Source organism: Esox lucius, chromosome 10 (assembly GCF_011004845.1).
Source record: "Esox lucius isolate fEsoLuc1 chromosome 10, fEsoLuc1.pri, whole genome shotgun sequence".
Taxonomy (NCBI): Eukaryota; Metazoa; Chordata; class Actinopteri; order Esociformes; family Esocidae; genus Esox; species Esox lucius.
Window position 1 is genome coordinate 14,689,758 of NC_047578.1, and position 72,089 is coordinate 14,761,846.

The 72,089-nt window shown below is 40.8% G+C and overlaps 3 protein-coding genes across 7 annotated transcripts in view; all 3 read left to right on the forward strand.

Annotated features, from left to right (window-relative positions):
* The window catches only part of serinc2 (serine incorporator 2), a 6,333-nt gene extending 5,364 nt beyond the window's left edge, over nucleotides 1-969 (forward strand). Inside the window, exon 10 of the mRNA XM_034294875.1 lies at nucleotides 1-969. This exon is cut by the window's left edge and continues 365 nt beyond it. The gene's annotated coding sequence lies outside the window, so the exon portion shown is untranslated.
* A 3,332-nt stretch (nucleotides 970-4,301) lies between these two features.
* Nucleotides 4,302-45,132, forward strand: hivep3a (HIVEP zinc finger 3a). 5 transcript variants are annotated; one of them, XM_010873616.4, is made up of 8 exons: nucleotides 4,302-4,478; nucleotides 4,620-4,691; nucleotides 32,941-37,644; nucleotides 37,894-38,081; nucleotides 41,297-41,472; nucleotides 41,728-41,820; nucleotides 41,924-42,837; nucleotides 43,496-45,132. In XM_010873616.4, the coding sequence occupies exons 3-8, from the start codon at nucleotides 33,391-33,393 to the stop codon at nucleotides 44,171-44,173; spliced, it is 6,303 nt and encodes a 2,100-aa protein (XP_010871918.2). In that variant the 5' UTR covers nucleotides 4,302-4,478; nucleotides 4,620-4,691; nucleotides 32,941-33,390; the 3' UTR covers nucleotides 44,174-45,132. The 5 variants fall into 5 exon arrangements, with proteins under 5 accessions (XP_010871918.2, XP_019906065.2, XP_012991076.2 ...); XM_020050506.3 differs by lacking the exon at nucleotides 4,620-4,691; XM_013135622.4 differs by lacking the exon at nucleotides 4,302-4,478 and having other exon boundaries at nucleotides 4,500-4,691.
* A 10,827-nt stretch (nucleotides 45,133-55,959) lies between these two features.
* On the forward strand, nucleotides 55,960-59,218 carry edn2 (endothelin 2). Its single transcript, XM_010873614.4, has 4 exons — nucleotides 55,960-56,200; nucleotides 56,922-57,198; nucleotides 57,637-57,741; nucleotides 57,935-59,218. The coding sequence occupies exons 1-4, from the start codon at nucleotides 56,062-56,064 to the stop codon at nucleotides 58,026-58,028; spliced, it is 615 nt and encodes a 204-aa protein (XP_010871916.1). The 5' UTR covers nucleotides 55,960-56,061; the 3' UTR covers nucleotides 58,029-59,218.
* The last annotated feature ends 12,871 nt before the right edge of the window (nucleotides 59,219-72,089 follow it).

The window sequence follows — 72,089 nt, forward strand, 5'->3', positions numbered from 1 at the left end:
AACTTTTTCTGAACGATCAGTTTCCTGTTCACAAAATTTAGGTCTCTCTAGGCCAGGTGTCTCAAACCTTTTGGGGCATCAGAGTTACTTTGAAAACATATTTTTTTTTTTGGCTTTGAATTGGGTACTTCTCTCCCCTGTGACGCAAGAACTTTATGGTAAAAGTACTGAACTTTGAAGATTTGGGGAAGGTTTGAGTGATTGCGTTTTAGTAGCAATTGAGGGATCAAACTCAGACCAACTAGTGCAACATGCTCAAATTGAATTACCAGATATTGTGTTAAGTTAGGCTTTTTAATATCAATGATATAGGAGACATCAGTGTCTGACAGGTGGGAGATATAAATTATGTATCCACATCCGTAATTGCTACTAGTAGATGACAACTGACATCTTGGGGCTGTTACTGTACATCGCTTTATTTTCAGTGGGCTTCTTTTTTATCCTCACAAAGGAAGTTAGTTTAAGGAAAATGTAATTTTGTTTTACATTATTTCCCCAGTGCGCTTTATTTTTTAAAATTATTTCAACACCTAGGGTCTTTGATTTCAGAATGGCATTTAGCAAACACTATGTTCTTGAGTTTTTATTGGTAAGGGGTGCCGTGACCGATTCGGATTAGAACCAGTAATGTTTCTGTTATGGGCCACCTGATGTCTTGGATATACTCTACATTCCTTTTTTATACTGAAGTGATTTGAAGAGCCTTTTTCCTACACCACATGTATTTAGCTGGACCAGAGTCAGCATTTTAGCAAATGCAGTTGCTGTATTATAATTCATTTACATGACACTTCATATTATGTCTCCCACTTTTAATATATACAAAGAATATACAAAAACAAATTTGGACTTGATAGGGCCAGATTGCTGATTGTAACTTTGTATGATTGTTATGTTTTCGTATCTGTCTAGTTACCTTAAGGGCTTCTTTTGAGCAAATGCATTAAATTCTTTATTTCGTCTTCAGGTTTTTAGATTTGGTTGTCATTTCAAGAGTGTATGGTATTTTCTGCTGTAGGTGTGACTATTGCCCTTACTGTTACTGTATACTATGTTCAACTTATTTTCAACTAACTTTTCACATAGGCTGAATATATTGATGCATACTGCATAAAAAAAAAAATGCCCCCATTTGCTTCTCTCCTTGAAGTGTTAGCCTTGTTCATTTGAATAGAACTTCTATATTATTTTTCCATGTAAATTCTGCAACACTAGAATTAAGCCCTTTTACTCTAACAATAATCATAGATTCCAGGAAAACTGAGCGTTGCCCAAATTCTTAGTGTCATCATGTGATGTCATCAGTTTAAGCCAACAGGGATTCCAGATCCATTGCCTCTGGCTTCATTCCATTACCCTGATCACATGACCATGATCACGCTCCATGGGTATTATTCTTATTTCAGTGTGGTGCAGGATTCCCCATGCAGTTTCTTGCTCTCCATCACAAGATCAGCATGAGGGGGTGGGAGAAGGTTAATGGAACACAAGACCATCTGTATATTTGAGGTCGAAAGGGGCTCAGCTCGAGAGTATAGAGTTTGTCTGTAGCTGGACCATAAAGGCAGCCTCAGATGAAATTGTTGCCTTCAAACCAATTAACTTTCAGTGGGAATTCATAAAATCGCACACTGTCATGCTGTAGTGTTTACAGTGGAAGATAGTGAATGTCATGCTTAGTAATTTCAGCTGTTATTGATTTATGGTGCTCCACATTTGTTTGGATTTATGTAAATATCCTTTCATTTACTTGGGGGGGGGGGGGGGGGGGTTGGGTCCGATTTTGCTTGCATATTTACCGCTTCTTAATTTTTTGTTTCTGGGCGGAGGTCCACTTTAGGGGTGTCTGAAATTGTATTGCAAGATTCCTCCAGGCATGAATATTGTAAATACATTGTAATATATACCATTACAGATAAGAACGAGTTATCAATGTTTTGACCCCCCCCCCCACGACGGGGGAGGGCTGATTACAGTTGACTCTGGAACGTTACCTGGAACTAACTGAATATGCTGCGTGCCCATTGAAAGTAGTAACACAGATCCCAATGATGAATGGACAAGTAACTTGCCCATTGGCAGCACTGATAGGGTGACAGTAGTGACGTGGGTCTTCCCAAGGAACAAATTACATGCACACATCAGTAGCAGTCAAAGTGTATTTTGGAATCTAGTCAGAGAGAATATGGCGGGGGGCAGCTGCATGAAACTACTTCCCGGGCCATGGTGGCAGCATCATGTTGTGGGGAGGTTTCTCATTGTCATAAACATACTCCGTATAGGAGGGAACACGCCTGACAGTGTACAGAACAATCTGTATTGAAAACCTGCCGTTTGCAAGAAATTTGAAACTGGGACAGAAGTTCACTTTTCAGCATGACAATGTGAGGCACACAGCCAAAGCTACAGTGGAGTGGCGAATAAATTAAAAAGTAAATGTTCTACTGTAGCCCATTTAGAGACCTGACCTATGTATAATTCAAAATGTGTGGCATGACTGGAAGATGGTGTCCATGGATGCTCCTCAAGGACATTGACAAAGCTGTCAAATGTGCTTCCTACAAATATAACAACAAAAAAACAGGTGGTTTGATATGTATTTTATGATATGTATTTCAGTTTTTCACTTTGAATGCCGATCTTATTTCACAATGAATCCCCTAAAAGTGTTGAGTATAGTGTGTTGATATGTGCTTGAAAAAGTCTGATTTAAATACATGAAACTCCTTATATTGGCACTGTAAGTATTCCTGAATGGTCCTGTTTCCATCCTGATATAACTCTGCCTAAAAATTAAAGACAAGTTTGAATATTGTTGTCCATCAGTGACTCCCGAGGCCACTTACTGAGCTTTCTACATTTATACAAAATCAGTGAAACAGTATGTTGCCCTAAGAATTGTGTTTGGTAAGAATATTGTTAGAAATTTATCAAAACCATAATGTCTGTCAAAGGTGCTAAAACAGTTTAACTATAGGGCAATGTTTCTCAAACTTAGAGCTCTATCCAAATGCAGGGTCTCTTGATTTGAAAAGGGGATTAAGTGCACAGAATCATGGTTATGTTATATTATATGGTAGCTGCTAGAGGTGGTTAATAAACAAATAGGTTTCTGTTTTTGTCCTAGTCCTTTGGCTTTCGGACATCAATTACATATTTTTGTACACAGAAGATCATACTCAACTATAGGCTGCATAATGATTTGATACATTTCTGATAAATTCCATTTACTTCAAAACAATACTTCCTTTAACTTTAAATACTGTCCAAAATACCTTTCTTTTACACTGCAATAAAAAGAACATTTTGACATCCAAGAGGATTTGCAGGCAAACATCTTCATTGCTCTTTGGAGTAGGTTGTAGCCTTTATAGGACATTTATATAAAGCAGACATTGTAAGACACTGAAAACTATGTAAGGGGTGTGTAGCACTGGGTTCTCAATGTTTGCCCCCTGTAAATTTAAATAAATATGGTGAGTGGGTGACCTTGTTGGTGAGGTGAACCTGAGTCTATCCAAGAGATAGTTGTGTAGCGATAGGGTTTTATAATGGCTGATTATCTGACCAAATTCAGATAATTAATGTCAGAAATCTAATGGGGAGTAGGGCTGACAGAATTTGTGGACAGTAAATAGCTAGCTACCAGCTCCCTAGGAGGGTTGCTTGGCCACCTCTGGTATAAAACATCCTGGCGACTCTCTTGTACAGAGTATAACCTGGCAACCGGTGTGGCAAAACAAGATAAAGTTAGCACAGGTAGAGTAACTAAAGGCTTTAATGGCAGGTCCCACAGGTCTTTGTTATGCTGCTATATAGAAGACAGTTACACTCCTTTGACATTATCATATGATGGGATATTATCACTATGCAGAAAAGCGGTGAGAACCCACTATTGTATTTTTTTCCCGGTTTATTATCATTGTTTTATTAGCCTGCATAGTAACTTATATAAAAAAATCTATGTACTCAGTGTTGTGAGTCACTTTGGATGAGAGTGCTTGCTAAAAACTAACATGTCAAATGTAAATCATATCACCACAACAGTTATTTTTGTGTTCTTTGGTCAATTTTCCCTTATCCATTGACCCACAGCAGGATGTTATTATTACACATATGTTAAATGATAGGCATACTTAAAACTACATGTAAGGCCATACTTAACCAAAATCTTCACTGAGAAACAAAAAGGGATAGGCCTTTTCTCCACAGTAGTGACTACAGCTACTGACAGTTGTTGAAGGGGGCGGGTTATTTTCTAGTGCGGCGCGTTGAAACTGCGTGAATCGAAGCAGCATGTTCGCGCGAGGACCAGAGTGTTTGGTTTGGGACATTGGTGCGCGCGCTGCCGTGTGAAATCGTAGCATCAGTTTGAAAAGGGACAAGGAGGAGAGAAGAGAGGACCCTCCCATCCCTATCCCGCCACCGCCAGAGGAAAATGAACACTTCTCGACCACGGGCAGCCCGTTTACATGGTAGGCTAAATTCTGAGAAAGTCTTCTACTGCTGACCAATAGGGCTGTAAGGCTCTCCAACATTGCTGTTGACAGGTAGCAATTTACAATTTTAGCATCTGGTGTTATTACCATAATTAAACATATGCCCCTGGCTGATAGCGGGGAGGTGGTCTGAGGAGACACGGCAACCGCACCGCAACGAAGTGAAGTTCACTGGCAGCTGCTCTGCAGGTACAGTAGGCTACATTGCATCATTGTTTAGAAGGTTCAAAAGCTCGATGTAACTGTTATATCTACAATACATATTTAAAACAGCTTTTCTACCGCTTTGCTGGTCATATGTTTTAAACCGAATGAGCACCAAAACACCGACCTTTGTTGTAGCCTTCGCTATGTAACATAATAGCTGTTACGTTTTTTTGTTTGTGAAAATACAAATGAATACTATTCACAGGAGAATGCCTGGGATGTTCAATGATTGCGTGGTGTGTGCATGTGTAGCCTATAGCCTACGCAGGATGCCTCGTTTTTCAACCTACAGTAGCCTATTGGGTCCATTCCAAGGCTGGGTTAGTCATTGTTCACTTGGTAGACACGAGAGAAGAGCGAAAGCTGACTGTATAGTCTCCAGGCTGCACTATGCAGATAGACAAACAAACAGCTCGCATTTTTACATGTTTTTTTCTCCATTGTCAGCCATTTTTCATAGTTTCTCATGCAGTAGGCTAGTAAAATATGTAATTGTTTTTTCGAATTATTTCTCATTCGATGAGGTCATGATGCTGCCAACGTGCATCTCACTGATGAGAGTCGCTCTCAGGAATGCAAGAGCCCAAATCCACATCAGTGTCCGCGGGATGGAGATTTATCTTTTCCCCCCAGTATCTCCTAAAGACAAAATATAGAAATTCCTAACATGAAATGGATGTCAAATATATACATATAAACCTTTTAGAATAGGCCACGTGAAAATATAGTCGCCAATCTTCACATAATATCCTAGCTATATTCACAGCGAAGATAAATAGCATGGTACGGAGTCCGCTATATCTGCCGCGAGATTCAGTAAGTGCGGTCTGCTAGGCTCGGATTGCGGTTTGTTTGAGTTTAATGTTACTGCGTTAGTAGACCAGCTGTGCTGTTGGGTGTATTGAATCGGGTTTGATTGAATCAATTTATCAATCCACTGTATACAAATGAATCAAGGGGCAGCACATCATGTTCCGTGCACAGTTGTACACTATAGCCAAGGTACTAATCTGATCGGTTTAGTTCGCTAAAAACAAAACAAAATATACCCTGGTAAAAATACAAATCGCCTAGAGTAGTAGACCCCGGGCGCGTTCTGTAGGCCCGCTGCCACACCGCAGTCAGTGGCAAGCCGCGTCCATCCATGCACCACGGTGATGCTTTTTCTCCATTATTTAGCACAGTTGCTACTATGTCTTTCTTGGTAAAACACGGACACATCGTATTGTGCTGCATCACCATGAATATTTTCCATGCGACTTTGGAGTTCATCAACAACTTGAGAGTGCTTCGATTTTCGATACAACGCGCCCCTCGATTGTCATCTTGCGTGTAATAAAGACGGCTGAACAGTGTTAAAGGCAAAGGGCATTTCAGGACAAACTGTTGAAATTTTAAGACACATCAGAAATTGCCTTTTCTGTTTTCTAAAGAACAAAAATATGTTTTTGTTAACATGAAAAAAATATCTCTGAATTACTAATAGTCCTCGGACAATTAATGCTTTCCAATCACAGGTATCCAAACCCAAATATGCATTACTATTGGCTCTGAAAGGTCATGGAATTATTTTTATAGATAAATTATAAATATCGCATTTTTTCTAATACATAAACTGTTTTAAAAGCACCAGCTACACACTTCTTAGTATAAGGACTCAAAAGTCCTCATTATTCATTATTTACTTGATTTTCAAATTGCTTGTATGTATTATAATCAGTTACAGTACAGGTGAAATATAATTGAAATCAAATTGGATTTCATGTAGTGATTGTATCAGGAAATATACAGTACCAGTCAAATGTTTGGATACCTGCTCATTAAAGAGTATTTCTTCATTTTCACAATTGTAGTCTAAAATGATTGTACCGCATATAAAAATTAAATTTCATACTGGTATTGTCATAACAGTATTTTGCCATAAGACTTCATTGAGTTGTTTGGTGCCTTAATTGGAAAAATGCCTCTTTCAGGTTCATCTGTGAACTCTGTCATCGGCTGGGATCTAGAAATCTTTCTAAATCCCTGTAGACTTACACTACCATTCAAAAGTAACTTAGTAATATCCATGTTTTCCATGAAAACATACATGAAATTTGTTTCAATCGGAAATATAGTCATTAACAAGGTTAGAAATAATAATTTTCTAATTGAAATAATAATTGTGTCCTTCAAACTTTTCTTGTGTCAAATTACAGCCTTGCCCAAACTTTGGCATTCTAGTTGTCTATTTGAGGTAATCTGAAGAGATTTCACCCCATGCTTCCTTGAGACTAGTGTTCTGCAGGTACTATTTAATGAAACTGCCAGTTGAGGAACTGTGAAGCATCTCAAACTAGACACGCTAATGATTTTGTCCTCTTGCTAAGTTGTGCACCAGGCCCTCCCACTCCTCTTTCTATTCTGGTTTGAGTCAGTTTGCACTGTTTTGTAAATGGAGCAGTACACAGTTAGTAAGAGATCTTCAGTTTCTTGGCATTTTCTCTCATGGAATAGCATTTCTCAGAACAAGAATAGACTGACGGGTTTCAGAAGGAAGTTCTTTGTTTCTGGCCATTTTGAGCCTGTAATTGAACCCACAATTGTTGATGCTCCCAATACTCAACTAGTCTAAAGTAGGCCAGTTTTATTTTCTCTTTAATCAGAACAACAGTTTTACGCTGTGCTACCATAATTGTAATAGGGTTTTCTAATGATCAATTAGCATATTAAAATTATTAACTTGGATTAACAAACACAATGTCCAATTGGAACACAGGACTGGTGCTTGCTGATAATGGGCCTCTGTATGCCTTATTTAGATTTAAAATCAGCCGTTTCTGGTAACAATAGTCATTTACAGCATTGACAATGTCTACACTGATTAATTTGATGTTATTTTAATGGACAAACATTTGGTTTTCTCTAAAAAATAAAGACATTTCAAAGTGACCCTAAACCTCTGAACAGTAGTGTGTGTGTGATTGATGGTGCCTCTATCACCAAAGGTACAATCCAAAAACATGGAATCCTGTGTTTACGTTTTAATGTCGATTGCATAATCTGGTTGATTTATGTATAATACTTATAACTGGGGTTTTCAGTGTTGACATAAAAGGCAATTTAATTACCTTTCAGAGACACTTCTCTATCAATGTTTGAAATGTATACGTTTTCTTTTAAAAGCGGTTCATGTAGACAAGTATGAAATTAACCCCAGAATGGACATTTCGATATCCGGGTGACCTTAACATTGTGAATATATTTATGAATCCGTGCTTTCCAATGATATATGAATAAAGTATGGAAGTCACTCAGATCGTGTGAGGTACTGACATTGTTTCTTATAGCATCAGATACCTATGGAACAATGAATGAGACTACCAACGCCAAATACTTGGTTTAGTTGCTTAATTAACCAGAACCTGATATTTCAATTTGACTCTGGGGCCAGGGATCTGTTGCCCACAAACTGCATAGGTCTGACGTATTTAATCCTCTCACACCTAAGGCAGTGCTCGGTTATTGTGTGTCACAGTAAGGCATGTAGGGAGAGGAGAGAGGGAACGCTGTCCCACTCCCTAGTTGTGGCGAGGTGGGATGTTTGGCATTCCTCTGGTAGATTGTGTGTGTGTGTGTGTGAGGGTGTGTGTGTTTCCGTGAGTGTGCGAGAGAGTGACATCATATAGATGGAATCTCCCCTGTGACTTCATGAAGGGCCCGGTGGCAACATTGGGATTCATTCTCCTCAAGGCGTTTTTCCTCCCTACTCTTAGACCTACGCAGTAAAATGTGTGTATGTGCGCGATCATAGTTGTGTGTTCTGATTGTCAAGGTTGATGTTATCCTTTTGCATCAGAATCTGCTCTGACCAAGTTATTGGTTACGATGATGAAGTGGATCACAAGGCTTCTTCTGTTTTTGTTTTTTTACAGGATGTGTTTGAATATTTTGTGACCTCATATTCAACTGGCCTCTAACAACAGACTAGTAGACATTTGTCCCAGATTCTATGTGTGATAGAATAAATGTGCACTTCTTTCAGCTCTGGGCATGACTGGGGGGAAGGGAGACACTGGACAGCCACGCCAGATGCTATTGGAGAAAACACATCCCTCACCAAATGACCTAGAACCTAAGGAATGAATGTAAAACAATAACAGCATGACCATTAACATAGGTCAAATATATAATCTAATGCCTTTATAACCTCTGACATACCTTTGAGTTTTACTTTCCGCTGTCAACCATAGTGTTTTGCCATTGCATAAGCATAATGTCGTGATTGTGACACCGATAGGCTCAGAGCCCAAATGGCACTCAGTGTGTTTACCGTGAGAGCCAGAATGGTGTGCGGTTTCTTCTGGACACTGAAAATCAGCACACTTTGAGAAGCAACACAGTCTCACAAGTCATTCCTGCTCGAGTCAAAACATACTGTGTGGTGGTATGGTAAACATTTAAGAAGGAACACAGTCTCCTAAGTGGGTCCTGAAAGTGTGTGAATGTGAGAGAGAGAGAGTGAGTGTGAGCATGTTCGCTGGTGTGTGTGTTTCTGTGTGTGTGTGTGTGTCAAAGGTGTCTCTGTTCAACCAAGGTTACTCTGGCCTGGTCAGCCTGTTGAAGACAACATTGATATTAATCTTCCACTTGATTCTAGATGTCCTGTCAGTTCCTTCATCCTTCAGGTGTCAGTCATTAACAGGTTTGTGTGTCTGTGTGGGTTTATATCAGACCGTCCTTGGGAACAGGTCAATGAGAGGTCACATTTTTGAATACCTCTATCTTAGTTGACCCCATACACATGCATAAACACAGACACACACACATACATTACTCACCTGGATGTATGGCAGGCCAGCAGCCAACACTATCAGAGCTCGGTCATAAGAAAAACTCTGGTCCTTGCTCCGGTCACATTACCCGGATAACAGCTGGTCCCTGGTCTTAGACATTTGGTGTGGACAGGATTCAGTAGCAGCACATGTTTAGAAACAGACAGCATTCATCCAAAGAGCCCAGTGAACCAGGCGACTGATTATAGCAGGGCTTTGGGCCTGCTAATGATGATCTACAGGAAATGGCCACTAGTTCAGTCTACCATTGGTCAATATAGTTCAGTACATTATGTCTAGGCCTCACCAGCCTGGACATTAGCATGGAATGATGGTTTGTTTCCAGTATACAGTATTTGGACTGTTCTGCCCACGGACAGTCCAATCCCATTCACTTGTGTTTGTGTGTGTGTTTGTGTGTGTGTATGTGTGTGTGTGTGAGAGAGAGAAAGAGAGAGAGAGAGAGAAAGACGGTAAGATTGAGAGAGAGGGTATTGTAATCATCATTATTCTTACACTACATTGACTGCTTGTGAATCCCCTGCTATGCCTATTTCTATTTACATTTTTGTAGTTTTGCTGACACTCTTATCCTGAGCAGCTTACATTATTGATTGGATACATTTAGAATTTGTGGTATGTAACAATTTTTTGGACAATGGATTAATGGAATCTGAGGAGTAGCCTAACAGCATGATAGCATAGTGGTCAAGAGCTTAGGGCCAGCAAATGCTTCTTACCATTGAGATGAAAAGGTGAAAAAACCTGTAGTTCTGTCTCGTAGCATACCTGTCTGGTAAAATAATGGCATAAAATGTGACATGTGATCTTTAGTGACAACAGATCAATAGTGGCACAATGTCACATGTGGAAGATGGTAACCTGTGCAGGGAAATGTGCCCTTCACTGCACTGGAGCATTGATTTTCAGACCAGAGGGATGAAGGATTCTGGTGGACCACCAACATCATTTTCAGCTGTATCTGGTCAAATATCCAGGGACTGACAAGGACCAAACCTTCTGCGCTCTAAAGACAAGCCAGTATGCATTTTTATTTTAAAACCCCACTGCTGTGAGTTTCAGTTTCGGTCCTAGATGGCTGAAACATTCTGGATTTCGACTTATTTTCCTTCAGAGACATTAAAATGTTTCCCTTCTTTGGTTCCAACTTGCACCGTTCTTGTTCCCAGTGCATTTTTTGTGTGTGCTGAAGTATGCAGAGTAATAGACTAACCCAGACAAAGATCCTCCCCTGCTAGGTCTGAGGAGGAAAAGGTTGCAGCGTAGTCAAAAACATACTGTGTAATGTGCAGAAGCTTTAAGGTGTACAGTCTGTAGAAGGCAATACCTAAGAGAAGAGGCATCTGCAGCCACTCTGTATTTAATAAGCCAGTTACCGAAGCAGACCGTAGCCCGGGTGTGGCTACGGAGGACCGGTTTTGAGAGGGGACTTGGCCCTTAATCAGGAGGACATCCCCGGGTCACCACGGCGATAGCGGAAACCTTCAAAACAGCTCTAAGTGAACAGACGTCCTGCCTGCTGGCACTGGCTTAAAGGACAGCAGGAACGGAAATTGCACCCCCCTCTATTTCTTTACAGCTCATCCTCGTTAATGAAAGGGAACACTTGCTCATGTGTGTGTTTGTGTACATGTATGCTCACCCACACGTGTGTGTACAGAAATATGTGCAGACCCAAGTTTGTGTGCGCGGCCACCTTATGTTTGCCTGCGTTTATGTGGACACAACACACCTTCTGTTAATGTGTTTGACTGTAAGGGAATGAGCTCACATGTTGAGTTGGTGCTGTGTTTGGCCCGGGGCCCGAACCCGTATGTAGCCCAGTCCTGTCAGGGGTTGGATGGTACTGTGACCCTGTTGAGGAGCATATGGACCCAGCCTGATTTCACAATGAGGCTCTGGGGGCATCTCTATACCTTGCCTGCCGTCTCACCAAGGTGCAGAAGTTGGATGGTACTGTGAACCTGTTGGGGAGTGTATGGAACCAGGATGGACCCAACCTGACTTCTCATTTACTTGGAGAAGATATTTTTCTCTTTCCTTTTGCTAGTTTCGTGTGATCATGGAGGGTAGTTGTTGTTTTCAGACTTACAAGCAAGCAAGTTTATTTATATAGCACAATTCATACATCGAAGCAATTCAATGTGCTTTACTAAGAAAAGTATATGAAAGTACAAAAACATAAAAACAAAAACAAATCAAAGCAAATTAATACATCATAACAATAAAAAAATACAATAAGAAAACATAAAGATTTAAAGTTGGAAGCTATAAGGCTAACGAATACAAGTGGGAAGCTATAAGGCTAAACTGTGTGGTTAAGTTTAAGGGCTCAGTCATAGGCACGTGAGAAGAGAAGTGTTTTTAACCTGGATTTAAAAAATGTATACGTTTGGGCATGTCTAAACTCTTCTGGTAGTTTTTTCCAGTTTTGTTCAGCATAAGTGCTAAACGCAGCTTCTCCATGTTTAGTATGGACTCTGGGCTCCACTAGCTGACCTGTGTTCATGGAACTAAGAGCCCTGTTCGGTTTATATTCTGCAAACATATCAGAAATGTATTCGGGTCCTAAACCATTCAGAGATTTATAAACTAAAAGCACCACTTTGAAATCTATTCTGTAACTGACTGGAAGCCAATGCAAAGATTTAAGAACTGGAGTGATGTGCTCTGTTCTTTTGGTCCTGGTTAACATTCTAGCAGCAGCATTCTGAATGAGATGCAGATGTTTTACAGTCTTTTTCGAGAGTCCAATTAAGAGGCCATTACAGTAGTCAACCCTACTAGTGATACATTTTTATATTATAGAAGGCTGTTTTGGTGACCACTTTGATATGACTGTTAAATGTGAGGTCTATCAGAACACCAAGATTACGCACTTGATCCCTGGTTTTAAGGGCCTGAGAATCCAGCTCTTTACTAATACTTGTTCTTTTATTTTTGTTTTTGTGTTGTGCCAAACACAATAATCTCAAGTTTTATCTTGGTTTAATTTTAGACAATTTTGGTTCATCCAGGTATTTATGTGCTCTATACAGTGACACAGAGAGTCTATTGAGCTGTTGTCATATGGTTTGAGAGCCATATATATTTGAGTATCATCAGCATAGCTGTGGTAGTTAATGTTGTTGTTCTGTAGAATTTGGCCCAGAGGTAGGATATAGAGATTGAACAGAAGCGGTCCGAGAACTGATCCCAGGGGAACTCTGCATGTCATAGCCACCCTATCAGATTCATGATTACCAATGGTGACAAAGTAAGTCAAGATAAGATCTGAACTAATCAAGGACTGTCCTGGAGAGTCCTACCCAATTTTCCAGCCTATCTATAAGTGTTCTATGATCTACAGTATCAAATGCTGCACTGAGATCTAATAGAACCAGAGCTGTTATTTTATCAGAATCAGTATTCAGGCGTATATCAAGTACTGTGGTGAGGTCGGAAACCTGACTGAAATTTGTCTAAGAGACCGCTTGAGGTCACAAAATTGCTGAGTTGATTGAACAAACTTCTCAATGATCTTGGCTATAAAAGGGAGATTTGATACAGTTCTATAGTTGTTCATTATAGATCCATCCAGTGTTCTCTTTTTTAATAGGGGCTTAATGGAAGCTGTTTTTAGAGACGTTGGGAAAATGCCTGATTGCAGAGAGCTATTAACTATTTGCTGTAGGTCCATTGTTATAGAGTTAAAAATTGTTTAAAAAAAGTCTGATGGCAGTGTGTCGAGACAGCAAGAAGAAGCTTTAAGATGTCAAACTGTTTCGTTTATGGATTTTTGATCAATTGTATTAAAATGCGACATAATAACCAAGTTATGTCTTGGTGGTCATAGTGACGGTACAGAGTCCTTGTTAGACTGTGTAGTTCTGATGTTCCGTCTAATACTTATAATTCTTTCACTAAAGAAACACGCAAATTCATTACATTTCACAGTGGACATAAGTTCTGATGCTATCTGCTTTATTGGGTTTGTATTTAATATTTTTGTTGATCATTCCCGATAAATGTTGCTGTCTGGCCCTGAGTAACTCATTGTTGAAGCTACCAAGGCTTTGTTCATAGATGTCATAGTGAATTTGAAGTTTAGTTTTCTTCCACGTACGTTCCGCTTTCCTACATTCACTTTTCAGGGCGCTTACCATCATGGTGGTTCTCCATGGTGTTTTCTGTTTGCTCATAGTTTTCTTTACCTTTACTGGTGCAACACAATCCATGACATTCAATATTTTACCATTAAAATTATCCAGGAGTACATCAACTGACTCACCACTTATTGTTGGAGAGATAGCTATGGCTTCCATTAACTGAGCATTGGTACTCTCATTAATGTACCTTTTCTTAACAGAAATAGAGTTTACTGGAACATTTGGGGTGATAAGTGAATCAAAAAAGATACAGAGATGATTAGACAGGGCCAAGTCTTTAACCATGACAGAAGAAATATCGAGACCTTTAGAGATAACCAGATCTAGAATGTGGCCTTATGTGTGTGTACGCTCTTTCACATGTTGAGTGAGATCAAAAGTGTCAAGTAGTGCAAAAAGTTATTTGGCATTATTGTCTGTACTATTATCTATGTGGATGTTAAAATCACCTGTAATAATAAACAAGTTATAATCAACTGATATAACAGAGAGTAGTTCAGCAAAATCATCAATAAAATTTGCTGAATATAGTGGAGGTCTGTAAATGGTTAAAAACAACATTTTAGGAGTATCCTTTAATGTAAAACAGAGGTATTCAAAATAAATAAAATTACCTCGTGTATTTTCTTTGCACTGGCATGTATCTTTCAATAGGGCAGCCACTCCTCCTCCTTTCCTACCATTTCGACACATATTCATATAGCTAATTTTTTTGGGTGCTGTCTCGTTAAGAATTGGAGCACTAGAATCTTCTGTTAGCCATGTTTCAGTGAGAAATCTAAAATCTAGGTTGTAGGATATTATAATGTCATTTACCAAGAATTATTTGTTGGCAAGAGATCTGATATTAAGTAAAGCCAGCTTAATAGTTATATTAAGGGTTCCTGGACTAGTAGGTTGACGTGTCACAGTTAACAGATTAGACAAGTTTACTTTATGGGTTGCATGCTCACGGTTCCTTCTATTTCTAATCAACACAGGAATAGAGATACTGGGTCCTAGCTTGTACTCAAAACAGTCGGCATTGCTATTTTCACAATATCAGGGACACATTCACAAAGTGTATTTCTATATCCACTTGCAGAGTTAAAAATGTCATGAAGAATTATACATATTCACCAAATGCTCCCTTCATATTCACCTAATGGAATCTTCAGCTCATATTCACCTGATGGAATGTTCACCTCATGTTCACTAATGGAATGTTCACCTCATATTCACCTAATGGAATATTCACCTCATGTTCACCTAACGGAATGTTCACCTCATATTCACCTAATGGAATGTTCTGTTCAACAGCTTGCAAGTGTTTGTGTCTGTGTAACCCCTACACTTGTATGGTGTCCAGCAGAGCATTCCCTGTTCAAATCTGAAATAGAAGGCTAGTGTAGCAAAGCTAAAGGTTGTTTGCAGGTGACACATCTCCTGCCTCTCCTGTGTCACACCACATCTACACCCAGCCCCTACTGGTTTCTCTTGTTGACTTTGTCGTAGTGGATCAAGGTCATGGGCTGTCTGGGCTGGGCTAGAGGTTTGTCTGCCTGTGTACTAAAACATGGCCTACCCTCAAGCTACCTATGTTGTTAGTTAACTGTGTTATGTGTTTGTCTTTGTGTATTTATTGTACTCTTACAAGGGATATTGATAGCTTTGTGGATGGTAGTTCATTTCTGGATTTCTGCTTTCAATTTATTCTTGAAATAAAAAGAGAGCCAGTGATTAAAACACTAAATCGTTTTCAACATTCTTAGAGCTCAAGCTCAGAAGGTGGTGGCATTCATCTTTTGTTTGTTTGTAGTTGGCCATAATACCATAGAAGAAGTAGCTAGCCGGATTAGCCTAACTAGTTTGCTGGTTAGCTAACTGACCAGGGACCATGTCTATGTTTGTTTGGACCTAGGTTCCTTTTACCCACAGTATGATCCAAGTGCCTTATGTTCTGTCAACCTGTGTTGTAATGTCCTCATGTTCCCTCAACCTATGTTACAAGGGCCCTGAGACTAGAAACCCAAAGGCAGTGGCTTACACCACTAAACCAACCTAAGCTGCACTAATTCATTTAAATAATATATTGTATAGTGTTAAAATGTTGAAGAGTAAAGCAAATACCAGTGAGAACTCTTGAGAGACTTTATTGATAGATAAATTCAACATATTTTCCTATATGTCGCCCTCCTTTACTCTCTATCCACAACCTCCTTTTAACCCCCCCACCCCACCTTTGTGATTGCTATAGATTCCTGGACAGAGGCTTATTGGCACGATGCCTCAGCTCAGCTCCAAGTCCGTGTGATGGCTCTCTGTTGGTGAAATGAGAGAACATATGGCTACTCCCTCTCCTTCTTTCTCTCTCCCTCTTTCTATCTGCATTACATCACCTTGATATGAGAGTAGACTGGTTTGGCAATACTACTCCGTGAAAACGTGTTTTTGGTTCTCGGTCCAACCAGAATGTGATCATGTACATACTTCAAGTGTTTTGGATTAGGGTTTGGTGAACCACACTTTTGTGGGAAGTAACTTTGCCCAGATAGTGTGACTAAAATGTCACACTTAGTGACATTTTACTTGAGTTGATGATGAGACACAATGGTCAACTGAACTATATCATTCATGTATCATCAGGGTAGCTAATGTGCCAAACTGTTGCAAATTGTACAATAGTAGTCTTTTGGATATAATAACTTACTTCCTACCAGGTAAGACCCAATCATTTGAGATTATACTCGATTCGTTTTCACATTCACCCTAAAATCCGAGGCAGATCACGATTGGTAACCTCCAATTCAGGGTGGGTGTGAAAATATGCCAAATACCAGATTCAACACACAGACCCTACAAACACAAATATATTTTTTTGTTTAGTTCAAGAACATCATAAGCTCCAATTGCGCAAATGTATATATATATTACATTCTCTTAAATTATTGCCATATAGAATTGCATAGCCGGTCTTTATCCGTTTTGCACAATTTAGGTCTGCTGAAATGGAATACAGAAGTGCAGCCCTGACACTGACTTGGTAGTTTGATCAAAAATTGCTGGGATTTAATAATTGGTTTCTTTGTCTAACTCTTCTGAATTTGATATTTTTCAAAGTCAGTGATTGAAATTCTGATATAATATAAACATGGTTGTTTACGCTGTAGGCCTGTAGCAACCATGCTAAAGTTGAAAGATGAGGACAGGATGACGATGTCACACAGGATAGCAAATCAGTGCCATTCTCCATGGTGCTGGCTGGTATGTGTCTGATATTTAAAGCTGGTAGCAGGAACAGTCACAATAATACTAATAATAATTATGCCTAACAGTGACTCTACTTTTAGATGTGTTAATGAAGCCATTTTTTTGTGAAAGCTGGGCAGACTAAATGCACATTGCGCTGGGCAGAACAAGGCACATGTTGTGGATGTGGATGCAGCGCCGAGTTTCTGCAACATGCAGTCCATGTTCGCTTGTATGAAGAATAAACAGAATAAAAAAAGAGGAACCTACAGAGAGGCAATACAGAGTGGCAAATAGTCTGTCTGGGCCTTGTTTGTTGAGGAAAATGTGGGGGGGGTGTTTGCTTGGTGCTGTTATTCTAGTGCAGTACACGCTTAAAAATCTGGGCCTGAATTAATTTAAAATGGTAGTTGTAGCCAATTCAGCTTAACCATGAATGACCAGGCTTTACCTGCTCATAGTCACTAACATTACCTTGAGAAATATCAGGGCGACTTATCAACAATGGATGTCTTGGGATGGTAGGTCTACAATTAACATACTCTCTTGTATTCAGGTATCAGTCCGCTGTGCAGTGCATATTGAAAGTGTTCAGACACCCTTTCACGTTTTTCACCTTTTGTTACATGATAGCCTTATTTTGAAACAGATTGAGTTGAAATTTTTCTTATCTATCTACACAACCTCTGTCATGCCTTGTGATCAAGGGCAGTGCATTTGCCAGACCATGCAGTTATGTAGCCAGTCAGGACACTCAATGGTGCAGCTGTATAACGTTTTGAGGACCGGAGGGCCCATGCCAAATCTGTTCACTCTCCTTCAACGTCATCTTACTTCCTTGTTAATGTTGACACCAAGGAACTTGAAGCCCTTCAGTTGCTCCACTTTAGCCCTTCAAAAAATATTATTTAGACATTCAAAAAATATTATTTTATGTAAAAATGTACAAGATCTTCTAATTCTGTATTTACTTCAGAACTATTTGTTGTCACATCCCAAACCCACATTCTACACTCACTTAAAGGATTATTAGGAACACCTGTTCAATTTCTCATTAATGCAATTATCTAATCAACCAATCGCATGGCAGTTGCTTCAATGCATTTAGGGGTGTGGTCCTGGTCAAGACAATCTCCTGAACTCCAAACTGAATGTCAGAATGGGAAAGAAAGGTGATTTAAACAATTTTGAGTGTGGCATGGTTGTTGGTGCCAGACGGGCCGGTCTGAGTATTTCACAATTTGCTCAGTTACTGGGATTTTCACGCACAACCATTTCTAGGGTTTACAAAGAATGGTGTGGAAAGGGAAAAACATCCAGTATGCGGCAGTCCTGTGGGCAAAAATGCCTTGTTGACGCTAGAGGTCAGAGGAGAATGGGCAGATTCAAGCTGATAGAAGAGCAACTTTGACTGAAATAACCACTCGTTACAACCGAGGTATGCAGCAAAGCATTTGTGTAGCCACAACACGCACAACCTAGAGGCGGATGGGCTACAACAGCAGAAGACCCCACCGGGTACCACTCATCTCCACTACAAATAGGAAAAAGAGGCTACAATTTGCATGAGCTCACCAAAATTGGACAGTTGAAGACTGGAATAATATTGCCTGGTCTGATGAGTCTCGATTTCTATTGAGACATTCCGATGGTAGAGTCAGAATTTGGCGTAAACAGAATGAGAACATGGATCCATCATGCCTTGTTACCAGTGTGCAGGCTGGTGGTGGTGGTGTAATGGTGTGGGGAATGTTTTCTTGGCACACTTTAGGCCCCTTAGTGCCAATTGGACATCGTTTAAATGCCACGGCCTACCTGAGCATTGTTTCTGACCATGTCCATCCCTTTATGACCACCATGTACCCATCCTCTGATGGCCACTTCCAGCAGGATAATGCACCATGTCACAAAGCTCGAATAATTTCAAATTGGTTTCTTGAACATGACAATGAGTTCACTGTACTGAAATGGCCCCCACAGTCACCAGATCTCAACCCAATAGAGGCATCTTTGGGATGTAGTGGAACGGGAACTTCGTGACCTGGATGTGCATCCCACAAATCTCCATCAACTGCAAGATGCTATCCTATCAATATGGGCCAACATTTCTAAAGAATGCTTTCAGAACCTTGTTGAATCAATGCCATGTAGAATTAAGGCAGTTCTGAAGGCGAAAGGGGGTCAAACACAGTATTAGTATGGTGTTCCTAATAATCCCTTAGGTGAGTGTATTTTCTATTGATATTTCCCATATAAATTATATTATAACCTGGGAGATCTGTAGGATTTTTCTGAAACTGATAGCTTCTCAGGACACAGACACTCCTCACAATCCACCTACCAACTCAGACTGGATAAATGGTGCCAGAGAGTCCAAAAGTAGGAGCTGGTTGGTACTAGCTACTGTGTACTAGCTAGTTAGCATGTCCTGCTGCTTGCTAAAGTCTACTCCTGCCAGTGTCTCCTATTGCCACTACTCCTACTGGCACTGGGGTTATGCTGCTCTTCAATTGATCTTAAAGTTTTCAATTGAGCTCAACAAACATTGAATTCATATCTTTTAATCTTTCAAAAATGTGTTTACAAAATTGCCATGTAAGGTTTGATACTAGGGTAACAGGTTAGAAGATGCTAATGGCGGTTTAAGAGACACTTATGGCTTTAATATGAATTTGTTTTGTAAAAACATTGTATTTTATAAATTTATTCATGAGGACAACAGCGACTGTATATATTTGAACAACAGAGGCTTGCGGCATTCAGGACAACTGGGTTGAAACTCTAGTCACACTCCTTAAACTAGCAGAGTCAGAACGATCTGTGTGAAAATGAATTGAACAGAGCCAACCTGGTATTACAGTAAGTGTGAGATGTGTAGCAAACTTAGTGTTCCAAACAGTTGCTCTACAACCTCATTAACCCATTTGGCCAGCTGAATGTATCCATTCTGCTGTGTATGGATTGATTCTTCTGATGGTAGTGTTACAAAATAGCTCTATACCCCATATGTGTGTCTGTATTTAGAGCAGCCCCTGTCTGTAAAAGGAACAGAAGTATAACCAAACCATGTTTAGGTTATTTACTTGCTTTTAGTGTACTAAATAGTATCAAAGCAAAGTTACACCTGGCCTCTTTTTCTCTGACTTTGTCTTTTTGTCTTAAAGGGTGCTACATTTTAAAGAGGAACTCAGGCAGCCAGCCTATTCCGTGCAGTGTACTTGGGACAGAAAGTTATTCAATACATTTTCAGCTAACAAACAAACATATTCTTTAGAATTGTACTATCACAAATTGTTGTGCAATATTGCTTTCATGTTAGCAAAACCTTTTGTGTTAGCACTGCATTACTTAATCAGCAAGCTACCCACCCAGAAACGAGTTATTCAGACAACTAAAACATTATGGTTTACCAGAGCCCACAGGAACCCACAGAACACTCAAACAGCAATCCATTGCCTGCAGATCAGAAAACAAAGGTATTTGTCATAGAAGGGTAGCCTGTTTGTGCTACTTGCCGTTCATAGGACAGCAAACGATGAGGGAAACATTCAGCAAGCTGGAAGTCAAAAAGAAGGTTACAGAATATGTGGAAGGAATAACACAACAGCTTAATTCATGGCAAATTGTATTGACAACTATGGGTACTTCAGAAGAAATCCAAAAATAAATAATGACAACTACGTCCAGAATGCATTGTCACTTGATTAAAAACCCCTGTCAAAAACCCTGCATGTGGATGTTATCTTCTGTACACAATCAGCTTCCAGGCTGTTCCTAGTGGTGTGATAGTGTGGGCATGTGTGTGTGTCTGTGTGTGTGTGTGTGGAGGGGGGGGGGTGTTCTTGTGTGTCTATGTTATCTTTTGAATCACATTTTGTGCTTTTCACCTCATGTGTCACCTGAATGTCCTCTTTGTCCCTACTTCCTGTTCTCACCAATGGCAGTAATGACAAGGGTTGGCGCCGACATGTGTAGTGTAATGTCGTCTTCCTTCTCTCTGGTGACGGTTGAGAGTGTGTTCACGGTTTATTTGACGTTGTTTGGTGGTAATCCCTCCGCCTCCCTGACAGACACATGATGAACTCACAGCACACACCAGCCTCAGACTGTAACTCTGTAGTGCAGCACTCGGGTTCAAAGGAAGAGCTATTGCCAGCAGTGACACTTTCCAAATGCAGCAGTTCCTTTTCTGTTTTCCACATGGTTTCTTTAACCACACAAAGCCTTCCATTCATGCCTACTTTCTGATTCCCTTTCATGGACCTTTTCTTTAGTCCACCTCTTAGTTTGTTTTACTGTATACATAACCCTTTCCCATAAGAATTTCATTGTCTGTGTGCCTGTGTTTTTTTATGAGTGCCTGAAAACTCCATGTGTTCTGTTTATATGGATGATGTCTTATTTGCGGAATGATTTGCCCTGTGGTAAGAATTGAGTGTTTGGTCTAGAAACTGCTGGCCAAAATTGTGAATTGTGATAAACATTGTTATTATTAGATACTTGAGTAACTTCATCATACGGTATCTGATCTAATGGTAGCTTCACTAAACGGTTCATTATGGTGCATTCTTCTGTGATGATGTGAAAGGAATATTCAAGATGACTAGAACCTCATGGTGTGGTTCAGGACCTGCTTTTCCATTCTGTTCTGTTATTTAGTCTAGTTGAAAATGAAGTTTCAATCAAAAAGGCAATCGGATTATCTAAAACAGAATACTTACATATTCTAAGGTGAAATTAGGAATGTACTCTAATGTAATTGTAAGAGTTTACATATGTTGTTATCACAGTGACTTATCTCTATCACGATTTTTCCAAGTGTGGAATGTTCCCTGCCTATTTATTACCTTCAAGCTTAAGAATAATGCATATTGCTCATGCTTGATGTTTAACCTATAGACCCCTTTCTGTGTTTGCAAACACTGCCACATGAGGGCAATGCACGCTATGTTGGTGGCAGAACACTGGGAGTTCGCACAGCACCAGAAAGATATGTATAGTTACATGTTGCTTATGAGGTAATTTTACACTGCAACACATTTGTTTTGTCTCATATGAATGACGTGTTTGTCATCATCTCAAATCAACTGTATTGTGTTTTTTTTTTTTTATCTCCACTAACGTTTCTATGGTCTATTGTATGCCAGTGTCTGTTAGCATTCTAGCACTCTAATGAAGAATTATTTAGCCAATAGGACAAACACATATAATCTTAGGCTTTTATTTAAGCAATAAGCACAACAACATTGGTAGTATGTAAGTACCCAAAGAAGGCTTTTTGTTGTATTTATGTAACAAATAATTATAAAATTATTTTGTAAGTATAATCTTAAATGGACAGATGATGGGACGAACAGTTTTCTCCCACCATGAGACATGCTCCTCCATGTCTGACCTGTCACTGTGTTCTTACTTGTTCTTTTACTTGCTGTTTTTTCAACAGTTTTTCACAGCCATCCACCTCCCCACCACAAACAGTTTACCAAATCTGCCTACAAAGTATCTGAAAGTATCTGACTTTAATTACAGAGATGAGCCCTATTTCCCCCCCTAAAATATCCACTGTTTCATAGAGCAACAGAAGGACAACATATAGTCAGGTCTTGTAACATTCTTTTCAATTTTACTGTGTATTCTTGCAGAATTACTTGATTTCCAATTTGTGATTAAAGCCCTCCTTCATTGTCGCAGCTCCCAGCAGACTTGGCACAGTCAAGATGTGTCTTCCAAAGCACATCCCAAGATGTTATTTCTATTGTTATGCTTCTCGCTGAACCAGGAACTGGAATCCTTACACGCCGGAAGGAACTCTGGCCTTCTACCTCGATAGAGCTCACCCTTGAGCGCAGCATTATCCATGAAGAATACATTTTATTCTTTGTAATTCCTCTTTAAAGGCACATCTGGACCTTTAATTTCACTTACATCAGAAGAATGTACTGACACTTAATAATGAAACGGTGATACTGCTTTATCATTTTATGAAGGATTTGTGGAAGTTCAAAGTTTTTTTGTCAACCCGCAGGACACAGGCTATCACTATTAGCAAGTGAGTGATTAAACACACGCACCACACATACAGATGTGTCAGCAAGCTGAAAATGGATTGGGTTTGGCTATTTAATAATGTCTGAACAGGGCTGGTTTACATTACAATCATTGGATAGTTGCTGGGTGCCTGCTGACTTGTTTAAGAATGTTTACAGTGGAACATGTGAATTGTTTAGCTACTCATAAAAGGGTTGCGAGCTACCAGAAGCTTGCGATGACCTGTTTGAAGACTGAAGTAATGAAAATGCAATTTTATTATATTTTATTGTGTGTTTTATTACCATTTTCTATGTTTTTTTATGACTGTAATACAGAGGTCAGCTGTAAAAGAGATCTTAGTCTCAGTTGATATCTCTGTATAAATAAAGGTAAAAAATTATAAAAATAAATTAATTGATTTGAAATAATAACTTTTCTATATTCTCAGGATACCGATGACCTTCATGAACACAACCACATTCAAATATTTTCAGTAGCATATTCAATTCTTTTTTTAAAACAGCTCAAATGTTTCAGTTGAAATAGATCCTGAATAGATTCTAATGTTGGGGCCTGTCATGGAACACCTTCCTCCCAGTAACGGGGTCTCAATGTCCCCATAGGGATGGTTACATGTCCTCACATCATTCCTCAGAAACAAGACCATCTGCAAACTGTTAGAATCAATATTAAAATTGCACTTTGTCGTTCAATTTAACTTTAGTGAAACGGCTAAATCACTTCAACACTGTCGCTGTGCCACCCTAAATAAGTAGAAGAGATAATGAGGTAGACAGAGAGAGAGGAGAGAATCCATATCAGAATCCGTATCAATTGCACTCAACCTCAGAAAATTAGAGGAAAGTAATCAGCTCGCTCATATCAAAGTGTGTATTGTGGAAGTGTTTGGTTTCATTATGAGAAGAAAAACCTTCATTCATTAGATTACTGTTTTCATCTGAATATATTTCAGCTGGAGTGGAGGTCAGCAAAATGGCTGTGCACACGCTGATTTCTGTTTCCAAAATGAATGTCTAAAGGGTCCCTTGTACAGGCTGAATAAATACATGTACTACATATATGTAATTTATTTCTTATTGGAACAGTTAATAACAGGGTTGTACAGAAATGGGTCACGCCACGCGTAACCACACGTTGCGCTGCAGTACTGTGCGTATCACGTGGTGGCTCTTGAGATTGGTTTGACCGTAGGGGAACACACTGTACGAGTCCTTGTCTGGTCAGGTAATATGCAGAGCTTAATATGGACCGTCTTCTCAACGGGGTCTTTGAGATGTGAGACCACATTGACAGATGTATAAAGCTGAAGCGCTTCCATTCAGTACAAAATATGGTGATGAGAGGACAGCCACTGGCACCCAATCAGAAGATCGAGGGAGAGGGAACTGGGCCAACGTTCTGCCAATTTAATCATCAATGAAAAGTCTGATCTCTGTTTTCTGTTCCATAAAAGTACCTCATGTTGTGAACGAGGGTATACGCTTTGTTGACTTTACCCTTTGCCGAAGTTTCAAACAATTGCAAAACAAGTTTAGTTGTTGAATGTAATACACGGGCAATTTGACGTTTCCTTAATGCAGACACATGGCAGAATATGCCAACAGGATACCGCTATCTCGTTCTGGGGCCCGGCCTAACTCCACTCTGCGCTCTTAGCCTCGCATTGGAAAGGACAGGGTGTGGTCTATTTGGACAATGTCACCATTTCCTGTGAATGTGAGAGATGGGTCTCTTTGGCCTGTCTGTCCTGGATCTGGGTCCCTTTGAGTGTACCTGTGTGTGTGTGTGTGTTTATGTGTGTGTGTATAACAGGGTGTCGGGGTGTGTGTGTGTGTGTAACAGGGTGTGTGTGTCTGTGTGTACAACAGGGTGTCACAGTGTGTGTGTATTGTATGTACATGTTGGATTACATATTCCCTGGCTAGCTGACAAAGGACACTGTTACTTTGTTCCAATGTTCCTAGCACACCGCTTAGTAGGCCGATTCATTTTATCTGGTGTGATAATGAGTACACCGGGGCCAGAGACTGTATAAGCCTGGGTATGAGCTGTCACTTGCTGTGTGTTTTCTGCCCTGCCAGGCCTGTCTACCCCGGCAATCTGCTGTTCCCACTGTCACTGACTTTCAAGTGGATGACCATTAGACCTATAGTTAATGGGCTAATGTTGTGCAGAGCTGGAGGGCAGAAACCTGAGCACGGATATAGACAGCAGGACAGTGTGTCATGAATTGTATCTGCGAGTGTGTATGAATAATGCCGTTACTGTGTGAGGACTGCTTAGTGAATAAACTCACTAACACACTCACAGCGCACTCCCAGTCACACAAAATTGATTTGTGTGTGCGCATGTGTGTCTCTGTGTGTGATTCTCGTTTTTTGTTCCCCCTCACCTTATTTCTTATTTAGCTAACTGCTAGTGAATTGACAGTCTTTCCCTAAGGCGCTACAATTCATTGGATGCAGTGTCTGACTGAGGGAGAACTACTGGCTGTATCTCTGGGAAGTTCTTTGTGTTGTTCCCCCCCAATGAACATGGCAACCACTGGAAAAAGTTGGTGGGCAGATTAAGGCTGGTTTTGCGTTGTTGCCACGTTTTGGCAAGTAGCTCTCTTATTCAAGGCCCAGCTGCCTGTGGAGAGCTCCAGAGCGCACACACACATACACACACACACACACACACACACTGGAAGCTCTGTCACTGGTCTCATGGCCATGATGCTGACAAGGACTCTCTGTGCTGCCGGCTGGCCACTGCCGCAGAGGGATGAAGACCTTGGTGAGGGCTGCCTCCTGTTTCACTCCTTTAAGCCAAGCAGCGTGCGTTTGTGTGTGTGTGTGTGTGAGTGGCCATCCTTTAGCTACCCAGTGCCTCGATGGCATTCCCTCAGCACTACACGTCTGCAGGCTTTCAGCCACTTGAAAAACGACATGGAAAAAAGGGAAAAGAGCCTCCCTCCGTCCCTGTGGCATAAAGAGAGGAGCGGTGATGTCAGAATCACAGAATCGCCGGGACTGTGTTCAGCTGGCTCTCTGTCAGCCGTGTGCAGATGGGAGCAGGGGCCAGTGGTGTGTATGTGTAGATGTGTACGTGAGTGTGTTTGTGTGTGTGTATATGTGTGTGTACTTGTGCATGTGAGTGTATGTGTGTGTACATGAGTGTGTATGTGTACGTGAGTGTGTGTGTGTGTGTGCGCGTCTGTGTGTGGACATTCTCCAGAACCATTCTGAAAAACTGGACTCCTTTGAGCCTGTTTGTTCACCAGGGTCCCTGTGTTTGTGCAGCAGCAATAGGCAGCTCCGCTCCCGCGCTTCCCCCACCTATGGAAAGTGAGAACTGAATGGGGAAAGTGTGTTTTAAAAATTGAGGTAAAAACCTTTTTTTTTATCACCACCACACACACCTTCTCTCTACCTCTCTCTGTTCTCCCTCTGTGCCAACTGGGCAGCAGAAGTCCATCCCTGCCAAGAACAACATGGCCTGACGTCGCCCTCCAAATAAGGAGATCCCAATTCACTATCTGAGGGAGAGTGAGACAAATAGAGGGAGTGAAAGAGAAGGTGGGGGGCATGGAGAGAAAGTGTGTATATGTGAGAGAGAGACAAATAGAATATAGACCCCTCCTTCCCATTCATACACACAGACAGACAGGCAGGCATAATGTACTCTGGTAGCTACCTATTTGTCAGCTCATTGCACGTATAGTAGAGTGGTCTTGAGTACCTTTCTACTCACAGACAGATCAGACTCGAGCTCTCATTCATTCGCACTCTGGCTCTCTCTCTCTGGCTCTCTCTCACTCCGCCTCAGCAGTCCTACTGTCCTTGTTCTGTCTGTCAGATCTGGAGGGAAAACCACCTGCCACCAGGTAAAGGACATTGATATTCTCTAACGTTTTACTGTTGATAGCTTCCATTTTGTTGGACAGTTTGCGTGATTCATCTGACTAAGGCTGTGGATATGTACCACACTGTTCATTTACTACATTATTGCCTGGTTATTGTGTGTGTGTGTGTGTGTGTGTGTGTGTGTGTGTGTGTGTGGGTGGGTGGTAGTGGTTCCCTGTGTACTGTTCGTCCATCCACGCTTCGGCTCGCTGTCAGAGAAAGGGGCTCCAGAGACAGAGCCCCCAGGCAGCACACACAACACTCACACACACACCCCTGGGAATGTATGTGTTGCTTGTGTGTGTGATGCCCTCAGGGCTCTACTTCTCTGTCTGAAGGCCGAAGTCTCTGTTTCTCTGACAGACTGCTGATGAAGCTATGGGCTGTTTTTTTACTTGATGCACTGCTGTTAATGTTCTTGGTGTAATTTAACAGGGAAAGAGAGAGAGACAGAAAGAAAAGGAGGGCAGGAGGGAGAGAGCGAGAAATTCACAAATAGAAAGACAGCGAATTATCGGAGAAAAAAGATAACATCTTGAATTGATACAGTGTCTGTTTGTGAGAGAGAGAGAGAGAGACTGCAAAACATGTTGTTAGTGGAAAATACAGTATGTCTTGTTACATAAGGCTTAACAAAGACTATTTGTAAAACATGTTTGGTGACAAGGTAACTTCACAATATGGTAGATATGTTTTATATTGACATGTATCACACCAGATGTTTTCTATTGTTAATATTATTAGGGTTTCTCTTGTAAATAGAGTGTACAGTAGTCAGACTTGATATTCAAATTTGAATCATTTCTTTGTGGTCATGTCATGAACTATGTCATATTTTCAGTTTCTCATCTGGCGGGATACATGTTTGTAGAACTTGCATTCAAGACTTTTTTGATCTGTACCATTTTCTGTCCAAAAAGATATGCTTTGAGGGAGAGAGGTACCTTAGTCCTCTCTCTTTCTCCATCTTCCTCCCTCTCTCTTTCTCTCTTTTTCTTTCTCTCCCTTTCCACCTCTCTCCCTCTCTCAGCGAGGATGCTTGAAGATATATTTAGCTCTCCTTCCCTCCATCTGCCATCGCTGTGCATGGTTTAGAGGTGTCGCCATAGCAACCACCACTGGGTCCATGCTAGTAGGAGAGAAGGAACATTTACTTGATTTAAAAAAAAATGCGTTTTAAACCACATAGTTGGATTATTATTATTATGTTAACAAAAATGTAAACATGATTTTAAATTATAGGAGACTTGGCAGTGCTAACCTAGTTTAATCTTTTTGGCGCTGAGAAAGAGATCCAGTCTAGTGTTTGCATTTCCCTGCAGATTTTACTTTGTTTTAGGTGCTTTAAGTCCCCTTGCAGTCTTTTTTAAATTTCCTTAAAAAATTATCTGCCATATTTCTCTGAACCTGTTTTGGCCTATTGACCTGATCGTTTGGCTGATAGAAAAACATTTATTTTCACAAACCTGATTGTCTCCCTTACCCAGATGAACAGTCGTTGGTCTTTTGTAATTCATTCAGCCTTGTGACATACTACAGTTAGCAAATAGTACCATTCCACCCAAAAAGTCTTAAATTCCAGCTCTACCAAAAGGGCATCATCATAACGTTCAATGTTGTAGTGTTAGTATTATAGTGTGGACATATCATCCCCAAGTCTTTTGTCTGGGCCTTCAAGGAGTGTGTAATATTAGATTTCATATCAGATAGATCAGGATGCTTGCTGCTGTCTGTAACAAGCATTGTATTTAAAAGGACTTGTTCATCTTAGTTTTGGCTATACGTGACACCAACACCAACCCATGAACATTTGTACACTAATTTAATACACTGTATTCGTTTCCTTTTGGTAGAAGGAACTGTTCACACAGATGTACCATAATAATGTGTCCTCAAAGTGCAAATGAATGTCTTACCGTAGAGAGCACTACTCATCACCAGTAATTGTACTATGATATTGTATCTCCTCATGTGAAACGTTAATATCTGCGGGACTTACAGTGTCCTGTCTTCTAGGCCACCTGCACTGTAGTATCTGCCTGATCAACTATTTTCTGTCCAGTTCTAAAATGTGCTCAGGAGTCTCTACTGGACACTGAGGTGCACACCAGAGAGACAGTTAAGACTGATTATTCATATTGACACTATAGTCTATTATTAAGGGCATTTGGAATCAGAAATAAAATGACCAGCCGAGCAAATCTTGATTTAATCACTGTGCATATAGTCAGTAAAATCTGTGTGTATTAGAAAGCTCTTCAGGACTGCTGCACTGTAAAAAAGCTAATTCAGTTTCTCTGTCAGTGTTATTCCAAGAGTCGGGCGGACTTCAGAAATACAAGGAATTGAGTAAATGTGTGGAGGTTTGTCTGTTTGCCTTTGGAATGAAAACCTGTATGTTGGATCAGACTAAAATGTTACATTGTTGAGTAAAGATACTGTATAATCCTACTGCAGTTGGATTATTCTTGATAATCAATCTCCCCTATCCCAGCAGTGATTCTCAATGCAGTTTGTGTGTGATTAAAAGTTCAAATTGGTGGATATCCTCTGTCTCGGCTGGATTCCATTAGGAAGTACTTTACATGCTAGCCTTGAGGTCGATTCAGCAGACCTTTAAACCAGCCAGATGCAGTAGATATGATTGTAAGTTAGCTCAGTTGTTACATATACTGGCAGCAGCTAGATCCTCCTGTGGTTTTGCCATCTTCCAGGGGAACGTGGGTGCAGGCTGCAACCATCTGGTCAGTGGCTTTGATGAAATACCATCCTAACATACTTTGTGGTATGAAACAATGTTTTGGGCATGTGTTCAATATTCACGGTGGTGTGCTTGTTGGAACATACCCAGTGTGTGGGAAGTATGGGTTGTTGCTACAGTACAGTGTGTTGGCACGGAGAAATGTGGAGTTATTTCCTCCTGCATCTGATTGTTCACTGTGTCACCTAGTATATTATTCTCAAGAGGAACAGAAATGACACAATTCTAAAGAGGATACAATGTGGTTGTCTTTGCTGCCTGGTGTTTAGACATCTTTGAGTATACCAGTTAGATCATTTTCATTATGGGGTTTACTTGGAGCCAATGCAAATGTATTGAAGATCATAGTATTTGGTGTATCTAAATGTATTACTTAAGTGAACTGCTATCATTTGAGTATTATGGTTGAGTGTCAGTGTACATACAGATAATGGCGAAATGAGGATTTGACTGGATACATACAGCAGTGTATTTTTCTCAAAGCTGAATGATGTAATCGCATATCCCATTTAAAGTCGAGAGGCGTTGGTGTTATCTTACAGTGTTAATGGTATCTATCTGCAGTCTACACCATTTGCATTTGGCCTAATTCTTTTAGCTGGGGTTAGCAGCTGGGTTTGAGTCTTCTGAATTAGTGAAACTGTCTCGTCTGGCTGCAACAAAACATCATGAGTTGTGCAATCAAGAGGAAAATATAACATTGTCTGGGAAGTATGACCCCTGAGAAAGACACAATGGTTCATGACTGAGCAATGTGAAATGCACACAGATGATTTGGGAATATTGTGGCCAACAGTTGCAGAATCTAAAACCTAATGCTATGATCTTTAGCATTTTCTTCACAATAATATGGTAAACTGCATTGCCTTGTGACCAGTTTATGAATCACTGTTTGGTGACATAAATCAGTAGAACAGAACTTTTAAAGTATACTCTGAGACCTTTACGTATTAAAATGTTTTATCATTATAGACTTAATTGATAACTGATTAAATATAAATATTGTTTGCCATCAATCTACACACAATAACCCATAATAAAAAATTAAATAAAAAATTGAAATCCATGCCAATTTATTGACATGGAAAAACTGAAATGTCCTATGGACATAAGAATTCAGACCCATTGCTATGACTCTCCTCATCCTTGATGTGTCTCAAGAACTTGATTGAAGCCCACCTGCATCAAATTCAATTGATTGGACATGATGTTACCCATCTGTATTTAAAAGGTACAAAACGTATAAAAAGGTTTTAAAAAAATTGATACTACATTGGGAATTCCCAGGAGCACATTGGACTCCATCATTGTGAAATGGAAGAAGTCTGTAACTATTAAGACTGTTCCTTAAACTGGTTGTTTTGCAAAGCAAAACAAGAAAGACCTCGGTCAGGCAGTTGACCAAGAACCCAGTGGCTACTCTAACTTTACAGTTTCTCTGCAGTGGTGGGAGAATTTGCAAGAAGGGTTACCAAAGTGCACAACACTTCAGACTTGGGCTAAGATTCTTTCAGCAACATAACAACACAAAGCAAACTGCCAACACAACGCTGGATTGGCTTTTGGAAACAAGTTTGTGAATGTCTTTGAGTAGCCAAAGTCCGAACTTGAACCCAAGTGAACATATGTGATGAGACCTGAATATCGCAGTTCACCAACGCTACCCAACGATTCTCACTGAGCTTGAGAGGATCTGTAAGAAAGAATGGGAGAAACTGCCCAAATCCAGTTTTGCAATGCTAGTAGAAGCATACAATAGAAGACTAAAAGCGGTGATCAGTAGTAAAGGTGCTTTTACAAAGTACTGAATAAAGGGTCAAACATATACATGAAATATTCAATTTTTTATTTTCAATAAATACACAGTTATAAAAACTTGTTTGTTTTTTTGTCCTTCTGCAATATGGTGTGTGATTGACTGCAAGAAATTACATTCAATAAATTATCAATTAATTCTATAACACAAGAAAGTTTGGAGAAACAATTCCTGGAAGGACTTGTTATGGAATGCAAATGTGCTTTTTGTTGTAGACAAAGTGAAGTGAAACTGGACGACTATGTGAAAAGTGCCCTCTAATCTCCAAGCTTTCTTTCCAACAGTATCATCAATAAAAATTATTGTGAGGAAATAACAGTGAGGAAAAAATTTATTTGAAATATAGACGGTGGAGAGAGACTATTAGTATCTGTTTCTGTGAAGGTTAAATGGCAACAAAGATTTGCAAACATGTTATTACTTCTGTAGTTGTGAAAACATTTTGCAAACTTGTAAATAATTTGCTCACTTGTAAATAATTTTGGAGTTGTAAGAAAGATTTGCAGACTTTTCAGAATATTGGAATTTCATCTCCAAAGAGAACAGGGTACACTTTCAGTATGAAAAATCATATTAAAAATGGTAACTAGCCATGTAAATTCCTAGCTAATTGCTAATTTTACATTTTAGTAATTTAGTTTTCAAATACTGCTCTATAAGAACTTTGTGAAATGTCTGATGTAAAGGGCTTTACAAAATTAAATTTGATTGACTGATTAATGTGACTGTTATATTTTTGCATAAGACTTGCCTGTTGACACTTCTACTGAAAATACATTACTCATCTCTTCCTTCATGATGTCCATATTTCCAGAGTGGTTTTTTTACGAATTTGTCTTTATAGCTTACCCTTAGTTAATCCTGTCATTCTTTAAGGGAGGAGTATGTGCTGTCACTAGTATTCTAATACCAAATAATTATAATTATTTATTTTATTTGAGCCGGAATAAAGCATTCATAACGGATACCTCACCATTAGTTAATTATTTTGTGTCTCTTTAAGTAAAGTGATGAATTATCCTACCTGTACAATCACTAACTAATGACCAATTGGTAGCTATAAACCCTTAATAACTCATACTTCACCATTAGTTTACGGCTTTTGCTCTGAGTTTCAACTAAGAAAATGTCAGGAAAATCCTACTAGAACAGCTGAACATTATTTGTGATTAATCAGAGTCACTTCAAATGATGGCAGGTGTGTAATGACTTCTATTTAACATGAGTTTGAATGTGATTGGTTAACTCTGAACTATTTTCAATTTTCAATTGAATTGTTCATGTTATAGGTTACATCAAAGGTGGAAAAAGCTCGGACATGATTTATCTTTGTCTCATTCTTTTACATCACAAGAACCTGGCATTTTAACAGGGGTGTGTAGACTTTTTATTTCCACTATATGTGTACTATGTTTGTGTGAAACCTAGAAATGAGAGAGACCCTCAACTTGCCATCGGGTAGTCTTGTCAGTTGTCTGATTTGTTTTTCTTTTTTCTTTTCTAAGATCCATTTGAGTGAACTTGAGGACGCTGACATCCAATTTAACATCCAAGATACATCATATGAAGGCCTGACACTAGAATTGGCTCATCAGAACACCTGACTAAAAAACTTGCTGAAGACACGGGATCCAATAACTGCGCTGTTGACCCTGGAAGCCAACAGAACACCAAGATGGGCGGCTTCCTTGGCTCAGGATGGAAAATAACTTTGTCACTGCATGACAAATCACAGTTGTTTTTCAGTATACATTGAATGAATGGCTTTTCCAGAGTCAGTAGCAAGTATGAGTACAGTATGACTAGAGCCAAATAAAACGAGATACCTATAAATGAGAAACGAATTACAAATCATACATCAATACCACAGTCCATTGAATGAATAGGCTTGACCTGTGTGGCCTGTTTCAGGCTCAGGCGGAGGGTTTCCTGGCGTCTACCTGAAGTTCCATTTTATGGAGGCGTTGCACACCCGCAGCCATTTGCGGACTGGGGAGGAGTCTGTAGGCCCCAACCAGCCTCAGTCTCAGTCAGGAAAGTCTCCTCAGCCTTTTGGTGACCATCAGCCTCCCAAGTCTCCCTCCTCCCAGAAACATCAACCTCAGACACAACAGACTCGCTCCAAACAAGGAGGCCATCAACAACAACACCAACAGCACCATGGACAGCACCAGCACAGTAAACTGCCTAATAAGCGGGAGCGCAAGCGCCTCAGGCCTCAGAGGCCAAGCGTTGATTCAGACACCCCACCGGTGGATGACGGTAAGCATGCAAAGGCAGAGGCAGCATCTAACAGAGTGTCTCAGACCTCAACTGATGGAAGCCCATCAATGTCCTCCTCATCATTCACCTGTATCCAGTCTACAGAAGGTCCTGCCACAGAGAACCAAGGGGGCACTCTGAAGCAGAAACATGAGCGTAAGCCTGGAAAACCTGGGAAATATGTATGCTCTTACTGCGGCCGTGCCTGTGCCAAGCCCAGTGTTCTGCAGAAACACATCCGTTCCCACACTGGTGAAAGGCCCTACCCCTGTGGTCCCTGTGGCTTCTCTTTCAAGACAAAGAGCAACCTCTACAAGCACCGGAAGTCCCATACCCACAGGGTGAAGGCCGGCCTTGCCTCTGGAGAGCCCAGCAGTTTAGAAGAACCAGTGACAGAGTCAGAAGATGAAACCAGACAGTCATCAACTGCTGCCTCTACTACCTTGGAGAGACAAGGCAATGTAGCCGACCAAAAGACCCATGGAGACACTGAGAGGTCTACAGAGCAGTCCACTGGGACGGAAAACTCCTACGCCATTAAGAAGAGGCTGGCTATGCGTCTGAGCCGAGGAAAACATGGCCCTCTAAGTTCTTCTGACTCAATCACTTCCTTGTCAGGTGTAGGGAGTAGAGGCAGCACAGAGTCTGGTTATTTCTCTCGCTCCGAAAGCACTGAGCAGTCGCAGGACAGTTCCCCCAACACAACAAGTGCCAAAAGCTATGCAGAGATCATCCTGGGGAAATATGGCCGCCTGGGCCATCTCCAGAGGATGTCTAGGCATCAGAACCAGCAGCCCTCTGGAGGCCAGAGTCAGGAAGGGAAGAGCATCCCATTCACAGTGCCCAAGAAGCAGGTAATTGACCATATCACCAACCTCATCACTATCAACGAGGCTGTGGTGGACACCAGTAAAATTGACAGTGTCAAGCCCAGAAGGTTTTCTCTGTCTAGGAGAAATAGCACAGAGTCTAACTCTAAGGTTCCTGTATCTCAGAAAGAGCCATCTGTAGTCCACCACAGCACCAACAATCCTGATGAACCAGGCTTTAAGACCAGTGGTTCCATTACTATGGGTGTTCCGTGTGAGAAGTTTCATCAACCCCAGTCACTAAACTTGGATCCAACAGCAGGCCAGGCATCAACTTCCAATTCTCCTCTTTTGAGAAGCCTCTCCATGCCCTCTGCTGCTATTTCAAGTGATGCCTCTTCTGGCGTTTGCCCCAAAAACTTCCGCCTTAGCCAGTCCTTCGATGAACGGTCTGAAACACAGTGCAGACGGTTTGGGATGCTGCAACGTCAACCAGCCATCGAAATTCCCCCTGGTGCTGAATTCACTAAAGAAGAACATAGTTTGCACAGTAGCTCCAACACACTCTACAATCAAAATATGTCGGTTGTGTCTCCTGAACATAAGCAATGTAAACCAGAGCCATATGAGTGTGAATCCTGTGGCACTGGATGTAAAACCTGGGAGGGTTATAAGGCACACAAGAGGAGCCTTTGTGTAGCACCATTTCCCCAGGAGGGTCTTGATACATCAGAATGCCAGCTTGACCATTCACAGTCAATACCATATACGATCAGCAGACCAGGGGCTTTGGCAATGCGCAAGAGGAGGAAAGAGGAGAGTTTTGAATCTGATGATCCATCCTCTACTGTTTCTTTATCCTCACCCACATTATCTACATCCGTGCAAGACAAAAACAAAGTCAATGTAGCAGGCAATCAACATTCATGGTCACGGTTAGAACAAGAAAGGCAAGGCACGTCAAAAGGTTTCTCAGTGATTCAGCATACTAGTTCATTTGAGAAACAGGACACTTTCTTTTCAGAGAGCAAAGGTAAAGAGGAGACGCATGTTAAATTCCCGTCTCGTGAGGACTCATCTCAACTAGTGCCTCAGAAACAACTGCAGCTACACTCATCCAAACCAACACCTCGCAAACTGGTGCGCCAACACAATGTTCCTGAGATATTTGTCACAGAGGATTCAAACACCAATGTTATTGAGTCTGTTCAGACACAGTCAGAAACAGCATCCATAATGCCTAAACAGACTGAGAGGACTGAGGAGTTCCAGTGGCCACAGAGAAGCCTCACTTTGTCTGGGGTACCCATAGAGAAGCTGCCCCCGAAGAAGAAACGTATTCGCTTGGCTGAGGCTGCCCAGTCTTCAGGGGAGTCGATGTCCAGTTTCGACTCCATCTCTCTACCTCGCAGCCCCAGTCAAGACAGCTGTGCATCCCATGCATCTAGCCTCTCTGCATCTTTGGAAGAGTCCACTAGACCAGGAGACATGGAGACCTTAGCTGGAACACCACTGAGGAGGTCCAGGGCCCCTAACACATTGACTGTCCCAGGGATGCATCATCACAAAAGGGAGATGCGGCGATCTGCCTCAGAGCAAGCACCTCATGACCCACAGCAGCAATCTGTACTGATGGCAATGTCAGAGATGCGAAGCAAGTCATTTGACTACAGCAGTTTGTCCCCTGAGTGCTCAGTGGCAGGCTGGAGGGACAGACGCAAATGTCTTCTCATAAGACACACTACGGTCAGGGACCCAGAAGAGGGGGAGCAGTCTGACATAGCTGAAGAACTAAAGCTCAAATCCAGTTCCTCCACTCCTGCCAAATACATTACTCTAAAAGTGAACAACCCTTCTCACTGTAGCCTCAGTCCAGACCCTGTATGCCCCAGCACTTCTTTTAGACCCAGCCCAAGCAAAGCAATGTCCTGTAGCCCTTTACAAACACTTTACCAAGAGTCACCCTCACAATTGGACATTGCTCAAAGTATTCAGTTGACGGGACATTGCTCTGAAGCTCCTCAGAACCCAGTAGAATATCCTGATGGCAAACAAAGGGTAGCTCCATCATCTCTCCATTCAGGAGATAACCTATTGATTTCCCTCCGTCCTGTCCACACCTACATCCACCCTGCCCAACCCCAAATCCACCCTGCCCAAACCTGCTCTGCCCAACCCCAACCTTGGCCTGCCTACTCTGTCCCCACACACTACTCATCAGGGATTGCGAAAGCCCACTACCATCCAATGTCCACAGGCTTGAAGTTAGAGATCCCAATCTCTACTCGCAGACATGATGGCGATTCAGAGTTTATAACACAATCTCTGCAAATCCCCAACCCTAACCCAAACATAATTCTCAGCCCAGTGTTACTCCAGCCTTCCATATCACCAACAGTAGCAGTAGTCCGGCTACAGGGAGACACCAACACTCAAACCTGCGCCATATACACCACTCGGTCCCAAACAAGACCACTTATGTCCCAGGAACATATGTGTTCTGGCTTAAACAGTGGAAATAGAAATACCACAACCTCTGAACCTAACAGCCACCTGGCCATGTCCCTGCCTCTTGACAACCACTTAGCTTTACCTTTGCCTCCAGGCGGTGAGTTGTGGTCCGAAGAGGGCAGTAGAGTTTCAGGATCAGGGAGCAACAAGCGAATGTTATCCCCTTCCAACAGTGTCGATTTCAGCCCTGAGTCCAAACAGCAACAGAAAAGAGTAAAGGAGGAGGAAGAGAAGGAGAGCTGTGTATCAAACACAATTGCAGAATTATCAACAAAAGAAGAAAAAGTTGAGATTCCATTATGTTTACCTAGAGGATGTTCTCCCATGAGTCCAGACGGACTTGAATATCCAACCCTCCAGTCCACCACCTCTCACAGCTGGTGCTATCTGAACTACATCAAGCCAAACCCTTCCACCTCGACTGATCCCCAGCCCTCGGTGTACTCCTCTTGGTCCACTAGCGAGTATGACCCCAACCCTCCAGGCCTCTCCAGCAAGACAGCCATGTCCCTGTTGGACTGCAAGCAGAGGTTCAGCCCCACCATCTACACCATGTCTCCCATGTCATCTACTCCTGCAGAGACTCCACCAGAGCCAGCCGACATGAAGACACCTTGCCCATCTGAGGTAGTTCTTCAGCTTTGTATGTACGGTTGTCTTTCTTACTATATCTTGTATTGAACCAAATACCCTTTTAAAGTTTTGCCTTATTTCTCATTTGATGCGTCTAGCCCTGCAGAGTGAAATGTAACGCTACAGTATAATTCACGTATGTGCTGAAACAAAGTAATGACGAATTCCCCCATCTTCTTGGCTTGATGTTGCTGGAGCAGGGTTGGTGAATTTGCCCTGCATGTCTCTCTCTCTTGAGTGTAGGTACATGCTACCCTGCCCGGTGACAGCCGCTGTGTCAATACAACAGAGCAAGAGCCGTCCACAGAGGACAAAGAGCCAAAGAAAGAGCACGAGCTGGAGGTGGAAGGGAAGGAAGAGCAGAAAAAAGAAGATGAGGTTCAGTCGACTAGCAATTTTAGAGAATCTCAAATCTGGGTCAGTGAGGGAGGGTGAGTAGACTGTGACTATTTACATTTTACTGTAAATACTGTTTGAATACATTTATTATGTAAATGTATATAGGTACATATTAACACCAAAAAAAAAAACACTATTTGTGTTGCTCAATTTCTTTAAAGATGTCGTAACATTATGATTACCCCCGTTCGAGTAGTAACACCAACGCTGTTCACACCAATAACATTTTAGATAAACAATTGTTTTCTGAAAAAGAGGCCACACATTCTCAAAACTAAGCTCATCAAACTTTTAAGAATAGTATACTACAGAGATAGCGTGATCATTTGTATACCTTTACAATGAACTAATACCAAGTAGCACTGTCTGGATAAACACTCCTTGCTTGTAGAGTGTGTTGGTGTTACTTTTTAAACTATGTTACTTTTTAGTGAATTTAGTGAATGGGTATCAATGGAATTACAATTGTTGGCATACTAAATAGGTGGGATTAGCTAATTATCTTCTGTAATATAACCTAACCCCCTTCCACGATAAGAGTTTGTCACTTAATAAAATGCTTATTATCAAATAATCTTTGTCACGTTTTGTGATTTTCAAACCTGTAAAACCAATGACTTTCAGAGACACATGATAGTACCTTTAATTTCATTTAAAATACCTTCTTTATTGATCTATACAATTATTTAGCATCCAAAGTAATAGATATCTACAAATCCCCAAACACACCACTAAACATCCGTCAACTGACAACAATATACAAATTGATGTTTTGTAGTGTAAAGGAATTGCAACCAGTTTTGTTATTACAGATATTTATATTTATCATGTTTTTGTTTGTGTGGAAGTGTGAGAGGTCAAGGAAAACCATTCACCACTGTGTTATAGGAATCACACATATAGTTAAGTACAAGACATAGCATGTTTGCTACAAGCTAGTACAGTCACTGTGATGGTATTTGGTCTCTGTGTGGTGCGTGGAGAGCTGTGGAGTGTTATCGTTCCCCTCTACAGGACAGGAGGAGCTTGGCTGTCTGTCTACACCAACAGAGCCCGTCTGTTGAGTGGTCCTAGCCAGGAAACGACCAAAAAAACGACCCAGCTTTCTCTACTGTACCCCATAGAGGCTCAGTTAACACCCAACACCGTCAATGATTCTGGCTATTTAGCTTTAGAGGGAGGAGTGGCAGCCACCAGCCGATTTCCTTCCCATATTGGATCGTGATTAATTTAATGAATGAGAAGTGACTTGTCTTTTTACATGATTTCTCTGTGAATCTGGGTTCCTCTAGTTGTTGACAGAACATGAAAAGGAATAATATTTTGAGGGAAGAATGGGAAATGAATCTATGTTAATTTAGAAAGGGCTGACTAATATACTTATTCAGGTTCTCTAGTAATGGGACACTTAGGTTGTGTCAGAGAGAGCTTTGAGAGATCAAATGCTCTGAGAGAATCAGGGTTCTCTGATTCATCCGTGTTCTTTTTACGGTTATCCACAAAGCTAGATTGAATCACACGCGGGTTATAAAGCAGACATAACTGATACTCCTGAGAACACTTGGTCCCTCTATGATTCAGTGGCACTGAGGTGCCATCTGTGCGCTGCTCTGAGTACTCTGAGGAACCTGGTGACTCAGGTTCACAGTCTTCTTCTCAAAATGACTAATCTCTCGTCCCGGCCACCAGCTCTGTCAGTTCGCTTTGGTGTGTGCGTGTGCATGTGTGTGAGTGTGTGTTCAAGGGCTGATAAGAGAAAGCATCGGAAGACAGAATAGGTCCAACAGTGACCTTTCAGCGGGGGGGGGGGTGGTCGTTGAGGGGAAGCGATGAGGGCTGAGTTAGGGATGTTCTGGCGTGGGCTGTCCCCGAAGATAACGTTAGGATCTGTGAATGGCTGTCACAGTGAGCCGTGAATCGCCAGTCATCAATGTCATAGATGCTGTATATCAGGTCATTGTGAGGGATGTTTTGTGTGGGCACACATGCACCCCCCGTGCACACGCACACACGCACACACGCACGCCGAGATCTGATAGGGTGTCATGAAAGCGCCACAATGAACCCCTCTAATTTCCCGAAAGTTGAGAAAACCCGAGCATGATAGCAATCATTGTAATTACCATTCGTATTAATAGAGAGTGTTTTATTTTCTGTTTATTTGGAGCAGCTGCTCTGAGCCCAGGGTTTCCCTCCCTCCCCGGCCTGTTTTTATTGGCCTGCAGTTCCAGACCCCGGTGCTTTTATTCACTGGCTGTTCCAAACCCTGCACCCTTGCTGATGTCGCAGGCCCTCTGTGTTTTGTCTGAGGATTGGCGGCGGTGTGAGACGGTGGCGGTGGGGTTTAGAGACCCACTGCGGGGCCCACACTTCAGCTTCACACAGGGGGCTTTTATAACCCAAACTGGAACACCCTCCACCCAAAACGCACAGGAATACACACACATGTCAGCGCACACACACACACATGCTCACAGACACACGGGGTGGACCCCCTAACCAAAAGGCAGGGTGGGAGTTCACTGTGTGAGAAGGGCGTTTGCCAAACAGATTGAGCAAAAAATAGAAACATTAAATGCAAGCAGCTTGCAGGTGTTAAATACTGTATACAGGGAAAGTATTCAGGCCTCTCAAATTTCCCATTATGTTGCGTCATACAAATGTATTATAAATGATTGCATTCATTCTATGCCATTATTCTACACACAATACCCAATAAAGTGAAAAACATGTTTTTAGAAATCATGGCAATTTACCTAAATATATTGATATCAGTATATTTAGGTAAATTGGCACAATTTCTAAAAACATGTTTTTCACTTTATCGGGTATTATATATATATATATATATATATATATATATATATATATATATATATATATATACATCTCCGGGAGGAAACTAAGAGACCACTGCACCTTACAGAGGCATTCAATTTGCAGTGGTCTCTTAATTTTAACCCTTCCGTTCCTCACTCAAAACCTTCCTTTTTGACTTTTTTTTTAAAGGAAAGAAAGGGGTGCAGTGGTCTCTTCATTTTTTCCGGAGCTGTACATATTACTTACTACTTGCACTACTCTGCCCTCTTCTATTTGCACTTATGGTTAGATATTAACTGCATTTCGTTGTACAGTTCTTGTACTGTTCAATGCCAATTTAATCTAATCTATAGTTTTTTAGTAGCACTGAGGATATATGGAAAAAGAATCACTAAACTAAAAGCAGTCTGTCTTTCTCCTACTTCAGCTACAGATCAAGTGAGGAATATGTGTGCGTGCGGGGTCGAGGCAGAGGCAGACACGTGTGTGGGGAGTGTGGGGTCCGCTGTAAAAAGCCTAGCATGCTGCGAAAACACCTCCAACGGCACACAGACTCACGCCCCTACATCTGCAAGCACTGCGACATGGCCTTCAAAACCAAAGGTGAGCTATGGATACACAATGGATTGGATGCCTTGTTGTGGTTATGGATAAACACAAGACTAAAATGTACTACTGGATCCAGGTTGGGATTGGTGAATACCTACTGGAATTGGTACATTAGTTGTACCAGGTTGGTCTTATGAAATAAGTGTTTGAGGAAGGATCACTGCTGAGCTGCTTGAAATGTACATATCCATTCTCACGTTCAGTACGGATTTCTCCAGATAGTAATGTGAGAGATTTCTGTAATTCCAGGGAACCTCACCAAACACATAAAGTCCAAGGCCCACGGTAAGAAAAGCAATGACAGGCCAATGACTGGCTCTTCGCTGGAAGAGGCTGAGGACGGTAGGATGATGTTATGTAACTGTGTCTACGTTGAAAGTATCCAATAATACTTTGTTGTGTTGCAGAATAGTAACCATTTCACTGTAATCTCCGCCCTCATAAGGAGGCAGTGAAGATTGCTCTGTCTGGTCAGAGACGGGGCAGAAGGAGCATCCATACTCTAACGTCGGCGAAACTGAAGAGGATGACAAAGACAGCCAGGATGATGACAACCATCGCGGTGTTGACGAAGATCATGAAGAGGATTCCGGGTCCCATGAAGACCTTTACACCTCCACAAGCCACTTCAAGCCACCAAAATCCCCAGATCAAAACAAAACCCCTCCGGGCCGAGACAGTACCAGACCATCTCATGATACTGAGTCTGGGTCCAGCCAACACCAGAAGCCAAGCGTTTTTCGCCCAGCTCGTTCCCCCAGCAAGAAGAGAGTTCTTTTCTCCCAGAGGAGTCAGCTGGACCCTGGCAGTCACATCTCCCCACTGCGCTCACCTACCCCAGACCTATCTTCATCCCCAGCCCAACACCAGCACTCATCTTCATCCCCAGCCCATCGCCCGCCTTCATCGTCATCCCCAGGCCATCGCTCGTCCTCATCTCCATCCCCGGCCCTGTCTCCCTCTCCAGCCAGTCGCCTGCCCTCAACCCCTCGCCTGTCTCCTGTTGCTTCCCTATCCCCTAGAGTGAGCCTCTCCCCTCTCCACTGCCCTTCCCCCAGGCGTTACCTTTCCCCTGTCCCCTCCCACCCCTCCCCTCGCTCACTGTCATCCTTGTCCCCTAGCCCTTCCCCACCCTCTTCTCTGTCCCCACTAGGTTGTCATGTCTCCCCCTCCCTAGAGAAGCATCTCCCCCCCCCAAGAAGCCTATTGCCTGTCAGGCTCCCGTCCCCAAGGAGTGGGCCCCCAGGCTCCCCTACCATTCGGGAAACCATTCCTTCTCAACACAATTTGCCCAGAGACCAGTCTTTAAATCCCCAAAAGGACATGCCTGATACAGCAACATGCTCCAAGTCAAGGCTGGTGAGTATGTCTCTGTCTGTCATCTCTAGAACATAACCTTGTTAATATGTGATTAAGGTGGTTGTGGAAGTATTGTTTTTCAGACCGTTAGTCTCTATTTTCTTTTTTTATGTTTACGGGATGGATGGGTTTGATAGCCACATTGCTGCACACTAACCTGCAGCGTGATCTGTCTCTGTTTGGTTAGTTGGTTCAGAACAGAGATTAAAATAAGCCTGTTTCACCACACAATGTGAATCCAGGGTTAAACAGCCAAATGCAAGCAATATAAACACCCAAAACAAATATAGATTATATATTTATAAATAAGGATATGCAGGTTTGTACATTCAGGTTTATTTAAAATCTTACCTTTATAGGAAAAGGAAGGAAAAGGCAACTCGACCTTTCTATGATTAAAACCAAACAAACAACACAGAACCTGAAAATAGCGCATGAGTGATCCCAAATAGACACAAATGTGTTTTTCCTGGGCAGTTGGTGATAAAACGAGACGCACACCTATCATTTAAATGTCTGACATTGGAACCACAAGGACTCTCAGTCAGCTCACCTGATATAAACATAGTAGGTTTCATCGCAAGCCGTGGTCAAGTTGTGGTTTGGCTGCGTTGTGGTTCTAAACTTTACCTCATTCCTTTCCCTCATTTCCACCCAGATGAAAAGCTACTCTGTTCAGCAGAGCGACGAGGTGCGTCCCCCTCACCTGTCCCCCAGGACAAGACTATCCCCAGGGAGCCAGGGGGGTGTCTTCAGCCACTTGCCGCTCCACTCCCAACAGCAAGCCTGGACCCCCAACCTGATGATCCCCATTGGTGGGATCCACATGTTACAGTCCAGAACCAGTCCACTCTACAGCCTGGTGACGGGCCCTATGGTAGGGCAGAACATCCCCAGCTTGGCAGGAATGGACCGGCCCGCAGTAGCCCAGAACACCCCTACCCCAACAGAGATGGACTGCCCCAGGAAAGCTGGACTGGACATAAGTCCACTTTGTAGTCCTTCACCGCTGAAGCACCGTCAGAGCACTTTGAAAGTAGCTGCTAAGCCTGGCACTAGTATGCACACCAGCGACCACGCCATCAGGACAGGAGAGGGAGCGGCTGACAAGGCCGGGTGCAGCTATTTAGGACCTCTCCCAGACAAGCCCGGTACAGCCCATGTACAGGTGTACTCCAGGAGACAGGAGCATCATGGGAGCCGGAATCAAAGGGAAAAGACTAAACTACAATTTACTGGGACAGAGAAAGGAGGCAGCTCCCACACTACAGCCGCCCAAACAAGCAATTTGTCCAAGGAAACCACAGACGCAAAAAAAGACACAAATATAAAATAGAGGAGGCAGTGTTTCTCCAGTCAATACGCAAGGCCAACAGATGCCTTCTTCCCAAACTAAACCCTGATAGGAAGGAGCATCTTTAGGGAACAGTGCAAAAGACTTTTGTGTACGTCTAAAATGGCAATGTATTTCCTACATAGAGGACAGGTTGACTTTTCAGACACATTTGGGAATCATGCATGGTCTCAGAGCTAGCAAGCAGGTCTGGTTTTGAGACTGAAGAAGACAAAAGGAATTAATAAGCATTCAGAAGTGTAGGTCTTCTGACTATAATGTGATTATGTAATTATATGAATAATATATAGATACATGTATGTTAAATATGCAGTATATGTTTTGTAATCTTTTTTTACCCTCTTTTGTTTGATGATGTCATTGCTGTTAACTTATTATTGATGTGCTCTTATGCAATTCTGTACTATCCTATGTGAGAGCTGGATATACATTTAGATAAAGACTTTATTTAGTTAATCTCCCTTCCCCCTTCCATTGATAGCACTATAATAAAGAATATTATACTGGTCCTGTTGTGTTTATATAATGTACGACCAAATATAGAAACGTACTAGAAATCTCTACTCACCCTAACCAGTATTTTGAAGTGCAATTTCTGTCAAGATTGTGGCTTGAAATGTCATTCTTAACAACTGTGATTATTAGTTTATTTTTAAGATTATGTTTATTATTCGTGTTGTCAATTTGAGTTTTGAACAATCAGGGTTACAATAATAATCATATTTTCTACTTTCTTGTTGAGAGAAAATCTTGGAATAAGAATAAACATGCTGGGTAGAAACTGCACTGATTTGATATTCATATTTTGTTTTGATCATATGCTGTACATGGTGCAGTCAATATTTATTGTCAAATACATTATTAATAGGTTGTTTTTATAAAGGAGGCAGGTTGTTTTTATAAAGGAGAAAGTTTCCATATTTGTCACTTTCATGTGTCTTTTGCCATTAAATCTCTTGTTTTTACAAATTTATAATGAAATAGTGTCCCTGTGTGTTTTCTTTTCACCTAAAATGTGGTTCTATGTAATTCAGTAAAGCATCCCACAACAGTGGCATAGTATATCTTGTATTCTGTATCGCCACCTAGTGTTAGTCACTAGTCCTGAGGTACTACCCACCTATGGAAGAGCCTTTCAGACCTTGTCTTTTTATTCCCAACCCTCTAAACAGTGACACCTACAGAGTATTTTATCATCTAATCTCAAAGTACTGCCTTTAGGCCTTTAGCCTTTATGCCCTTAGACAACAACTGCTAACTAGCTAGCTATATCAGACTGGTTGCTCCTTATCCCTCTTTGACCTCTTTCATTTACCAATTAACTGATTCTTGACAACATGCATCATTCACCCAAGTTGTGTCAAAATTGTGCCAGTAGTGTCTGAGATACTATTTAGGTTAGTGAAATTCAAATCTCTGAGTATGTGTGCAAATTTTATCATACAGTCAAGCAGATTGAGATAGCCCCACTGTGTTGTTAATATAAATGTTCTTGCTATGTTGGGTATGCCACATTTTGCAGCATCCGTAATATTTTTTAAAAATATAAATACCCAGTAATGATTTATGTGTGATGAGACAGTGGCCATTTCTCTATGTGCTAATCAGATATATGTTTTGCTGAGTGATCTTTGTACATACATATACTAAATGGTGTGACCTTGCCAATTAGCCTTTTCAACCACTATCTGGCCAATTATAATATTTCCGCAATACATTTCTATGGCAAAACACCTAATTTTCTTCCAAATTTGGTGGTGGTGTCTTAGCTTTTGATATGGACCAACATATATAAATTGTGGATCCCCTCTCCAATTTCATTGTGGCAACATTTAAGAACCAAACACGCTTTTTCAGTTTAGTCTTTGTGGTTGAGAAATCTGTTTTCTGGCTATCTGGCTTCAGTGTTGGCCTATGTATGCTAGTGACTACCAGTATGCAGTGTGTGAAATCAGATACCTCACTGGAGTGACATGTCACGTTTTCTGGCCAACTCAGACCAAGTATTGACTTATGGTTGTGAACCCTAGAGTGGCAAGATGTCATGTGAAAGCTGAGACTCTAGCGCAGGGGTAGGCGACGATCTTATGCCACAATATGCATAATAGTAGATGGTTGAAGGGTTAATGTAGTAGATGGTTAATGTAATTATAATAAATATGTAAAAAGTATTTGTTGACCACAATTAATACCAATTATTTATAATAAGTATGTACAAAGTATTTGTTTACCACAGTTAAGCCCAAAATTATTAGGGGGCCAATCATTTGGTATGTTTTATTATTATTACTATTATTATTCTCCAGGGCCATTTTCAGAGGTTCATAGCTCGGTCCCCTCTGGTTCAAAACGCTCCAAACTTTGCCTGATTGTAGACGGCCAAGGTCCAAAGGACCTTGTCCATCATGGTACCCATACTCCTCATGGTGGCGCTATAGCACTCAGTCAAAAATGGAAAAAGTGAAGCTTAGATCTCATGAACTGAATGTCGTAGAGACATGCAACCAAGTTCCAGATATACCCCTTCTCATGCTGACCTAAAAAGTCTTGGGGTCTTTCAAATTCGCCCCTTGGATTTTCCTCCATTTTGAATTTGGTGAAAAACACGTTAACAACATCTCCTCCGAGACCGCTGAACGGATTTGCATGCCGTTTGGTGTGAAGGACCTTTGAACCATTATCTTTAAAAGTTTTATAAGGAAAGTTGATATCTCAAATAGTACGGCCGAAATCAACTAATCAAAATGAGCTGGGCGGGTCTATGACCTTGGACGTCCATTAATCCCAAATGGAATATCAAACAGCTATGAAACGAAACATACTAGTACATGTGTCTCTCAAGAATGGACAGAAAAAGTCTCATACTGAAATACCTCTTGGGGGCGCTATAAACATCACCGATGTTTCTCACGATTTTGCTGTTAATAAAAACACACTTAAATGACATCTCCTCCGAAACCACCAAACAGATTTGGTTGACAATTGGTGTAAAGGACCACTGGACCATTGTCTTTAAAAGTTATAAAAGAAAAGTTGATATCTCAAACAATATGGCCTCCATTTTGACTTCTGTGAAAAACTCTTTAACAACATCTCCTCCGAGACCGCTGAACGGATTTGCATGCCGTTTGGTGTGAAGGACCTTTGAACCATTATCTGTAAATGTTATATAAGGAAAGTTGATATCTCAAACAATATGGCCGAAATCAGTGAATGAAATTGAGCTGGGCAGGTCTATGACTTTAGATGTCCATTCAACCCAAATGGAACATCAAACAGCTACGAAACGAATCATACTCGTAAATGTGTCTGCTAGGAATTGACAGGAAAACTCCCATACAGAAATACCGCTTGGGGGCACTATAAACATAACCGATGTTTCTCACGATTTTGCCGTTGATCAAAACACACTTAAACGACATTTCCTCCAAAACAGCTGAATGGATTTGGATGACAATTGGTGTAAAGGACGTCTGGACCATTGTCTTTAAAAGTAATATTATTGTAAATGTTTCTGGTGGATTTTCAAAATATGCATGTGCTATTTCGGTTATTATAGATCACAACCCGATGAGACTATTCAGTCCATCAGCCAGCCAGCCCTGTGGTGTAGTGGGAACATCCCAGTCCTTCAATATTGTGATCCCAGTTTGATTCCCTTCTCAGATGCTCCAAATTCTGTATCTCATAAATGCTTTTGCACTAGGTGCTTTTCAGCCGTCACAGAACAATACATATGTGAAATACCATGATTTTCATTTATTTGCGAGAATAATTGTATTACGTGACACTTTTATGCTGTTATTGTTTTCCAAAGAAAGGAACCAGCCATGGAGTGATTGGAGTCAATTATTTTGTTATAAGTAGGATGTATAGCTAGCCATCTATAATAATCGTTGTACAACAATACACTTTAGTTCCGTTACAAACGTTTTGTTGCCATTTTTATCTCAGCAAAATTGTAATGGCTGGGGTAAAATTTACATTTGGAGAGGATAGAGAGCTGTAGGGACAACTGGTAGCCCCTGTGGTGTAGTGGGGACATCCCTGTTCTGCAAAATTCTGACCCTGGTTCAATTCCCTTCTGACATGTTCCAAATATTGTATTTCAGATATGTGTATCCACTTGGTACTTTTCACCCTTCACACAACAATATATATCCTTTCTGTAATACCATGATTCTCATATGTTTAGGAGATTAATTGTTTTACGTGACCCTTATATACTGTTATTGTTTTCCAAAGACACAAATCAGCCATGAAGTGATCGAGTCACTGTTTTCGTTATAAGTAGAATGTATAGCAAATAGCTATATAGTCTTTGTGCAAGACTACTCTTTAGTTCCGTTAATAAATGTTATTTTGTCCACATTATTTCAACAAAAATGTAATGGCAGAGGTAAAAGTTGCATTCTGCTGTTTAAATAGTGTAAGGATTAAAGACAGTCTGCCACATAGAAAACCCGGGATTGAAACCTGCCAGCCACAACAATATTCATTCCCCTAATAGCCTGAACTAGGATTGCCTGGTTCCTTTTCTGGTTTCAAGGTCTTTTTGTTTTGTTTTTATTTCCTCTCCTTCGATTGGACATCCTGACTACTAGCGCATAGGGCATTTTTAAATTGCAAAACATTTCTCTAGTTAGAGCATGCAGTGAGATGCTTAAGCATTCCTATGACCCGCTTGGCCCCCTGAAACGCTGCTCGCAGCTTACATTTTTTATAGTTTATTTTTAGTTGCCGCGGGCAGTTATTATTTTGGATGGAGTGACGGGCAATTCAGGAAAAATTCGGATTTTTGGTTAAAGTTAAAAGTACTGCCGATCTGTTAAGTGTTCAACATTTTTTTTGTTAGAAATCGAAAGGCGCAGTTCTGCCCCATTATTTATTTTTAGTTAGAACTCCATAACTGCTCATTAGATCCAGAGTGCAGGGGTTATGAGCGTTGATTTGGTATAAGGCTTCTATTGTGAGGTTCTGTTGTTTGGTTTTGCGTTTGATCTTAAATATACCCAGTATTTGTCCTGTTTTCCTGGTTTTTGAACGTAGCCTATTCATTTTTCATTATCGTTCGCACCTGTATCTCGTTTACTCCCCTATATGAGTTATGTGTTTGCTGTTGTTCGTTATGAGGTTTTGTTTGTGTGTTTGCAGCTTTACGGAGCCAGTTTTTCTGAGTAGTCTCTTTTTTTGGTCATACTTCTATAGAAGTATTTTGAAATCATATTTTGGTATCCTGACCCGTGCCTACCTGACCGCCTCTTTGGATTATCCCCTACTGTACTTCGGCTTCTGATCGGCATTGATTCCAAATTACCAACTTTCTGCCTGCCCTTTGACTTCGTTCCAGCCTGTCCCTTCATATACCTTTGCTACTCCCTAATAAACGTCCTGCGCTCTGCGCTTGGATCCATCCATTCAACCTGCTCTGTGTGCATTCATTACATCTATGTTATCGTTAGATCCAGAGTGCAGGGATTATGAGTGTTGATTTGCTATAAGGCGTCGATGCCAATCAGTGGCGTCGTTAGGCCTGTGCGTCCGGGGCTTTAGCCTATAGCCTCGGCTCTTTTATGAATAGCCCCGGATCTCAAATTGACAAAAAATGTAAATAATAAAAAAAAAATTGCTAGCGTGTACCTCGGAATTTTCCACATGTACATTCAAAACCCTATGGGCTAAGCCCCGAATGTGATACTAGCGACGCCTCTGATGCCAATCAAATATCCACATTTTGTTGAACAGAAACAGTCTTAAGACTATACGTTCTCAGTATGCTTTGTGTAATGAGTCTGCAGACACTGGAATGGTGTCTCCACACCCTACAGAGAACATCATCTCTGTTATTTAATATTCTCTCTTAAACTTAAGTTGTTCATCCTTTGTTTGCATTATTGTATCCAGAAAGCATTTAAAAATCCACCAGTAACACAACAAAGAGTTAGGCGCTCAAATCTCCACTCCAGACTGGGATGAGAGTTTGTTATACTTATAACTGTTCAGTCAACTATACAGTTTAAGATGTTACACAACAATTCACTATTTCAAAACATATGAGATCCTCTCAAATGTTTTTGATCCACAATAAATTAGACGGTTCAAAGCCATGAACAGACCACTGTTTATATTTAGGTGGAAATCCAAAACTGCTGTTATCGTTCAATCCAGTGTGCAGGGGTTGATTTGTTTCAAATGTGCATTTTAACAAGGAGCCCAATGTATTTATTTTACTGATTATTTTTTGTCCAATGAGATCACATATTGTGTAAAATGCCTGTTAAAACACAGTCTAGAACAATGTGTTGATCAGCCAGTAGATGTCACTATCATCAAGCCACTGAAGCTACAACACTGGGTAATTAAACCATAATAAGAATATTTTAACCCCAACAGTCTGGATCTTGCACTGAAACATGCATTTCATGTTTTAAGTGTAAATCTAAAGATAATGTATTTTCAATTGCGAAAAAAGTGTGGTTGGAACACTGAATTCTGATTGGCTGAAAGCTGTAGTACATTATAATTTCTTACTGTTCTAACAGCAATTATAACTGCTGTAAGTCACCTCTAGGGTTTCAATTATATGTCCAATATACCAAGGCTAAAGCATTGTCCAGGCACTCTGCGATCAGTTATACCTAAGAACAGCTCTTAGCTTTGATATACAGTTGTGCTCAAAAGTGTGCATACCCTTGGAGAATGGTTAATATATGTACCATTTGTAAATAAAACATAAGTGAGCAGGCTAAACACATGCCTTTTATTTGTTATGGTATTCACATTCAACTGTAGGTCAATACAGAATGGCACAATCATAAAACAAAACATGGCAACAAAGAAAAAAATGAACTGACCCCTTTTCAAAAGTCTGCATTACCTTAGTTCTTAATATTGTGTATTGCCCCCTTTAGCATCAATGTTAATAGTGGTCTATGAGGCCCCACATTCTTGCAGGTGGTATAGCTGCCCATTCGTCTTGGCAAAATGCCTCCTGGTCATGCAAAGTCTTTGGTCGTCTTGCATGAACCGCATGTTTGAGATCTCCCCAAAGTGTCTCGATGATATTAAGGTCAGGTGACTGTGATGGCTTCTCCAGAACCTTCACCTTTTTCTGCTGTAACCATTTAAGTGTCAACTTGGCCTTGTGCTTAGGGTCATTGTCGTGCTGGAAAGTCCCATGTGCAGCTTTCATGCAGAAGAATGCAAAATGTCTGCCAGTATTTTCTGATAACATCCTGCATTCATCTTGCCATACATTTTTACAAGATTCCCTGTGCCTTTAGAGAACACACACCCCCAAAACATCAGTGAGCAACCACGATGCTTCACAGTGGGGATGGTATTCTGTTCACTATAGGCCTTGTTGACCCCTCTCCAAACATAGCTCTTATGGTTGTGACCATAAATCTCTATTTTGGTCTCGTCACTCCAAGCAGTGGAGACTGTACATTGTGCCAGAAGCTGTGTGGCGTATCAAGGTGTGGCCGGGCATATTGTAACCAAGCTTTTTTGTGGCATTGGCACAGTAAAGGCTTCTTTTTGGCAACTCAACCATGCAGCAAATTTTTGTATTGTCATATTGTGCTCCTTGAAACAACCACACTGTCATTTTCCAGAGCAGCCTGTATTTCTTCAGAGGTTACCCGTGGGCTTTTCTTTGTATCCCGAACAATTCATCTGGCAGTTTAGGCTGAAATCCTTCTTGGTCTATGTGACCTTGGCATCAAGAGATCCCTGAATTTTCCACTTCTTAATAAGTGATTGAACAGTACTGACTGGCATTTGCAAGGCTTTGGATATCTTTTTATATCCTTTTCCATTTTTATAAAGCTCCATTACCTTGTTATGCAGGTCTTTTGACATTCTCTGTTCCCCATGGCTCAGTATGTAGCCTGCTCAGTGCATCCATGTGAAAGCCAACCTACTCTAACTATTTATACACAGACACTAATTGCTATTTAAAAAGCCACAGATGTGGGAAATTCATCTTTAATTGCCATTTTCACCTGTGTGTGCCACTTTGTGTGTCTGTAACAAAGCCAAACATTCAAGGGTATGTAAACCAAACAACTATGTGATAATAAATGGCTTCATATGATCACTATCCTTCAATAAAATTTAAAAAAATTGCATGATCAGTCATGTTTTCAAAATCAATGCAAACATTTTTACAATTTCTGCCAGGGTATGCAAACTTATGAGCACATCTGTATTTGCCATATATCCTGCTCCTTGCCTTTTTGCTTTCATACCTGGACAGGTGTCTAATACATTCCTGTGGCTGGTTAATGGTCAGTTATTTACACATTCTCATTTGTATGGTGATTGTGGAGTGACAATACCATATAACATAATAACTACACCTCAGCAAATAATCAGAGAAACAGAAAATCATTACTTACAGCTCCGGAAAAAATTAAGAGACCACTGCACCTTTTCCTTTCCTTTCCAAAGAAGTTGAAAAGGAAAGTTTTGAGTGAGGAACAGAAGAGTTCATTTTGCAGTGGTTGTTGGGAAAGGAAAGAAAAAGGTGCAGTGGTCTCTTATTTTTTTCCGGAGCTGTACATTTTGGGAGTTGGGTGTGAATCTGAAACTTGAGCCTGAAGTTGACGTTGTTTTATCACTTTGTAGGTGGAATACTTTACAGACAGGAATTTGATATGGTCACGAGCGGATCTGTTGCTTATCAGAATCTGTATAACGTTGGCATAGGCTTGATATGGGCTTTGTTATGGTTTCAAGAATCAGATCCATGGTTACTTTTTTAGCCACCCACTCACAAATAGGTGTTGGGCCCGCTTTTCAGAGGACATGCCTTTTTTTTACTCTATGTCATCCACACTCTCACACCAATGGAATTTACCACCCCAGGAGCCAGGTGTACAAATTGTTTTCCCTCCTCCATCGTGTAGGGTATTAACAAAGATTTTTGGTTTCTAGAAACAAAACCTCTCTCTCAGAGATGTATGACATCATGCTAAGATCTCATGACATCGTTCAATAAGTGACAGACCCCCCGCATTCTAAAACAATTCCAAACAGACAGTGACATAGCTGAGTCAATATTGGAACAGACACTTTTCAGACATTATTTAACTCAAGCGTATGCGCTGTTTTCTTTCAGTATGATCTTCAACGCGGCCCTGTTTCCGTTTCATGCAAATCATATTCAGGGATCATTTGGGTGCAGACAAATTAGTCATTCTGCAGAGACCCAGACACTACGGTTTAGAGCCATATGGAGTCCTAAATGTACACGTTTTGTTATATGACAAAATAGTGTAAATTGTCATAGATAATTACTGCCCACCTATCTCCAAATCTGTCTGTTTATTCCCCTTTAGCCACGTTGCACGACTCTCTTGTTCTCTGTCTCTCCCTCCCTTTCTCAACTCCCTTTCTCTGTAATCTGTTTTATTGGGGAGGGAGTGGGTTGGGGTGGGGGGTGATGATTGATGCCGTCATATTTTAAAGTTTAACTTCAAAGTTTATTAGCACAGTCTTTCTGCTCTGAGGAATGCCAAGGACCGCAGCTATCCACTCAGTGTTTGTCATCGTTCCTCCCTGCATTCCACCCACCTCTTTCTCCCTCTCTCTCCCTATTTTTCTTAGGCGGAAGTGGAAATGGATAAGGGTGCATTTTTACGATGTGAGTGCAAAGACGCTGTTATGTTGTCGTGCTTGAAAGCCTTGGGGAGTTGTGGAGAGCCTATATTCAGCCCACGCGACACTGGACAAATATTTACTTAGGTCAAAAAAAAAGAAAATTCTAATGGAGCAAATCATTTTTGCAATACCATTGTTGATGTGGATTGTTACATCACTTTGGCATTTCCCCTGATACCCTCCATAGACAATGTCTACGTGTTCCAGAAAGTGTTTTTTCCTTCTCATTCAAAAAATAAATTGTTGTTTAACAACATAAGCTTGTCCCCATTTTGCCCATTGATGGACTGGATATCATGTTTGCACTTGAAAGTTTTCTCATTTCTAATTTTGGTGATTTCATAAGCGCTGACAGAACACATAACTCTAAATAATGTCTTTTCAAAATCTTTTAAATCAGAAAGACATCTTTTCAACATCCTTTGCTCAGTGAGAGCTCTCATTAAAGGGCTGAGCTGCTGTTACCATTCATTGGCTGGTTTACAGTCTCCAAGTAATAAAATAATTTTCAGTATCGATTTGTAACTCACTGCTTATTCATCACACAGGTGAACTGAAAAAGTGGCATACGAAGCTATATTTAACTAAACAAAAACTACACTGAAAAATCCTCATTATATATTTTGTAACTGGTCTCAGTAAGGAGGACTGGATCATGTGATTATGTGATCCGCACATTCATTAAAATTAAATTCTAATCAACAGTGATCGTAACAGTAATTTTATGAGCTACTTATTTACAGGGCATGTATTATCCTTTATCTGATGTACCTAATGATGTACCAAATGTCCACATTCACTAACTTGAAACAAGCATCATCACTTACATGAATAGTAATACCCAAGAAGATATTTGTGATAACATCACTCTATCTCTAACTAGAAGGGCAGTTATGACTTCAAATGTCCAACTGTCCTATTAAAGTGTATATACTGTAGGTTTGGCCAGGCAAACTGGCAGAAGAGTGTGTGTGTATGTGTGTGTGTGCGTTGTGTGACATTTTGAGGCCAAGTGTTGTTTGCCCTACCTTATCACCATAGGGGTCATGTCACACGCGTGTCGAACGTACAACAATGAGATACAGTGTCTGACAGAAGGGCGTGTCTGGCTCTTTTTTCCACGGGGGCGCTGTACTCTGATGTGAATATCACCAGCCCTGAATCCCTGTGGTGACAGCATGCAAAACATAAGTCTCCATCATCTGCTGCTATCTTCACAGCCTTTCCCTCCACAGATACCACCAGGTCTTTCCTTCGCCTACAGGTTTCCCTTTCTGGTCTGCCACCATATCATACTCAAATTCCAAGCCTTTTGTGGATGTCCTGTCTCTGTCTGATGCGCTACCCAGTAGACTCCTAGAAGGGTTTTAGTGAATAGATTTTTTAAATATATACGATTTAGTGTACAAATGAAAAGAAGCGGTTGTAGTAGGATCATGGTCCTGCTTAATAAACAGCAATTGGTTGAGAGAACTCACAGGAAAACGTTTGCCTGTTGAGCATATTCACAATCCTATTGCAGATGGCTGCCACACATTGTAAAGAAAATGGTTCTGAAGATATTTTAGCGTTGGTCAATGGAACTGCATGGGAACACTTATAAGTTCCTCAAGAGGAAAATGTCAATAGCTATTTCAGATAATTTCAAATAACCCCTGTTACTCAAAGAACCTTTTGATAAAGAACACTCCACAGCGGTCCTATAAACAATTCTTTAAATAACCATTAAGGGGTTTCAAGGGGTTCTTCAGAGAACTTTTAGAGGTCCCCCCCCAAAGATTCAATTTGAAGAACACCCTGACATTCATTTAAGAATGAATTGTACATCCAATCAATAGATTTGCATGTGTGTGCACGCCTGCACGCACGCACACGTGCGCGCATGCGCACGTGCGCGCATGTGTGTGTGTGTGCTCAACAATGGTTGTCCTTTTCTCCTCTCATTCTCTTCCTGTTGCCTATGCATAACTGAAACCCTGGTGAGGGCGGTAGGGAGCACAGGAGATTCTTGGAATGTGTGGGGAGTGTGAGCCAGGCAGCAGAACCAGGCTTGTTGTGTAACGCTGTGGATAGTAGGTGTGGTTGTAAATGGTATAAGTATGGGAGAAGTAAGAGACTACAGCCCAAAGCACCTGTGGCCACTCTCCAGTTGAGCTACTGCACCACTCAGGACTGTAAACGCTGGGCTACGGCTGTTTCTGTGCATGTACTCTACTGTAAACTCTGCTCTTGGATATTATTGCATACTTGTCATCGCTTTTCCAAAGACAATAATTATGGCTCTATCAATGAACTCCATCCTTTCTCTCACAGTGGTCTCAGTCTGTGTTCTCCTCGGGGACGGTAAGTCATCCTTTTCCTTTTTGTGTGTTTATTTCACTTTGTTTTCGATTTAAGTTTTGTGTTCCTTAGTCACCAAAGTGGCTGACTGTATAAGATGTATTACAGTGCTGCTTTGTCTTCTCTACTTAATGAAGATGGAGAAACACCTGATGTTCCGCGCCGCATCACGTGCACACTCAATGCTTTGTTTTCCATCTCCCAGCGATAGCTCAGTTAATCAGTGCTCTAGCAGGTGTGCTGGGAGGTGTGTGTCTGATGGCAAGTCTGGGAGGCTTTTGCATGGGACAATGTCTGACTCTTAGACCTGCTCCCACAACTTGCCTTATGGAGAAGCAGTTGTCCAATAGAATACAAAGAGAGATCCTGTCGGGGTTAGGCGTAATAATAACAATCTCCCCGATAAGACTCAGACCATATCAGCGTACAATCGTATCACTGATTTTGACTTGAAACAGCCCCAACTGGCAACAAACACTGTCTTTGTTTGACTTGGATAATGTTTTATAACAGTCTAATTATCAATCAAAGGTTAACTTAGTATGAAAGCAATGATGCTTAGTAAACAGTGATGGGGTTTAACCTACTTACCTCTCTTTGCTTAGGTTGTGTGACAGTCTGTTTTCTTAATGCGGAATATCAAATAGCTAATTAATCAAGCTCGTTTTTGCTGAGTAATAACTGGGCTCTAACCAATGTGCTTCTTTCTGTCTGTATAATGTAGGTTTTGGACTCCCTGTGTCAGGCCAGCTTGAGCTCCACGGCCAGTCCACACCCCAGTCCGGCTCTCACCACACCAGAGTTAAACGATGCTCCTGCAGTAACTGGATGGATAAAGAATGCATCTACTTCTGTCACCTGGACATCATTTGGGTCAACACCCCAAATAAGATCATGCCCTACGGTCTGGGAAGCCCCCTGTCCCGACGCCGGCGCTCTCTGAGCCGTTGTGAATGTGCTCACCCTGCTGACAGGACCTGCTCGGGATTCTGCCACCACAGGTGAGCTCACCTTCCGGGGCAACGATCCCCTCCTTACTCCTCCCCTCCTCTAAACCACCAACGTCCCTCCCTTCTAGACTGTAACTAGACAGTCAGTTGTCTGTGACCGTATTGTGTTGCTTTGTATCTGGGGTTGTCGTGGAGGAGAGGTCATGGAAAGAGGCAGGGAAGAGGCGTAGTGTCTCTGTCTCAGACGTGTGGTTAATTATGGGGGTAGGGTAAAAAGCAGTCATGTACTGGAGCCTTAGAGCCGCCTTACAGACAGATCCATTAGTCATTGCACTATTTGTGGAATATTTAACCAAGTTATTGCTGTTATGAAATGCCCAGAGGCTTGTCCTGTATCATGATGATGTTTTAAACTGTCTATGGAAAGTGTCTGTAGTTTGTTTTGACGTTTTGCCGTCTATTTGACACTGTTGTTTTGTCTTTCTGCAGCTCAGAGAACCCCACCATTATGCTGGTAGGCCCCTCAGACCAAACCCGAGACAGGACTGTTAGTAGTCTTGATACAAAGGGCAAAGACTTGCTGACACTTCTCAGGTAAGAAAATATACATATCATCATCATCTCTAGTGTCACTTTCCCACATCTAGATTCATTTTATCCCTGTATCCAAAGTCTGTTGGTGATTATTTGTAGGGAGACCTTACGAACATTCGGCAAATATTTATTTGTATCATTGAAAAAAACACACGTAATCTGATTTTCACCTTATTTTCATTGTTGTTCACAGAAACAATGTCATATCCAACATGGCTGTAGTAGAGCAGGCTCCGCACATCAGGGGAAAGAAAGTCCCTCGAGCCAACAAAGTCAACCTCCGGTAGATGAGAAGGGAGGAAGAGGAGCTGAGAGAGGAGCTTGAAGAGCTCCAGAGCATTCGAGCAAAGTCCTCCTGGGGGAGACTAGGACAACCTCTTGGGACCTTCTGGTTTCAATGCGTGGACGAGGTTCCAAGACAGAGGATAGGTCCTGAGAAGAAGGGACATAAATAATATGCTGTCCATTGACTTCTCATTGATAGCTGGGTACCACACAGTGGACAAAGAGTGGACAAAGAGGCTTAAAAGGCTAAGGAGAATCAACCTGGATTTGATTATTAGCTTTGCGCAGGTTCATCTGATTTCCTGAAAATAAACACATTTGGATGAATGCAAGCCAATGCACTCTGGATTAAAGCTAGTCTGACTGTACATTCAAAGGGTTATGCTGATGGAGATTCTACCCCTTTGTGGAAAATGAATTACATCCGGTGCAATGCAAGGACAGCTTAACATGTAATCTGTACAGGGCTTCACTTCACCTGTGCCTTGGAAATAATGAAGAAATACCGAACACTGTTTTTCCTCTGTATCAGAGCTTTATTGCGATATTATAACGATTGCCTTAAATACATTTACAATGACTTGAAACTCTTTTAGCACATAAAGGATAACTTTTTTAAAGGGCAGGGAATTACTACACAGTCTTCCTGTAGCAGCTGATTAAAGTCATCTCTATTGTGATGGGGGAAGTATTTATTGCATAGCTACTGTTGAATGTTTTGATTGTAGACAGAGCCAATGCAGCAGGTTTCAATAGGCCTGCTCTTTGCCAAATATGCAGGGATTGTTTTTCTGTTTTCAACAGATGTCCATTAATGTTCATGTTATTACTCATTAGGAGATGATGACACTCCCCTTCTGGTCTAATACTTAATACCCCAGCCACTGTGACTGTAAATCATTTACAGTTAACTCATGATTGAAAAAAGTCTTATGCTGTATATTTAGGATATTACTATTTATTTATTTGTGTTGTGTGTTGTTTAGGAATTTGGAAGAAGCGAAGAAATATGGACGCTTTTATTTTATGCAATTCTTCAATCTCTAGAAGGAGAATTCAACCTCAATAGTGTATTTAGCAGTCAAGGACACTAAGAAGATGACATTTTTTTTGTACCTATGAATTGTTCAATTTTGTTCAAAGCTACTTGTTGCACCTACTGTAAATTTAAGGCTTTCCAATTATTTATTTAACTTATTTTTAACTTATATACTTGTATGTTTAAAAAATATATATTTATATATTTCTATTATGTGTTTCATGTTTTAATTTGAGAGGAAATAAATATATAAAAATGAATGCTCTTGCTTTTTTGAATATTTCATAAGTCATACTTTATTCTTTTAGCATAGCTTGAAATAACTGTAAGAAAGCAAAAGGTAAAGAATTATTTCAGGAGCAGTTCAATAAAAAGTTTAATATTCCGTTTTTTCTCTGGTGGATAGACTACATGAACACAAATCCTACCACAGATCTGTCATACTTGAATATAACCGTTGACTTACAGACTTGCTGTAACATGCAGAAAGAAAGAGTGAAGCTCTTCATTTTGATTTCAATCTTTGATCCAAACACATTTCAAGCATCTGAACTCATACCCAAATAATGTTATTGAGTGATTATGTTCAATACCTGGATGCAGAGCCGACCCACTGCAAAGGCTCCTAGGGGGCCCTTATGGGTAGTACAATACACCATTTCATATTATGTATGTCTCTCACTGACAGGCACTCAATTACAATTGTCAGCTAACAATATTGGGGCTGTTAAATAGTCTATCCAGCAATCTAAACTTGTAGTAATCATAACTGAAAACCAATGAGGAACACAGGGCAGGTGACCAGAGGCCCTGACCTCCAGGAATCCAATTATATTCTCACTGAGACACATTATCATCTCAAAATTACAAGTTCTGGCATGTAGTTAATGTAATTAATATGTACAATTGCAGGATTTAGATTTTTTTTTAAATTGCCTTCATCCAGTTGCAGAATAGAAAAACCACAGGAAAAATGAATTGCATTTATTTTTGCTGTCTGTTATTGAATTTTGAGTAGTACTGGATGACATATTTTGTACAATTGACAAATGTTCTCTTTGCACTCTTTCTGAATGTGTGGAATTGCTGAAAATAATCCGTAAAGTTTCTGGCTTATGGCCAGAAAATAGAATACACTTAGATATAAAGTTGCTAAATGTTCCCTTTTCTGCATTGCAAAATTGGTATAATTGCAAAAAACTCTCTTTAAATCAACAAATGTTTCACTACGCCCATGGCAAAATATGCACCATTTCAGGAACGTAACTTTATAACTCAACTTCCAATGTTCTGTCACGAGATGGGTGGCCCCGCAACAAAATCTTGTCTAGGGCACTTGCATGGATGTGCGGCTGAAGCATAAATCACAAAAAATATACCCTTTGCATAAACAAAACCTCACCCTCATAAATGACAAACTTTTCCTAATGTCCATTTGTTTGGGCAAAACACACACATAACTGACACCCCACCACTCCATGAAACATTTGGATCTCAGCCAACATAACCCCAGAACACACCCAGGCCAAGAGCCCCAAAAGCCCTGATGATGTCCCTGCTTTAAACAGGATTCAAGGATGGCTTTCTTTAGTATTGGCTTTATGCCACTTTACCAGACCAGTTTTGTTGACTACTTAGGATATTGTTTCTATGATACACACTTTGACCAGGTTATTAAATTTGACTGAGCCTATAGCTCAGTTACTACTGCCCTCCTATTTTCTTGGTCACCCAGTTTGGAAGAACAGCCTTATCTAGACAGGGTGTTGGTGGGGCTTTGCATTTTACAATTCTTAATAATCATCTTGATTGTGCACCAAGGTAAATTCAAGGCCTTGGGAAAACATTTTTTAGCCTTCTCTGTCTTTCCATAACATTGTCTTAGTTATTTTAAAAGCGCCTTGGTGCCCAGGCTAAGCACTTGCTTTGCAATTCTCTTTCCAACAGAGGGAACCCACAGAAACTGATGAATTTGAAAATTGAAGTGGAAACATCAGATACTATTGAAATCATTTCAACATATCTATAAAGTCCTGACATCAGTTGAATGAATGAGACTCTTGATGGTAGTCAAAATTGTGGTTTGTGCCTTTCGGTGAGGCTGAAGGGGTTTTGCTGCTGAATCACTTACTCCTACGTGCTTCAACCAGGGACACAGTGTGCCACCTTAGTAATCATGAAGAAATAGAAAGTGTGCACACTGAATACTTCACATGGTATGTGATGTGTGGGTTACTGTACATAGTGTTGTTGAAGTTGTTATCTCAGCGTGGCGTATGGTGTACCGAAGACAGATGTTTACTGTAGATTGATTGTTCGAGGGGGAAAAGCATTTAGCAGATGGGATGAAGGTTGGCAGGTCTCTTTGCTCACGTACTGCCAACGTTTAAACACAACTATAGCCAAGATGATCCAGGGTTTATCACATGGCTTTTGAAATATCTTTAAGCAATTGAAGTGTCATTCAGTTTATCGCAAAACACAAAAGAGATGATATTTTGCACGCAGAGTATATTAAACATCCTGATTACCTTAAACCATTCTGACACTCGCTTGCCTTAAGGAACTACTGTTCAAAACAACAGAGCTTTCATTTGGTCTTGCTGTCCATGTGCTGCAGCTGTATGTGGTGGGGGAGGGGGCTGGGGGGTTGTTACATTGGGACAAACAATACTCTTTGAGTGCACCTGGGCTCCCAATTCTATATCCCCAAGTCACCTCCTTCCTCCTCTGTCCTCTGTTCCTGTCGTATTAACACACAGACGTCATTATAGATAATACAGGTCCCCCAGTGAGACCTAACTAACCGTGGTTAAATAGCTGACTAAGTGTAAGAAACCAAAACAGGAAGCTTTTCCTACATTCCGGGGAAAAATTCCAGACACATTCCTTTGGCGCAGGAGAGAACAGAGGAACGTTGGAAAAGATGTGGAAAAACAGGGTCATGCAGCCAGGGGAGCTGATACTGAGCTGATATGGGTGGAGGCTGACTGTGTCCCTGTTAATCACTTAGTTGTCACAACAGCGTGGAACTGTTTACTTTTGTTTGAATTCCTCTCCATTTGTTTTACCTACTTTCTATATGGCATTGGCAAATCACGACTGCAAGACATTAACTTGTTGTTTAAGATGGCACACTGTGAGCAAACTTTGATCTGTTTTGTGTGAGTGAGTGGGTGTTTATGGATCCATGCGAGTGTGTGTGTGTGTGTGTGTGTGTCTGTTGTGTTCATGTATATGCCAGAAAGTGTTTCTAAGTCTTTGTATTTGAGTGTTTATGCTTTTGCGGTTTTTCACTTCCAGCAATAAGGTCCAGCAGTACCCAGACATCAGACTGTGATTCCAGTACATACCGGTATCTGAACATTCCTCTACTTCCTGGGTTTGTTTCAGGCAGGGGAACGTTGTGTAGGTGGCTAGCAGGGACTGGAGGGGCTGTTGTTGGGGACATTCTGACAGGGCTATCTATCCAGCCTGTTCGGGCCAGACATCGTCCCTCCTGATATTAAACCGCTATGTGTCTGCGCTAGTAGGAACTGTGTTGAGCAACAAGGAAGCAACAAGGAAGCAGGGTTCATGGATCAGGTTAAAGGTCAAGTTGTTCTAGTAGATAAATGGCAACGGCATGTCGTGTGGCTCTGACGGAACAGAAGAGATGTCAGTTGGAAAACAGTACAGTAGAAAAAACAAATCATTTTTTCACATGTAGCGTAAGGTCATGCATTCCATTACACGTACTCACAAGTCACATAGTTAACATTTGAGCCCTCATTAGCCCACGATCTTGCCATGCAGGCTTTCTATTCTTATCCTTCTTAAGTATTTTTTTTTCAACTTGCCATTATGGAAGCTGTCTTGTTATTCAAGCATAAAATAACCCCCGGCTGGCAAGACCAGACACGCCTCCGTTTGTACGAGTTATAAACCCAAATGTCTTCCTAGAAAACTGTGTCGGCCCATGACCTATCCATACTGGATGGCATTTCTGCTTCATAGTTTAGATAGCCATCTGTGTTCCTGCGCTGTGTCCCGGCACACGTACACCTGATGGAGGCGATAGCCGCGCGGTGAGGGAGACAGGCGGGTGGTGGGATGCAGTGCTGCAGTATAAACACCCAGGCACACTATGTAAACAACCAACTGTCCTTGCTTCACAGCCCCAGATGGATACCCAGACTGCAGATAGACATCTTAATTTCCCATTCAGACGTGTGAGTGGCCATCTTCTGTCCTCTCCAGTGTAACAGAGGAGGTAGCAACAGGCTCCAGCTGAGATTTGGAGGGATGGCCCTTACCTGTACATGTACCTGCATACCATACCATGAGGGACAGTGCAGACCAGCACGTCCACGTATGCTGGTGGAGAAAGGGGATAATATGCATCCCTGTGATTGCGACCACACATGTGGATGATATGGTAATGCAGTGCTGCGAAGGGGGTTTCACGTCCTGTATAGCTTAATTGGTTAAGAGCCTGGCGCTTGTAACAAAAGGGTTGTAGGTTTGATTCCCATGCGCAGCCAGTATGAAATTCGATTGAAAGTCTGCTTAATGACTAAAATGAAAACAAACTTGTTGTCTCTGCTTATTAGGCCTTTTCTTACTGCTATTTCCAAACAGGCAATTTACTGTGTTTAATGTGGTGTAGCAATACTCCTCTGTTACTTACTGTCTTCCAGTGTCAGGTAGGCCCATTTTGCTCAGTGGTGTATTTTTTGGAAGATTGAAAACTGAGTAGTTGTCAAAATGCACACTGATTTGTAATTTCCTCCCCTTTTATCTCAGAGTCAACGAGGAAGGCTGTGAAACAGCAAAACATGCATTTGCTTTCTTTGGCGAATGGTAGAGGACATTGCAAGAAAAATGTGAGCTCATAGTCACGCAAATTTGGCACAGCTGTGATGATCTGTGTAGTTTAGGACTTTGATAAACGAACAATGCTGTCAAGACCGACAACAGGTCTAGCACATATGAAACTCCTGTTTATGGACCAGGGATGGACAGGGAACAACGCTGCCAAGTGAGGAGATGCATGCATTGTACAGCTTGATTCTTGCATGAAGCATCTTCAGTAATCGCTTTATATGGTACATTAATAAAAAAAATAATTGAATAACAAGGGTTAAGCCATCATGCTTTCACAGGAACAACAGGGGGCTGAGTGGTTTTGACCTAAGATGTCTTGATGTCTCCTTCGAACTGACAGGGCAAAGAAAAAACATGCTGTAAAAGGGGTAGTTTGTCCTAGATCCATATTTGGGTGAAATAACACTGACCTTGAGTTGTTCTTGAAGGCCCGTGGAGTCATTGCTTAAAAGCAAGCCATTATTCACCTCTGTCTCAGCCTGGAATTAACAATATCACATCGTCCAAATTCATGAATTGAAACTGTGTCGCAAGCAACAAAAGCTGCATTGCAAGTGGAAACTAACAAAAGAAAAATCGGTAATCAGTCATGCTAGCATTATTTCTTTTGACTGCATACTGACGAAACAGCTGCTGGAGTTTGGTGACTCCAAATTGACACTATGCAAACTATCTGTAGCCACTTGTTATTTGGCAAGAATGTAATCGGTAGTCAGCAAAAGCTAAGCGGTTGTTAACGATTGTTATGTCAAAAACACGGATTGATACCATTGTGAACAAATCTGACCTGTAAACATAGGATGTATCAGTTTAGTTGAAAATAAGTATATTATATATATATAGTGACAATGAAAACATTATTTTGAGGAATACAACATCGACAGGTTCTCTGAGGTAAACAACAGGACTAGTCTTAGTTGCAAGTGTTTTGGAGTAGGTTTCTGCTCGAGATGCAGCTTTTGTTTCAGTCAAAGTTATAACCCTGAAGGTGAAAATCGCCAATTCAGAGGAATTTAACACACCAAGGAATTAAATTACACAGAAATAGTGCATGATGATTGAAGGAAACAAACCGGTAGGGCTACTGTCCTTTTCTTACAGGATTAAATAGGCACAGGTTGTTTTTAGTATAGAATTCCATGATAGCCTAGTCTTTCTCCAATGGGCTGATTCATTTTGCAACACCTTTTCATTGAAGTTAATCAATAACATACACAGTGAATGACCTAAATCTAGATTACTGTGAGGCCAATAACTGATAAATATCTTGAAGTTAACTATAAACTGCAGAATAAATACCTGTAATCTGGACTATTGTGAAGGTGATAACTGATTAACATCTTAATTATTTTCAATAAAACCATGTATAACAGTTACAATGCTTACCTTTGGTCCATCTAATCCCTGGTCACCCAATCAAATTTAAACAGTCAAGTTGCACACATGCTAATGGACATTTAATTAATCAAACCATGTTTGACTCACCAAAAGTGCATGGCACAGTCATTGGTTAAGCTTAAAAAACCTGATGTTTAAGGTGTGCTTTTCTAATATAAAAAAATATTAAAGGAAAATAATTCAATGTTGCTTTTATTTAGACAGATTAATTTAGAAGGGGTACAGGGAGATTAGAGTTGGGAGTCACAGCATGGAAGACCCTCAAGTTTTCTTCTCCTACGAGCATCCAGCTCAGAACAATGGATGTCCATAGAGACACAGGCATGTTACCAGCCCACACCGTACGCTGACCCACACTTTTCCATGCACGCACTGTTTAGCCTCCCTTATAGGTGTTGCCTACAAGCCAAACCCCCATTCATCTTGAGGTACCAATTGCGTTCAGACATTCATTAACTTCTTCGCCACTATCATCACTATCGATTCACTGCAGCGTTGCGACATCCTCTGAAAAAAATAAGAAAACTAAAATTGAAAGGAGAAATGGAATGAAAAAGCCAGTCTTTGCAAGGTGACACATATATAATGTACCATGTAGCCATGTCTGTGGGGACAGTGGCAGAGTGCAGCCAGTGTAGCCATTCACTGGCTCCATTACCGGAAGGTTCTGTTTCCTCGCAGTGTTAACACAAAACAAATGTCGCTGTACATATCTCTGATACACAGTGCAACAGTCAACCTGCACCTCCCCCACACCTCATCTTAACATTAAGGCCAGGAGGTGGTGGTGTTTGTTTGTGTTGTGTCTGGGGGCACCAGGGACACCTCCTGGCACCCAGCCTGGTACACAGCAGGAAGCAGAGTGCAGAGGAAAACATTCCCTGATCGCAGATGGGAGGAACACAGGGGAGATACAGCACATACACCATACATTTCTGGACAGTGAAGCATTTCTCTCCTGGCTTCACACTTGAAAGCATTTGATTTTAAATCAAACTATACTATGAACTTAAAGTATACATTATCGGGTATTATGTGAGGGTATTTGTGTACAGTACCAGTCAAAATTTGGACCCATTGAATGGGCAAGAATGGGTAAATGTTTCCAAACTTTTGTTTGGTAGTGTGCATAAAGTGAACAATTAGAAATGACAATCATGCATGCATAGTCTCCCATTAAGGGCACTAGTAGCAATGGGACAATTGGCTTGCCAGATGTTTCTGGTTGGTCGGGTGAGTTCCTTTATATCATTTGTGCAGACATACAAGCTGTTAACATTTGGTCTTGGTTGTAAGCTTGACTTGTTAGTTTGCCTTTGGAGTCTGCTACTGGTGTCTGTGAACATGATGATTAAAGAGTTGTCAGTGATTCCATCCATTATGTTTTTAGTTGGATTATTTCAGCGCAGTGGACCTTGCGTTATGTTACCATACTGAGCTCCTGTCCAGATACTTAAACAAGACCGCAGTGCTTTGTCAGGGTGCTTCAATCAGAATAAGTGAATTGGATAGGAGGCATTGTTGGTGTTGTAGTTTGCCTTAGTCACCACCAGACTTTTTTTTTTTACATGCTACAGGGGGTGATTACATAGTCATTTTGCATTTACCCCCCAGAGAGAATGTAAAAGAGGATTATTTAGAACGATCACAGCATTATTCATCATCTTAGTCAACGAATAAAAACTAGTCTGCCTAGCTTGTACAATTTGATTGGTAAGGCATTACACGTAAATAAATGTAATATATGATTTTTGCCCTAGAGGGTTACTCAGCGGTGTTAGCAATTCTTCCCGGTTGGTGGTTAATGGATGACGGGAGCGGAGGGGACATTCTGAAGCTATAGTGAACTCTTCCAAGTCCATCTGTTACTTGTCGAGACATTGCTTCAATCATTGTAGTGTATCTTCAACATTACCCGTTTTTCCAGAAAGTATTCTCTGTGGTTATCTTTCTCATGTCAAATGAGGTTAAGATTGTTTAACAAAGACGTCCCCGGCCATTGTTCAGTTACAACAATTCATAGAAGGTGAATACACAATTTTTGGGAATCCCTATAGTTCAGGAAAAGTTGGTTTCTATAATTGTCACATTTCCTGCTAACACTTTATTTTGAGAGTCCCGTAAGTGTGTCTGTAGATGCTGACTATCTGTGACATTTTAACTATCTACGAACCCTAACCTTAAACTTTATACCAACCATATCCTTAACTTTTATCCAAACTCCAACCTTAAACCTTACCCTAACTAATAAGTTAAGCAGTTGCTTATCAACAGATTTTTGAAAACTTTTCATAGTAATAGTTTCAATAGAACATCAACAGACGAAAAATGGGATCAAAAGACAGTGTAACCCTTTTCCTTAATGAGATAAGAGTAATGAGATAAGATCCCACCAAATGGAAAAGCTATTCTTCCTGGTGTCCACTTAGCAATAACATGGTAAATACAATAAGGCAAAGTAAGAGTTTAAGGAAGTGAAGATTTCATTTTTGTAATAGGGAAAAAAGGGGGTTTCCAATTTTTGCCATAACACAAAATAACTTAGCTCTGACTGAATAGGAACTGAATAGGAATTATCCTTATATGTATAATATAAACATTTTAATGTGGTGACATTATTCCTGACAATGACTTGGATGCCATTGGCAGCCATAACTAAATTCAATACTACTTAATAAGGACATGAAGAGCCATAGACAGAAAGTCGATGTGTGGCCTATTTGCAACAGAGGGGGCTGATAAGGATTAGACACTCAGCAGTCACTATAAACTATACTTATGGTCATGGCATATAACTACCTCTGCACAGGTATCTTAATGACGTATTTAGCCATCATTTACAGTTGTCTTGTTCGATTGTTTACAGACGAAAGGCAATATATTATAGAAATAGTAGTGAGGTTTTATGTCCTTGGCACCCTCTGCAGAAAAAAATCCAGTTTTCGGGGGAAACAGAAACTAGTTTCAAAATGACCATAGCCCTGACAATCAGATGTTGGAATGCCATTCAGGGGTTTCTTTTATATCTGTAAGGCTATGTTTTAAAAAAAAATTCAATATCAAGATTTCTTGATAACATATGAAATCACAATACAGTACCATAGAAGTAACATTGTTCAGTCTGAGATAATCCCGTAGATGTCCACAGTGATGTAACTATGATAGACTGATTTCTAATGAGGGCTCGTTGTCTTGTGTCGGGTCACATATATGATAGAATCAACACTGTCTCGCAAACTTAAGAATACCACAGCCTTATCCAAACCAAAATAATTTCCAACAGGACAGAGGGCTTCCTACCATGTAAGGCAACTCATCACCTCTGAGCCCAACTCTAATGAGGGGAAATGAGGAGAGGAAGAGGTGACCAAGACAGCCACATCGCTCTCAGTTACATTGGCTAGCTGTCATCATTGTTGTATTCAACTACATTGGCTGTCATCATTGTTTTATTCTGCAACACTGCCTGTCATTATCATTGTTGGTGTTCTCCTCGTAAGCCAAGTGGAATGTTCACGGCCTGAAGACAAAGAGGTCAAAGTCTTTAAGTGGCACTAAAAAGGTTTGGAGTCAATCTACGCCACCTGTTTCCAAGAGGCAGTAAACTAAATGCAAATACACAATCTTTTGAGAGTACGAGTTCTAATATATCACTGTAGAGCATGGGAAAAACAGGTAAATAAGGTATTTTAATGGTGCAACAAAAGACACTTTTTGCCAGACAGTATAAACAGGGCAAGCCACTCTTTTACTGAGTGAGTGACTGACTGACTGACCCATTGTTAAATAGAGTAGTAGTTAGAGACGCAGCCTGCCACTCAGGACACTGGGTATCAAATCCAGCCAGGGACAAAACAAATGAGGATTAGTTGAGGATAAGCTAAAATTTCACTGGCTACAAGCTTCAGTAGCTACATACAGTAAGCCAAAAGTTAACCAGCTTATGGTTATGTTGTGATGTTGAACTGCAACCGACATGTCTAACATCACAAATCGCTTGAAGTGTTGGACTCTGTCTTGAAACACGATGCCCTCTCACTCAGGAAGAGCAGTTTAGAGTGAGGGCAATTAAACATATTTCTCTCTCCCGACTAATCCGCTTGACAGAACTCTGTGAAGAAATAAGTTTCAAGTGTTCAAGTGTTTTTACGAGTGAATATAGTAACATGAAATCAAAACATTATGAAAAATAACTATTTAAACTCATTGTTTTCATTATAGGTACTGTATAGCTATTAGCTAGAGATCTACAGTAATTGGTTTCTTATTTTAACATGCTAAATGTACATTATTTATATGCATATAATGTTCCATTTCTTGTTTTTATCAATGTATAGAATATGTTGTGTAGGGAATACTCTGAAATCCTGATCACCTGTTTTACCTAGTGACATAATTTACTCTTTATTTGAACCTAGTGACATCTCTGTTATCCTGTTCTGATTTCTGGCCAGATCTCTCATCTACAGAACTAGTTCAGGAGGCTGCTGGGGGCCTTTCCTTAGACATGACGTCAATCATGCTGTTAGCAGGGTGGCTACATGCCTTTCCCATGTCTCAGATGAAGATACCACTCTCTGTATATTTCATTAGGCCATTCGTAGTAGATCTTATCAAACACAATCCTTTACAGCTGCATTTGATTTACTTTTTCCAATGCAGCTGATCCCATGGAATTGCCCTAAATGTATCAATCAATCAATCTTATTCTCTTTAGTCCATTTATTAACTAATGCCTTGTTAAAAAGTGTTTTGAACAGTCTGTTTGACATTTTTAAACCAGGTCTGATTTGTCTGCTTGGTACACTTGTGTTGTGGATTGTTCTGTGACATTGAATGGTCCACAGCGTCAGTGGCTAATCTTTATCTAATCCGGGCATGATTATTTCCAGTGGGTTTCTTCCTGTTTCCTGGTTGGTTCACACATATGTGAAGAGCATGCATTCTCCAGCACACATGTATGTTTACACTTAGGAACGCACACATACAGTACACACACAAATACACACACACACATGCAGGTTTGCACGAACATAGACACACATAGACACACATACTGTACATACAGGCAAACACATTAAAACTTCACAACCACTGAGACATGGATCTGAAGTTATCGTCTCATTCGCATTATTGATATTCTAATGAGGCGCATAGTACTGTATGAGTTGACCAATCACAACCCACCTAACACCAAAAACCTTTAAACATCATAATCAGTTGTCATGGTAAATCATTTATATTAACACCTACAGTGGATATAAAAAATATACACACCCCTGTTAAAATGCCAGGTTGTTGTGATGTAAAAGAATGAGACAAAGATAAATCATGTCAGAACCTTTTCCACTTTTAATGTGACAAACAAACTGAAATCTTCGAGGGGGATAAATGAAAAATAAAAACCTTACAATAACCTGGTTGCATAAGTGTGCACACCCTCTAACTGGGGTTTAGCAATCACATTCAAACTCATGTTAAATAGAAGTCATTACACACCTGCCATCATTTAAAGTGACTGATTAATCACAAATAAAGTTCAGCTGTTCTAGTAGGATTTTCCTGACATTTTCTTAGCAAAAACCATGGTCCGCAGAGAGCTTCCAAAGCAGAAAGATATCAGTCAGGAGAATCCAAAAGTCCAAAAGAATTTCCAAAGGATTAGATATACCATGGAACACAGTGAAGACAGTCATCATCAAGAGGAGAAAATATGGCACAACAGAGACATTACCAAGAACTGGACGTCCCTCCAAAATTGATGAAAATACAAGAAGAAAACAGTTCAGGGAGGCTTCCAAGACAACATTAAAGGAACTGCATGAATTTCAGGCAAGTACTGGCTGTTTGCTACATGTGACAACTTTCTCCCATATTCTTCATATGAATGGGCTATGGGGTAGGGTGGCAAGACAGAAGACTTTTCTTACAAAGAAAAACTTCCAAGCCTGGCTGAAGTTTGCAAAAACAAACATCAAGTCTCCCAAAAGCATGTCGGAAAATGTGTTATGGTCTGATGAAACCAAGGTTGAACTTTTTGGCCATAATACCAAAAGGTTTGGCGCAATAACAGCACTGCACATCACCCAAAGAACACCATACCCAAAGTGAAGCATGGTGGTGGCTGCATCATGCTTTGGGGTTGTTTTTCTTCAGCTGGAACCAGCTCATTATTTTACATCACAAGAACCTGACATTTTAACAGAGGTATGTAGACTTTTTATATCCACTGTAGTTAATCATCCAGCTTACGCTTACGTTTACATAGTCCTAGGTATGTTAAATACTGTAGGCCACTATCCTACCTCTATCAGTCCTTATACCTGTGTTATGTGAACTAGAAGATTACTATCTGCTAAATATGCACAATGTAAATATTTGAATATTATTCTTAACTACATCACTGGATATATTACAGTAACTAAGCCACTGCCCAGACCCTGTCAGAGTCCTTCACACCAGACCTCAGCTCACTGTAACATTCAGCATCCACACTTCTGGGTGGTGACCACCCAAATACCACAGCCTCAGACGCATTGTTTTCATTTTCCACTCTGTGTTTGTCTGACATTTCCCAGACATTTGACCCTCCTAATTTTAGTCTTCAGAATGCTTATTTTAAAACAATGACCCTAGCCTCATAAAAGAAACGCTTGCTATCAATGTTCCATGATGTGCCAGAGGCCCCAGGATACAGGTTGTCAACCTGGGTTTCCAAGAAAGGAGCAGAAAGAATCGGTTGACCAGGGAGGAGGCAGTT

Coding starts and splice junctions, on each gene's coding strand:
- hivep3a (XM_010873616.4), top strand. CDS start 33,391: ATGGAGGCGTTGCACACCCGCAGCCATTTGCGGACTGGGGAGGAGTCT. Junction 41,821..41,923: donor GCTGGAAGAGGCTGAGGACG/GTAGGATGATGT, acceptor CGCCCTCATAAG/GAGGCAGTGAAGATTGCTCT. Junction 42,838..43,495: donor CATGCTCCAAGTCAAGGCTG/GTGAGTATGTCT, acceptor ATTTCCACCCAG/ATGAAAAGCTACTCTGTTCA.
- edn2 (XM_010873614.4), top strand. CDS start 56,062: ATGTACTCTACTGTAAACTCTGCTCTTGGATATTATTGCATACTTGTC. Junction 57,199..57,636: donor TCGGGATTCTGCCACCACAG/GTGAGCTCACCT, acceptor GTCTTTCTGCAG/CTCAGAGAACCCCACCATTA. Junction 57,742..57,934: donor GACTTGCTGACACTTCTCAG/GTAAGAAAATAT, acceptor TGTTGTTCACAG/AAACAATGTCATATCCAACA.